A 72,089-nucleotide genomic window follows, 5' to 3' on the forward strand; every position below is an offset into this window, starting at 1 on the left:
TTCAGTATGTCAATTTCAAACATGCTATGACTGACGATGGGCATATAATCAGCGTACAATACTAAGATAATGAACTTCTCATCACTCAGTGTCTTATACTACTGGCTAAATGACTATTTCAGGCCGTAGAACGACCTCTTTAACCTGCAAACCTTGTTCTCTGCCCCTTATGTTTTGAAACCTTCTGTTACTTCATGTAAATATGCTCTTCTAATTCTCCATGCAGGAAGGGAGTCTTCACATCCATATGTTCAAGCTCAAGATTGTATTGGGCAACTAGCGCCAAAACGAATCTGATAGATACTTGCTTCACTACTAGTGTAAACATCTCAATGAAGTCCATGCCTTCTCTCTGAGTATATCCCTTCGCTACTAACCTTGCCTTGTACCTATCTTATTTCTTCTTGAAAATCCACTTGCACCTGATCGCTTTTAGGTTGACAGGAAGCTTCACCAGCTCCCACGTCTCGTTCTTGTATAAGGAGTTTATCTCATTATCCATCACCACTTTTCACTTTTCCGCATTTGACTCATCAAGAGCCTCCTAAAAAGTAGAGGGATCCACATCATCTGTAATGAGGACAAGTGCGACATTTGAGTCATCCATGTACTCGCTGGTAACCTATGATCCCTTGGCGGATTCCTCCTCACAGGTGATTACTTCACCTGCTCTTATACCTTTGTCTGATCTTTGTCTAACTGAACGTCCACAATCAAATTTTCTGCTTCCTTGTGCTCATCCTTATGAAACAAGGATCCCTCATTGAATTAAATCAACAAAGTTTCACTAAGGCAGATGAAAAATGATCTATCATGCTAACATCATCGATGTTTGTTGCTGGATAAAATGCCGGACCCATGTAGTAATAATCTCCAATAGGTGATTTGAAGATTGTTTTATTAATATATGTTTCAAAAAGGGCATCCATCACTATGACAAGATCATCTTGATGGAATGAGGAAGAGGAAGACAATGAGGCAGTCATTGATTGAAGATGAGATTGAAGTTCAGATTTGGATGTTCGGAAGGGAAAAGGAAAATATAAGGATGAAAGAATACTAAAACGACGCTTATATCGCCTGACACGATGGAGCATTTATTAGGGCATCATTATGATTTTATTAGAAATGATGTAAGAACACGTGCCGAAATGGGGTTTGACTCTCGTTTCGATAAAGGGCAGTTGCCGCTGACGTGTTGCGATGAGTCGACCAAAGACAATTTCGAGGTATCGCCACGTATAATTAATTAATATTGCATTAACAAGGGGTCACACGCTGCTTTCACCATTTTCCAAAGGCGAAGCAACGTAGGGGGCAATGTTCATCCTTATTGTCACCATTTCTCATGAGAACTAAATAGAGTAAGTTACGTGTGACCTGTATGGATCCACATGGTGTTTTTAAAGATTTGTAGAGATATACGAAGATGATTTCTTTATAATAGAGCTGGAGCGCATCAAACAATGTCATGTCATTGTTTAAGTGGTCGATGAAGGTGTAATCGTGAAGAAGCGGTTACAGGACAGATGGCAGAAGAAGAAACGTAGAAGGTCAAATAGTATCGAGTGGTTATAACAACCGTCAGAACGTGGGAATGATCTAGATGGCCTGATTAAGTTTATAAATATCAAAGGAGTTCAACAGAGCAAGTCTTCTCATACCAACCCAATCAAAACCAAACATTATCTTTCAATTATCTTTCAATTACCAATCATTACATTTCTTAGTATAATTATTCTACTTTTCTGCCAAGTAGATTAAATTCCTTATTGTAATCCTTTACTTTTTGCTTATTGTTTCCATACTATAATGTAATCCAAAGCACTAATCATGTAGTTGGCAATTTTAGCTGTAATTTGAGTGTACGCTTGCACGCTGGATTCAGTTCTGTATCAGGAGAGGTGTTTTGCAGCTATTCATCACGATCGACTGTAAGAATCCCTATCTCAATTCTCTTTATTTGTACTGAATAGTTCTTTCATACGGAAAGTAAAGGTGTAACCCGTCATCAAAGGACGAATACTACCCTCTGAATATCACATGATCTTATTTATACATTGAGTGAGTGACTGAATAGGAGACCAATCACATCATATCTCGGTCATACATTGTGTCTGCATATCTCGGCACTTAGGGTCATAGTTGTTCGGTTTGAATTGAGCTGCAAATTCAATTTTGGCAAGACCACGTTCCAAATACTGAAAACCAAGCAGCAACAGGTGGTCTGTGGAGAAAGGGGTGGACCTAATATATGGTCCAAGTCATTGTTAAACTACCCATTCCACCATAGACATTGCACCCATTGTGACAAGTATTTTCAAGATTTTGTAAATATTGTGATATTACTTTGATATTAAAAATCTCGCATGTTTTTACTTTTTGCAATTTTACCGTGATATTCTGTAAACTAGGTTTTTCCTAGGGTTTGGGTTTGAGACCAAGTTTAAGGTTCCGTCAGGTTACTGTGATTGGATTAACTAGGTTTTAGAGTTTCCAGAGTCCTAGGGTTTTGGTTGGGGTTTAGGGTTTTGATTGGGGTTTTGGATTTGGACAAGGGTTTGGATAGGATTAAGGGTATAGATCATAGATGAGGATTTTTGTTCAATTAAGCTTATGGCCTCAAGGTGCGGTGTTTACAGAAGTGGATTGGCTGGTCTACCACACATCATCAACCTGGCTAGTGTGTGTATGTGTCATGCAAAGACGAGCGCTAACACTCCTCAATCTCCCTGCTGTACAAATGGTTCTAAGGAGATCAAAGTTACATGGACCCCACGATGATGTATTTATTATATTCACCGGGTTAATCCATTTGGCAAGATAATTTTAGAGTGTGATCCAATAAATGAGTCGTATCCAAAGCTCAAGCGCATCACACCACAAATAGCAGTGAGGATAATGATTCTCACCATTAACGTGGCCCACAGTAACCTTTATTTCCCATCTGAACTGTTCATAAGTTCACTTGATGAAGAGGAAAAACAAATATCATATTGAAACTTCCGTGACCCCAAAAGGATTTCAATGGTAGACGTTCAATCCCCCACTGCTTTTTACACCATGGTCCACTTGATTTTTAGATCTGTCCTATCTTTCGGCTCAAGCCTTGCAATCAATTCATCGAATGGATGGAAGGTTCAAATATAACACATACCTCATACCTCATGATGGGACCCACAGAACTTGGTAACCTCATCACATTAGCCAGATCGGTGGTGGGTGGTACACATCCAATCCATACTTTTGTTGCCAGGCGTGCTCAAGTTGACAGGTGAACGTAGAAGCGGATTGGCTGGTGTACTACACACCACCGACTACCCTGTGTGTTGACATCATCAAGTTCCGTGAGTCCTATCACGAGGTATGTGTTATATCCAAACAGTCTATCCATTTGGAAATCTCATAGTAAGACTTGAGCCTAAAATTAAAACAGATCCAAAGATTAAGTGGGCCACAATGCAAAAATCTATAGGATTGAATATATATCATTGAAATCCTTTTAGGGGGTCATAAAAGTTTTGGATCAATATAATGTTTGTTTTTCCTCTTCATCCAGGTATGTGTGACCTTATGAACAGACTGGATGATGGAAAATAAACATTATAATGGACCTATGAATATTTTAATGGTAAGTATTATTTTCTCACTGCTATATGTTGTGTGGTCTGTTTAGCTCTAGATATGACTCATTTTTGGGCTCATGCATTAAAATGATCCTATAAAATGGATGAATAATGTGGACATAATAAATACATTATTGTGGGCCAAGTAACTTTGATCTTCTTTGAACTATTGGAATAGCGGACGTAAGCTTTAAGTGCACATGGTTCTTTTTTAGGAGAGCGGATTAAGTGAGACCCCGGCCTCATCTAAGACGGTGCAGTCCTTACCATGGGATTACCGTGGGGCCCACCTTAATATAAACATTATGCATCCATGTCGGTATATTTCTCCATATTATTTTAGGGAATCATCCCAAAATTGGAGTGGTGATTGACCACCCTACCATTAAAAACTTATTAGGGTGCACCTTAATATTTCCAATGTTTATTTACCATCCAATATGTTGATCAGGTCACATGAGCCTACACGAAGGGTGGTGAAAACAAATATCAACTTGATCCAAAACTTTTATGGTCCATTAACTTTCAACCACCACTGTTTTCTATGGTATGGTCCACCTAATAATTGGATCTACTTCATTTTTGATAATTCCCTAAAATGATATGGAAAAATGGATTGATGGTGTGGATACATAATACCTACAACGGGGTGGACCACACTATAACCCAATGGTAAGGGCGGCACCATATTGGGTGAGGCCAGGTCTCACCTAATCAGCTCTCTATTTTGGATGCTTAAGACAGTACAATCATCAATCTAGACTATTGAGAGGCCATCCATTTTGTGAGGCCATTTTAGAGAATGAGCCAAACAGATGAGGTAAATTCAACACTCAAGTTGACCATATTAAAGAGAGTAGTTGGTATTGAATGCCTACGGTTGAAAACATTTCAGGGCACGAAAGTTTTGAATCATGCTGATATTTGTCTTATCCCTTCCTCCATGCTTGTGTAACCTTCTGAACATGTCGATGGCAAATAAATGTTGTGGTCCACTTTGGCTTTAAATCTGCTTCTTCTTCTTCTTTTTTTTCTAATCTTATATCTTAAAATGATGCATTAAAATGAATGAACAACGTGGATATGACACATACATCATGATGTGGCCAACGGAACTTGGTGACATTATCACACCACTGTAGTGGTGGTGTGTTTTAATTTACACCACGCAATCCACTTCCCTTTTACTTTATGAACAAGTTTAAAAAAATAATAAATAATAAATAATAATAAAAATAATGCTCATCTTATTATCATTTTTCGTCTTATTAATTCCCTACTTGATCTTATTTCAACGATCAATTTCATCCGTCCATCACAAATTTTCATTATTTTGGATTGAAAAATTCACTGTTTTGTTACAGAAGGCCCACCGAGTTCAACTTTTTCATGGTGGTCTATGGAGAAAGGAGTGGACCTGATATATGGTCCAGATCAATGATAAACTACCCATTCCACCGTACACATTGCATCTGGTGTAACATGTATTGCCGATATTTTGTAAATCTCGCGATATTATTGTGATATTTTAAAAATCACGCGAGGTTTTACTTTTTGCAATTTTATTCTTGAAATTATCAGGATTTTGTCGCAGTATTTATTCCAAAGTAAAATAAATTATTTTATTCTTATATTTTCTAATTTTAAATTTATTTCTTTTATGATAAATATTTTTAAATCTTTCATTTTCAAGGTAATATAGCAAGAAAAAACATAAATTTGAAAATATCCCGAGAAATTGCGGATAACGTGTTTTGTCACTACAATTGCAGGCTCACAAGCCAACCCACTCTTCCAGATTTCCCCTTATTTGAGTTCAAAAAATCAGTTCGATCAGGCCATCTCAGTAGACAAAATCTAGGCCGTTAAATGGACATCTAAAAAGTTCCCACGGTTTAAACTCAATTTAAAAATAAACCAGTCCATGAATGTTCGATCAGGACGATTCTCGAGATATGCTCCATCCATTACGAGTCCCAATATCTGGACGGTCTAGATTGTTGTAGATGTAGGCCACTTGTACATAAACTCCTTTCGTAATTCTATCAAATTACAGGAGCATTTCGTACTCGGGCGGAACAAAATAGCGAAGCGGATTGCGTACTGAGTAACTCAGTACCCTTACGCGTACTGAGTAAACTCTGTGGAGTCCACCCTTATTTATTTATTTTATCCACTCCGTTAATTCATTTTAACAAATCATTTTAGTATTTGAGATAAAAATAAAGGTATTCCAAAACTCAATTGGACCACACCACACGAAACAGTGTGATTGAACCTCTGCCATTGAAAATTTCTTGAAGGCCATAAAAGATTTGGATCAAGCTGATGTTTGTATTTTCTCTTCATCCATGTCTTTCTGATCTTATGAACAAGCTGGATGACAAATAAAAATCACTGTGGACCCTGAGACGGTTTCAACGGTGGAAATCATTATTCCACACTGTTTCCTGTGTTATGGTCCACTTAAGCTTTGGATATACTTCCATTTTGGAATTAACCCCTAAAATTAGTGGGGGAAATGTATGGACGGTGCGGATAAACAACATACATTCACAGTGGGCACAACTGAGTTTACTCAATGCGATAAAAGGGTAACTGAGTAACTCAGTACGCAATCCGATTGCACAGAATAGCGTTCCTGTAACCGATCGAAACGGACGCGGGTTGGGTACAACCCCCACCTGTCCGGAGCTCGGCAGAGGCAGGGCTTCGAGAAGTTGACCACGGTAGATGCAACTTTTTACCCAGTTTCTTTTACGAAGAAATCAAAACTTACACGTTGATCGTACGGACGAACATTTGAGGACCCAAATACCCCTGCCTTCTTCTCGGAAGTGGATGGGCTGGTGTGCGAAGACAAGCGCTGACGGACGCGGATTGCGTCCTACCCCCGCCCGGACCGGGCAGGGCTCTGTGGGGCCCACCGTGATGTAAGTGATTTATCTACGCCGTTTACCATTTTTCTCAGATTATTTTAAAATATGATTCAAAAAGTGAGCAGGTATAGAACTTAAGTGGACCACAAAGTGGGGATTGAACGTCCACCATTAAAAACTTCTTGGGAGCTTAAGAAGCTTCAAATCAAGCCGATATTTGTGTTTTAACTTCATCCACGTCTACATGACCTTATGAATAGGTTGGATGGTAAAAAAGCATGACGGTGGCCTTTAGAAAGGTTTCAACGGTAGATGTCATTATCGTTGCAGCTTCCTTTGGTGTGGTCCACTAGAGCTGTGTATCTGCTTCATTTTTATAATCATAAATTAAAATTATCTGAGAAAATGGATCAACGGCGTGGATGAAATACTTACATTACGGTGGGCTCCACAGAGCCCTTCCCCTATAGATTACTGTGAGGGCGGGGTAGGACGCAATCCGCGTCCAGCGCTGACGCTCGGACGTGGATTAGATACGGATTAGATACTGGCACGTTGAGTAGCGAGTCGCTACCGAAGTGACGTCACTAAGTTCTGTGGGCCCCACTATGATGTATGTGTTATATCTACACTGTCCATCTATTTTTAGATATCATTTTAAGGTATACGTCAAAGAATGAGGCAAATAAAAATCTGTAATAGACCCCACAGAAAAAACCTACAGTGAGAGTGATTCTCACCGTTGAAACTATCCTAAGGCCCATCATAATGTTTATTTGATATCCAACTTGTTCAAAAGCTAAAAGAGACATGAAATAAGGAAAAATACAAATATCAGCTGGATCTAAAATTTTATGGCCTTAGAAGTTTTTAATGGTAAGTGTCACTGTCCCACTGTTTTTTGTGCTGGGGTCCACTGGAGATTTAGATTTAACTCATTCTTTGGATATTCTCTAAAATGATCTCTACAAATGGATGAAAGGTGTGGATACAAAATATACATCATGGTGGGGCCCACGAGCGTCAGCGCTCGTTTTCGCACACCAGCCAGGCCGCTTCCGAAAGGAAGGCAGGGGTATTTTGGTCCTTAAATGTTCGTCCGTACGTTCAACGTTAGGACGGTTAGTTTTAAACATCCCAGAAAAAGAAACTAGGTAAAAGGTCGCGTCTACAGTGGTCAATTTCTCTTTTTTTTTTTCCTCGAAAAGTTGTTAGGACGGAAGTCCTCTGCCTGTTTACGCGGGCCCACCATGTTGTACAGGTAAATCCACTCCGCTAATCAGATCAGAACCCTTATTTTAACTGTATATATGAAATATTAGTCTGATGAAAAATATTCAATGGCAACTGATAGAACAATGTAAAATTTCTATTAAAACCACTAATTTAACTAGCTGTGCCTGCCTGAGATTTAGAACAGGCTGATTTTTGTATATTCACTTTATCCTGGTTATTTACTCATGATTAACGGATTTGATGAAAGAAAAAAATAATGATGGCCACACAAACTAACCTATGGTTGGAAAACCATCCATATTTTTCCTTGTAGAATGACCCACTTTAGTTACCTATTTTTATTGTTTCTTTGCATCAGGGATTAAAATTGAGGAAAAAACATGATGGACAGAGTAGATTTGTCATATACAACATGGTGGGTCCCACAAGGCTTGGGTGTTTACGCCCTGCGTAAAACAGGAGTGATAGGGGATTCCGGTGGTCGGACGTGGACTGGGTACTACCCCTGCCTGTATCAAACTCGGCACAGGCAGGGGCTTTGAGGGGCCATCGTGATGTATGCATTTTATCCACACCGTCCATCAAAATTTCCAGATTATTTTAGGTCATTTTATAATAAAGGTGAGGAGCATTCAAATTTCAGGTGGTTCACAACACAAGAAAAAAAATAGTGACTTAACGTCTACCATTGAAAACTTTTTAAGCTCAATGAAATGTTTATTTTGCCATCCAAGCATTTGATAAAATCATAAAGACAGAACACACATATCAGCTTGAAACGAGACTTCACGGCAGAAATTCAATCCTTTTTGTGTGGCTCACTTGAGGGTTTTGTCTGCTTCATTTTTTGTTTTATATCCCAGCATGTTATGATATATAAAACCCATACGTTACAGTTGCCTCTCAGAAGGGCGCGGATTAGCTACTGAACAGTTCAGTAGCGATGTTGCTACTGTAGTGATGTGGTCGCGTTTCATTGGCACAAAACTTAGGCCTCGGTTGAAAGCATTTAATGTACCTCCGTCACAAAAAAGAAACGCCGTTACTGGTCACGTTTGTACTCGGCCATAGAAAACCAGTCCTGACTCTTCCTATCTCTCTGTTTATCTTGTGATGGACACATCTCGAGCTTCAGTATTTCTCCTAATAAAAGAATACAATAAAGTGCCTTCCACAAATTGTGGATAGATGCGGCGGATTAGCTATGACATTCCCAGTGGCCGTAGCTTCAAAATCATACATCGGCTTGAAATTCAAATATCAAAGCAAGCAAATTCGAAGTACTGGAAAATCATGAGCCTGATTATCAAAAGAAAATCCCAACTCTTGAAAGATTTGGGAAGAAAAGATAAATTAAAATTTACCATGGGTCATGCGCAGAAAAACAGAGAGAGGGAGAGAGGAGAGAGATGTTGCAGAGGGAAAAATGAAGAACTTCAGTTGGGTTGTACTGAGTCAACTTCGTTGGCCCCATCTTGAGTCTATGTGGTTTATCCACGCCGTCCATCCGTTTTTACAGTTGATTCGAGCGATTGAGCCCAAATTTAAAGTATATCCAGATTTCAGGTGGACCATACCACCGAAAACAGTGGGAATAATGATTTCCACCATTGAAACCTTTTTAAGGTCTACAGTGATGTTTATTTGTCATCCAACCTATTCAAAAGATCACACAGACATGGATTAAAAGAAATCATAAATATCAGCTTGATCTAAAACTTCCGTGGCCCCTGAAAAAAATTTCAATAGTAGACATTCAATTTACACTTTTTCTTATGATGTGGTCCATTTGAGATTTGTATATGATTCGTTTTTAGTCTAATTCTCTTAAAATGCTTGGTAATATGGATGGACGGAGGGGATAAAATATTATATGTTACCGTGGGGCCAAGGAGTTTACTGTGGCGTACGGAGTTACTCAGTACCTAATCTGCTTTCCGTGAACCAAAGTAAAATGAGGATGTTTCCGAGACCGAGTATAAACGTGGCCAGTGAATGGCGTATCGTTTTTTTTACGGAGGAGCATTAAATGCTTTCAACCGAGACCATCTTTTTTGCCAATGAAACGCGACCACATCACTTCAGTAGCAATATCTCTACTGAAGTGTTCAGTAGTGAATCCGCGCCCCTCTCAGAAGCCCTGGAGATATTGACCACTGGAGTCGCAACTTTTTACCCTGATTTTATTTTATTTTATTTTTATTTTTATTTTTATTATTTTTTTTTAACGGAGAGTTCAAAACTTATCTTCCCAACTTGGGCCTGTTTGTGAGCGTGGATTTAGAACCCCTGGATTCAGAGCCCCCTGGATTGGCAATCTTCTCAGTGTGTTTGGCACCTGGAGTGTGAATAACTTTAATTCAAAATACTTATGCATGGTATATTCACAGGAGTTTGAATTTAATTATTAAATCAACTTTAACATCCTTAGTCAATGAGATATATAATTTTTTATACTATAGTTGTGATAAGCCCGCTAAAATATATGCTTTGCCTGAAAATGATGAAATTCCAAGTCTCGGATAGACCGCAAGCACAAGATCATGTTTGAGTGACTAACCAATGATTTTTAATTGTTGATTAATATGGACAATGTTTGGACGGTATTGGACAATGTTTGGACGGTGCTAATCATCATTAGTGGGCCATGTGCCCGATAAAATGATAGTGTACAGTGACATACATGTTACACCTGCAACTATTGAAATAATTTTACGTGTAATCCAAGCTCTCACCGAGGATTACAAATGTCACGCCCCAAACTCGGAAACCGGACTCACAAAATTTTCGATCGCCGAATCCGGTGCCGACAAGCTCCATAGTACTCCATTCTCGGCTTCCAGCACTCATACGCCAGAATCCGATCATGCGATCCTATAAAGAGGATTTTCAACATGAATTTGTTTCATAAGAATCATAACCATAAGTATACCCAAAACCTAAGAACAAGATCATCACCACATATCCACTAATATAATCATTTGAGTACAATACTTAAAAGAAAATACATGCATATAATAAAATCTCCAGAAGCTCTGCCGCACGCTCCTGCCCCAGTTCGAGTGCGTCCTATCGTCACCTGCACGCATCTATCGTGCATAAGCTTATAGAAAACTTAAAAGGTAGTGTAAGTATGTGCACAAGATAAGTGTCAAGTATTCAATGCAATATCATAATTATACAATGTCAGAAATATTGGCAAGATCATGAATTATATGATAACAGAGTAAGCGGAAATACTGACAAGCTCATAATTCATACAATATTAGAGTAATGCGAAAACATATTGATAGGCCCATAAATACCATCAGCCTTATCCAGGCTATGCGATGCAGAAATATAATAAAAACAATATCATATATTGATGAAGCAATGTAGATTAGCTATGCAATGCAAAGACAGTAAGCTAAACATCAGATGCCGATGATGCAATGCAATATGCAAATCCTGATGAGTCCACGAATACTGTCAGTCGTATCTAGGCCGTATAAATGCAGAAACATAGTAACCCAAAATGTCATATGCTACAGATGTAATGCGATATGCGATGCAAATGAAATGACCATACTGGAGTGTGAAGTCGGGATGATGGTACATAGTATCGTGGGGCTCACCACAAGGGACTTCTATCCAAACCAGTCCCATACCTAAATTTAGATAGTCAGACTCAATGTGGTAAACTCCTGATGTCAAGTTAGTTACGCGCCCCAACCGAAATCTTGGCTATTGTGGAGGTACACGTAACAAATAGTTATGCACCACCAGCCCGAGTGGATAGTGAATAAATAAATGAATGACTATGCAACTCCTGCTCAATAAGTCCACATAACTATACTGTGCATCTCTAGGATCATCACCAGGGTCTAGTACACTCCAAATTGGCTGCCGCCCCTACAGGCTGCGCAGCCCAACAAGTGAAAAAGACTTCACTACTCGCCTTCTAGCGGTATACCAATGCCTACCCAACTCATCGATAGTGGACCCATTTAGAAGCTAGTCAGACTCAGCCTATCTATGCCCCCTATGCTCAGGCGGGTAAGGCCACACTCCCTCCCAACCGACCACGACACAGTGGGAGACGCGACCTACAGGTATACGGCCCTCATGCGCTTATATATATATATATATATATATCCACTCGGTCTCGATGTTGGGGTGTCCTCTGGTACCAAGAGGGTTTAAAGATTTTCACACAGGGCCATCTATGGAAGCCCGATGCTAGTAATAGATTTTCGGTATCTCATTTGGTCATCCATGATATGCCTGTGGAGGCTACGACCCTGATGTCGCTAGGGCGTATGGTAATTACAGCACACAATGCAAGATGCATGAGTCATACAATCCAGTTATGCATCAATCCTGCGCATACCGTGCGCTCATGTGAGACAATCTCCGCCTATCAGGAAGTCTTATACAACCGGCACTATAGCATATGCAATAGTCAATCATTTTCCATAACAAACATGCAGATGATACATATGGGCATGTATCATGATGCTATGCTATCACATACTCATAATCGGTATCAATAACCGACATCAACAATCGGCCTCGATAATGTGGACATTTAACCAACATTGCCCCCAAGGAATGGCCCACATAGAGCCTAACATATAATAGACCCATGGCCTCACACAAAGACTTAATATACAACACCATGGGCCTCACTCAAGAGCTTAATACACATCACGATGGGCCTCTCACATGGACCTAATATACATCACAATAGACTCCATCGCCTGACCCTCAAATGCATCACAATGGGCCTCATCACATAGACTTAATATACAACACCATGGGCCTCACTCAAGAGCTTAATACACATCACGATGGGCCTCTCACATGGACTTAATATACATCACAATAGACTCCATCGCCTGACCCTCAAATGCATCACAATGAGCCTCATCACATAGACCTCATATTCATCACATTAGCCCTTAAACACGGATTGAATACACATCACAATGGGCCTCAAATACGGGCCGCATATACATCACATTGGGCTGAATACACATCACAATGGGCCTCAACTACGAGTCGCATATACATCATATAGGTCTCGACGATTGGCCTCGGCAATCAAAATCGGCCTTGACAATTGAAATCGGCCTCGACAATTGGAATCGACACTCGGAATCGGTCTCGATACTCGGCCTCGACAATCAGAATCGGCCTATACAATTGACCTCGTCAAGTCGGAATCGGCTTCGATACTCGGTCTTGACAATCGAAATCGGCCTATACAATCGGCCTCGACAAATCGAAATTGGTCTCAATACTCAGCCTCGACAATTGGAACCAGCATATACAATGGGCCTCGACAAGTCGGAATCGGGCTCGATACTTGGTCTCGATAATCGGAATCAGCCTATACAATCGGCCTCAACAAATCGAAATCAGCCTCAATGCAAGGCGGGATCCATGGATGGACAGCCGATGATGGACCAAGCAATATCAATAGGGCCCAATCGTTTGGGGTAACCCACTAGAGAATGACAAGAATCAGGCAGAAGGGAAGGTCACAATGTAGATGTCTAACCATCATCGCTCATCAATGTGGCTATTTAACCAACATTGCTCCCAAGGAGTAGTCCACACAAACATCATTACATGCATTATAGTGAAATCACTTATTGCATTGGTCCGTACATTCATCGCATTGGGCCTCACTCAAGGGCTATAAATACACCACATCGGGCCTATCCACACGGGCCACAAATACATCACAATGGGCCTTATCAATTGGGCCACAAATACATCATAACGGGCCTTATCAACTAGGCCACAAATACAACATAATGGGCCTCTTGCATGGGCCAAAATACATCACAATAGGCCGCACCGATGGGCATTATATACATCAAGTGGGCCGCATCAATGGGCCGAGTCAAATGGGCCGAGCCAATGGGCTGAATCAAATGGGCCAAGTCAAATGGGCCAATCAAATGGGCCGATACAAATGGGTCGAGTCAATGGGCCGAATCAAATGGGCCGGATCAAATGGGCCGAACAAATGGACTAGATCAAATGGGCCGAGTCAATGGGCCGACTTAAATGGACCGATTCAAATGGGTCGATCATTCATTTTTAAAGATCAATATAGAGTATCATGTCAAAAGATCAACTGGCCCGTACCACATCTAATAGTGGTGATAATGATTTCCACAATTAAATTCCAATGGGCCCTACCATAGCATTTAATTTCCATCCAATATATTCATAAGTTCACAAAGACCAAGTATTAAGAGGATAAACAAGTATCATATTGGTCCAAAACTTTTGTACCCAAAGGGTTTCAATGGTAGACGTCTAAACCAACTGTTTTCTGTAGTATGGTCCACATGATATTAGATCTGTCTTATTTTCAGTTTCAAGCCTTGAGACGAGTCTGCCAAATGGATGGACGGTTTAGATATAACACATACACCAGCGGGCCCCACAAAATTACTGGTGTCATGGGGTCCATTGATAGATGGCATAGATGAAACACATGCATCAATCGGTTGGACTGTGTAGATACAGTACATACATCATGATGGGGCCACACCTGGTACCGTCCAAATGGACGGTGCAGATGAAACACATATATGCAGGTGGGGTCCACGAGCGTGGCCAGTGGCCAGCGTGACAAATGTACGGACGGTTGCATGTACCGCAACCATTACGGTGGGGAGTATGTGACACCGCCCACATGGATGGTGCAGATGAAACATAACTGTGGTGGGTTCCACCAGTGACGTTAACCTCACAGCAGCCATGGCTGCATGAGGTAGACACCCAATCAGTCCGTCAGGTGGGTCCCACGTACGTGGCCCACCTGCAATGTATACACCATCCAAATCGTTCGTCAGGTGGGTCCCACATACGTGGCCCACCTGCAATGTATTATATTATATAATATAATATCATATATTATATAGTTAAATATAATATAATACAATATTTTATATATATATATATATATTATATTATATATAAAATGAGGGAGTGACTGCCCACAGTCCAGATCTATCTGGACGGTGCAGATCACCAATGTTAAAGGTGGGTCTCACGACTGCCGATGTAGCAGGTGAAATACCTATATCACGGTGGGTCCCACGTAGGGCCCACCATATAATGTATTTAATATATATAATATTATATTATATTACATTATATTATATATCACATATATATTATACATAACATATAACACCCATATACAGCCAGCGTCCAGGCCCTGGACGGCCTAGATGCAAATGTTTGCAACCAAACAGGGTCTACGGGTGTGGGTCTACATGTGTGACCCACCAACTGCCTGAAATTAAGCTGATATTTGTGTTTTCCCTTCATCAAGGCCTATCCAAACGGATTGGCGACAGGGTAGGCCTCACAAGTTGACTGTGGTGTGGTCCACATGGATAAATATGTAAATCTCCGTGTGGGTTATCAACAATGAGAGAGATAGAGAGAGAGAGAAGGAGAGAGAGATCGTGATGGAGAGGAGGGAGCCCACCACTATGGGCCCTCCATTTCTTACATTGTATGCTTCAATGGGTCCCACCACATGTGATCCCCAAAAAAAGAAATTTAACGGTGGATCACCCACCCATCGGCCTTCTCCTTAGCTCCTTGAACTCCAATGCTCTTTGGCTTGCCTTTTAATGGAGGTTGATGGAGGATGAACAACTGAGATGAGAGATGAGTGAGTGGGAAAGTGGGCTACACATGTTGCTCTTGGAAATGCTTGGACGTTGGAATTTGCTCTTGGGTGTTTGGAGAATTGTTTAGAAAATGAGAGAGAGAGGGAGGTGATGGATTGATAAGGAATGGTGGGATGGGTGTTGTAAGGAATGGGGATGGGAAGGTGGGTTTAGTTGAAATTTGTGTAAAAGAGGGATGGGTAGGGAGAGAGAGAGAGTTGACTCGTGGAAAAGAGGGAATGGGCATTGTACTTATTGTAGGGTGAGGTGGCATTGAGGTATGGTGGTGTGCTTGACTTGATTTGATATGTTAGGTCGTAGAGATTCTCTCAGAATTCGCAATGCGTGGCATTTTCTTCGAGATGAACGCGGGCCCACATCTCCTGGCCTGGGTATCAGATCGATGCGCGAGTCAAAGCGTTGGAATCGCGGCGACGGTGCGGTCGCTAAGGTACAAGTTTCAGGTCGAGTCAACTTCGGTCTGTAGGACTCGGCTTAGGATCGCACGCAAAGGACGAATACAGGTCGAGGGTTGCCGAAATTGGACAGGAGGACCGCGAAAGCTTTCGGAATGGTACGGTTTAGGATACGGGTCTCATAACAAACCCCCTCAAAGAGGGGATTGGGATTCGCGATCCCCAGTTACTTTTCAGTTACTTTATACTGCTAAACAACCAAGGGGATTTGAAACCCCCCTCCAATCCCCTCCATTCCACGGTGCCAAACGAACCTGACATTAGACGTACAGATGAACATTTGAGGACCAAAATACCCTTACCTTTCTTTCGGAAGTGGATTGGCTGGTGTGCAAAGACAAGCGCTGACACTCGTGGGCCCCACCATGATGTATGTTTTGTATCCACACCTTTCATCCATTTGGAGAGATCATTTTAAGGCAATATCCAAAGAATGAGTTAAATCCAAATCTCCAATGGACCCTAGCACAAAAAGCAGTGGGACAGTGACGCCCACCATTAAAAACTTCTAAGGCCACAAAGTTTTAGATCAAGCTGATATTTATGGTTTCCCTTATTTCATGTCTTTTTTAACTTTTGAGCAAGTTGGATTTCAAATAAACATTATGATGGGCCTTAAGATAGTTTCAACAGTGGGAATCACTCTCCCCACTATTTTCTTTGGTGGGGTCCACTATAGATTTTTATTTGCCTCATTCCTTAGTGTATACCCTAAAATGATATCTAAAAATGGATGGACAGTGTGGATATAACACATACATCATAGTGAGTCCCACAAAACTTGGTGACATCACTTCGGTAGCCAACTCACTACTCAACCTGTAAGTATCTAATCATGTTGGATGCGGATTGCGTCATAACCCCGCCTTGACAGTAATCCGTCCAGGAAAGGCTCTATGGGGCCCACCATGATGTAAGTGTTTTATCCATGATGTTGATTGATTTTCTCATATCATTTTAAGGTACGATCCTAAAAATGAAGCGGGTCCACAGCTCTAGTGGACCACACTAAAGGAAGCTGCGGTGATAATGACACCTACTGTTGAAACCTTTCTAAGGGCCACCGTGATGCTTTTTTACCATCCAACCTATTTATAAGGTCATGTAGACGTGGATGAAGTGAAAACACAAATATCAGCTTGATCTGAAGCTTCTCAAGCTCTCAAGAAGTTTTTAATGGTGGACATTCAATCCCCACTTTGTGGTCCACTTAAGCCCTATACCTGCCTCAATTTTTGAATCATACCTTAAAATGATCTAAGAAAAATGATAAACAGCGTGGATAATTCACTTACATCAAGGTGGGCCCCATAGAGCCTTGCCCAATCCGAGCGGGGGTAGGACGCAATACGCATTCGTCAGCGCTCGTCTTCGCACACCAGCCCATCCGCTTCTGCGAAGAAGACGGGTATTTTGGTACTCAAATGCTCGTCCGTACATATATCGTATAAGTTGGGAAGGTAAGTTTTGAACTCTTCTGAAAAGAAACGGGATAAAAAGTTGCATTTACCGTGGTCAATTTCTCATGAAAAAAATTTGAGAAATTTCCTACTCAACGACCCATATATGGCCATGAACCTTTTTAAGCCCACTTACTTTTTGGCCCCATTTCTCAGGTCGAAAATGCCTCTGCTTTTTTAGATTTTTTATTCTTGAAAGCTGGGGTTCCCTGTGGCTACGAATTATAACCATAGCCTTAACTGTAGTGCCGAGGCACTCTATACACTTTTTTATTTTTATGGAGAGCTTTATTCTACCTACATTTTTCTCTAATATGTATAATACGTATTTATATAAATATGTATATATAAGCATATAAAAAAAATTCTCTCTTTTTTTTCATTTCTTTCTTTATTCAATTAACAAGAATATCTTCTAAACCAAAAATAGTTACTTGATGTACGATATATGGTTCTTTTCCAAGATTCCATCAGGTCGATGGCCGAAAATCCATTTCATTCACTTCGCGGTCAATTTCAATTAGTTCGCGGTCAAATTCATTCACTTCGTGGTCAATTTCAATCAGTTCACCAAAATTTCAATCAGTTCGTGGTGAATTTCATTAACTTTACGGTCAGTTTCATTCACTTTGGAGTCAATTTCAACCACTTCATGGTCAATTCCCTTCATTTCACGGTCAATTCCGGCAATTCCCCTTCACTTCACGGTTAATTCAATTCATTTCACGGTCAATTCCCTTCACTTCACGGTGAATTTCATGCATTTCACGGTTAATTCCCTTCACTTCACGATCAATTCCAAGCATTTCATAGTCAATTCCGGCAATTTCCCTTCACTTCTTGGTCAATTCCCTTCACTTCACGGTCAATTCAATTTATTTTATGGTTAACTCCCTTCATTTCACGGTCAATTCCATGCATTTCACGGTCAATTCCGACGATTCCCCTTCACTTCACGGTCAAATCAATTCATTTCACGATCAATTCCCTTCACTTCTCAGTCAATTCAATTCATTTCATGGTGAATTCCCTTCATTTCACGGTCAATTCCATGCATTTCACGGTCAATTTCGGCAATTCCCCTTCACTTCACGATCAATTCAATTCATTTCACAGTCAATTCCCTTCACTTCATGGTCAATTCCATGCATTTCACGGTCAATTCCGGCAATTCCCCTTCACTTCACGATCAATTCCATGCATTTCACGGTCAATTCCCCTTCACTTCACGATCAATTCAATTCATTTCACAGTCAATTCCCTTCACTTCGTGGTCAATTCCATGCATTTCACGGTCAATTTTGGCAATTTCCCTTCACTTCACGGTCAACTCAATTTATTTCACGGTCAATTCCCTTCACTTCACGGTCAATTCCATGCATTTCACGGTCAATTCCGGCAATTTCCCTTCACTTCACGATCAACTCAATTCATTTCACGGTCAATTCCCTTCACTTCACGGTGAATTCCATGCATTTTGCGATCAATTCCCTTCACTTCACGATCAATTCCATACATTTCACGGTTAATTCTGGTGATTTCCCTTCACTTAACAGTCAATTCAATTCATTTCATAGTCAATTCCCTTCACTTCACGGTCATTTTCGTGCATTTCATGCTCAATTCGCTTCACTTCACGGTCAATTCCATGCATTTCATGGTCAATTCCGGTGATTCCCCTTCACTTCACGGTCAATTCAATTCATTTCACGGTCAATTCCCTTCACTTCACGGTCATTTTCGTGCATTTCATGGTCAATTCGCTTCACTTCACGGTCAATTCTCTTCACTTCACAGTCATTTCCATTCATTTCACGGTCAATTCTGGCAATTCCCCTTCACTTCACGGTCAATTCCATGCATTTCACGGCTAATTCCGGCGATTCCCCTTCACTTCATGGTGAATTCGATTCATTTCACGGTCAATTCCCTTCACTTCACGCTAAATTTCATGCATTTCGTGATCAATTTCCTTTACTTCACGGTCAATTCCATGCATTTCACGGTCAATTCAGGCGATACCCCTTCACTTCACGGTCAATTCAATTCATTTCACGGTCAATTCCCTTCACTTCACGGTCATTTCCGTGCATTACATGGTCAATTTGCTTCACTTCATGGTCAATTCCATGCATTTCACAGTCAATTCTCTTCACTTTACGATTATTTCCATTCATTTCATGGTCAATTCTGGCGATTCCCCTTCACTTCACGGTCAATTCCATGCATTTCATGGCCAATTCCGACGATTCTCCTTCACTTCACGGTGAATTCGATTCATTTCACGGTCAATTCCCTTCATTTCATGCTGAATGCATTTCGCGGTTAATTTCCTTTACTTCATGGTCAATTCCATGCATTTCACGATCAATTCCGGTGATTCCCCTTCACTTCATGGTCAATTCAATTCTTTTCACGGTTAATTCCCTTCACTACACGGTTAATTCAATTCATTTCACGGTTAAATCCCTTCATTTCACAGTCAATTCCATGCATTTCACGGCCAATTTCGGCGATTCCCCTTCACTTCACGGTCAATTCTCTTCACTTCACGGTCAATTCAATTCATTTCACGGTTAATTCCCCTCATGTCATGGTCAATTGCATGCATTTCACGGTCAATTCCAGCAATTCCCCTTCACTTCAGGGTCAATTCAATTCATTTCACGACCAATTCCCTTCACTTCACGGTCAATTCCATACATTTCACGGTAAATTCTGGCAATTTCCCTTCATTACACAGTCAATTCCCTTTACTTCACAGTGAATTCCATGCATGTTGCGGTCAATTCCCTTCTCTTCACGGTCAATTCAGTGCATTTCACACTTAATTCCTGTGATTCCCCTTCACTTCATGGTCAATTCAATTCACACGATCAATTCCCTTCACTTCACGGTCAATTCCCTTTACTTCACAGTGAATTCCATGCATGTTGCAGTCAATTCCCTTCTCTTCACGGTCAATTCCATGCATTTAACGGTCAATTCCGGTGATTCCCCTTCACTTCATGGTCAATTCAATTCATTACAAGGTCAATTTCCTTCACTTCACGGTCATTTCCGTGCATTTCACGGTCAATTCGCTTCACTTCACGGTCAATTCCATGCATTTCACTGTCAATTCTGGTGATTCACCTTCACTTCACGGTCAATTCAATTCATTTCACGGTCAATTCCCTTCACTTCACGGTCATTTACGTGCATTTCATGGTCAATTCACTTCACTTCATGGTCAATTTCATGCATTTCACGGTCAATTCCCTTCACTTCACGATCATTTCCATTCATTTCACGGTCAATTCTTGTGATTCCCCTTTACTTCATGGTCAATTTCATGCATTTCATGGTCAATTCCAGCGATTCCCCTTCACTTCACGGTCAATTCAATTCATTTCACGGTCAATTCCCTTCACTTCACGGTGAATTCCATGCATTTCGCGGTCAATTCCCTTCACTTCATAGTCAATTCAATGCATTTCACGGTCAATTCCAGCGATTCCCCTTCACTTCACGGTCAATTCACTTCATTTCAAAGCCAATTCCCTTCACTTCACGGTCATTTCCGTGCATTTCATGGTCAATTCACTTCACTTCACGGTCAGTTTTGGCAATTACCCTTCACTTCACAGTCAATTCAACTCATTTCATAGTCAATTCCTTCACTTCACGGTCAATTTAATTCATTTCACGGTTAATTCCCTTCATTTCACGGTCAATTCCATGCATATCACGGTCAATTCCGGCAATTCCCCTTCACTTCAGGGTCAATTCAATTCACTTCACGGTCAATTCCCTTCACTTCACGGTCAATTCTTTGCATTTCACGGTCAATTCCAGCAATTTTTCTTCACTTCATGGTCAACTCAACTCATTTCACGATCATTTCTCTTCACTTCACGATGAATTCCATGCATTTTGTGGTCAATTCCCTTTACTTCACGGTCAATTCCATGCATTTCACAGTTAATTCTGGTGATTCCCCTTCACTTCACGGTCAATTCAATTCATTTCACGATCAATTACCTTCACTTCATGGTCATTTCCGTGCATTTCACGGTCAATACGCTTCACTTCATGGTCAATTTCATGCATTTCCCAGGCAATTCTGGTGATTCCCTTTCACTTCACGGTCAATTCAATTCATTTCACGGTTAATTCCCTTCACTTCATGGTCATTTTCATGCATTTCATGGTCAATTCGCTTCACTTCACGGTCAATTTCATGCATTTCATGGTCAATTCCCTTCATTTCACAGTCATTTCGATTCATTTCACGGTCAATTCCGGTGATTCCCCTTCACTTCACGGTCAATGCCCTGCATTTCACAGTTAATTTGCCTCACTTCACGGTCATTTCCATTCATTTCATGGTCAATTCCAGTGATTTCCATTCACTTCACGATTGATTCCATGCATTTCACGGTCAATTCCCTTCACTTCATGGTCATTTCCATTCATTTCATGGGCAATTCCCTTCACTTCACGGTCAATTCCATGCATTTCACGGTCAATTCCCTTCACTTCATGGTCATTTCCATTCATTTCATGGGCAATTCCCTTCACTTCACGGTCAATTCCATGCATTTCACGGTCAATCCCGGTGATTCCCCTTCATTTCACGGCCATTTCCATGCATTTTATGGTCAATCCCCTTCATTTCATGGTCACCATAACATTTATTTTCCATCCAATCTATTCATAAGGTCACAAAGTCTTGGATGAAGAGGAAAAACAAATTTTATAATGATCTAAAACTTCTGTGACCCCTAAAAGGGTTTCAATGGTAGACGTTCAATTCTCCACTGCCTTTTACAATGTGGTCCACTTGATAGCTAGATCTATCTTATTTTTCGTCTCAAGCCTTAATACGAGTTCGCCAAATAGATGGACGATTTAGATTTAACACATACCTCATAATGAGACCTACAAAAAGCGGTGGGAATTACAATAGGGAAAAAAACAGCTAGCGAGTCGGGGTCGACCAGGTCAGTGGCTACAGATTATAATCGTAGCCATAATCTGTAGCCACTGACCCAGTCGACCGGGTCCCAACCTGGTCGACCCCGACTCCCTAGCTGTTTTTTTTTTCCTTGTTGTAATCCCCACCGCTTTTTGTGGGTCCCATTATGAGGTATGTGTTAAATCTAAACCGGCCATCTATTTGGCGAACTCGTATTAAGGCTTGAGACGAAAAATAAGATAGATCTAGTTATCAAGTGAATCACACGGTAAAATGTAGTGGAGGATTGAACGTTTACCATTGAAACCCTTTTATGGGTCACAGAAGTTTTGGATCATTATGAAATTTGTTTTTCCTCTTCATCCAAGTCTTTGTGACCTTATAAATAGATTGGATGTAAAATAAATGTTATGGTGACCGTGAAATGCATGGAAATGACCGTGAAGTGAAGGGAAATCGTCGAGATTGACCATGAAATGCATGAAATTGACCGTTAAATGAATGGAAATGACCGTGAAGTGAAGGGAATTGACTGTGAAATGCATGGAATTGACCGTGAAGTGAAGGGGAATCGCCGGAATTGACCGTGAAATGAATGAAAATGACCGTGAAGTGAAGGGAATTGACCGTAAAATGCATGGAATTGACCGTGAAGTGAAGGGAATTGTCAGTGAAATGCATTGAATTGACCGTGAAGTAAAGGAAATTGATCGTGAAGTGAAGGGGAATCGCCAGAGTTGACTGTGAAATGCATGGAATTGACCGTGAAGTGAAGCAAATTGACCGTGAAATGCACGAAAATGACCGTGAAGTGAAGGGAATTGACTGTGAAATGAATTGAATTGACCGTGAAGTGAAGGGGAAGCACTGGAATTGACTATGAAATGCATGGAATTGACTGTGAAGTGAGGGGAACTGATCATGAAATGAATGGAAATGACCATGAAGTGAAGGGAATTGACCGTGACGTGAAGTGCATTGAATTGACTATGAAGTAAAGGAAATTGACCATGAAATGCATGGAATTGATGGTGAAGTTAAGGGGAATCGCCGGAATTGACTGTGAAATGCATGGAATTGACCATTAAATGCACAGAAATGACCATGAAATGAATTGAATTGATCGTGAAGTGAAGGGGAATCATAGGCGACTACTTCCACTTGCCCCTTGGCATTTTATTACGTACACCACTGATTGAGTGAGTTCGGGAGCTACCTTTTATGTATACCAGACCATATAATCGAGAGGGGGTAGGTAAACGCATGAAATGGGAGGAATTGACCATGAAATGCATGAAATTGACTGTGAAGTGAAGGGAATTGACCTTGAAATGAATGGAAATGACTGTGAAGTGAAGGGAGTTGACCGTGAAATGCATGAAATTGACCGTGAAGGGGAATCGCCGGAATTGACCATGCAATGATTGGAAATGACCATGTAGTGAAGGGAATTGACCGTGAAATGCATGGAATTGACCGTGAAGTGAAGGGGAATCACTGGAATTGACCGTGAAATGAATGGAAATGACCGTGAAGTGAAGGGCATGGACCATGAAATGCACGGAATTGACCATGAAGTGAAGCGAATTGACCATGAAATGCACGAAAATGACCTTGAAGTGAAGGGAATTGACCGTGAAATGAATTGAATTGAACGTGAAGTGAAAGTGAATCGCCGGAATTGATCGTGAAGTGAAGCGAATTGATTGTGAAAAGCACAGAAATGACCGTGAAGTGAAGGGAATTGACTGTGAAATGAATTGAATTGACCGCGAAGGGAAGGGGAATCACCGGAATTGACCATGAAATGCATGGAATTGACCACAAAATGCATGTAATTCATCGTGAAGTGAAGGGAATTGATCGTGAAATGAATTGAGTTGACCGTGAAGTGAAGGGAAATTGCCAGAATTGACTGTGAAGTGAAGGAAATTAACTGTGAAACGAATTGAATTGACCATGAAGTGAAGGGGAATTGCTGGAATTGACTGTGAAATGCATGGAATTGACCATGAAATGAAGGAAATTAACAGTGAACTGAATTGAATTGACCATGAAGTGAAGGGAAATGACCATGAAATGAATTGAATTGATCGTGATGTGAAGGGGAATCGCCGGAATTGATCGTGAAATGCATGGAATTGACTTTGAAATGAAGGGAATTGATCGTGAAGTGATTGAAATTGACTGCGAAGTGAATGAAATTAACCACGAAGTTAATGAAATTCACCGTGAACTGATTGAAATTGAACGCAAAGTGAATGAAATGGATTTTTGACCAACGACCTGATGGAATCTTGGAAAATAACCAGGTTGGTTGGGTAAAGTAGCTTCTCCTACCCCAAAATCATATATGGTACGTTAAGCAACTAGTTTTGGTTTTGAAGATATTCTTGCTAAATGAATAAAGAAAAAAATGAAAAAAAAAAGAGAGACTTTTTTTTTTTTTATAATATATATGCTTATATATACATATTTATATAAATATGTATTAGAGAAAAATGTAAGTATAATAAGGTTCTCTATGTTCAACAAAAAAAAAAAAAGTTTACAGTGTGTTAGAGCACCACGCTTATGGCTACGGTTACTATCCGTAGCCATTGACACAATCGACCGGATACCATCCCAGCCGGGCCCTTTTTTTTTTTCATCCTAATCCCCACAGCTTTTTGCGGGTCCCATCCCATTATAAGGTATCTGTTATATACAAAGTGTCCATCTATTTGGCTAACTCATATTAAGGCTTGAGATGCAAAACAAGATAGATTTAGCTATCAAGTGGACCACGCTGTAAAAGGCAAGGGATGATTGAACGTCTACCATTGAAACCCTTTCAGGGGTTTCAAAAGTTTTAGATCATTATGAAATTTATTTTTCCTCTTCGTCCAGGTATCTGTGACCAGATTGGATAGAAAATAAATATTACGGTGGGCCCGTGGAAATCAATTTTCTCCGTGGCTCTTTGTGATGTGGTACATTGATCTTTGGATATGATTTTTTTTTTGATAATGCTCCCAAATGATCTCAATATTAATGAGAGTTGCGGATATAATAAATATATAACCGTGGGGCCACTTACCACTTAACTTTGATATCTTTTGAACCGTTCGTACAACTCAGTTCGAGGAGCGTCAGCGCTCGTCTTAGAACACCAAGCGATCCGCTTGCGGAAGGAAACGAAGGGGCATTTTCGACCTGAGAAATGAGGCCGTACAACTTGGGTTTATTCTTGAGAGGTAAAAGAAAGTGTTCTTAAAAAGGTTGATGGGCATGTATGGGTCGTACAGCAGGAAATTTCTCAAAAAATTAGGGATGAAAATGTAAGTCGCTATCTACGCCCACAGCAACTATTTTCATTTGAGAATCAATATGGTACACAACCGTACTACTTTCTATCCCTTAATGGAAAATGTGTACTGTAAAATAACCAAGGTAGGTGTATGTATCAATTTCCAAGATTTTAATAAAACCCCGCCTTTTATATCGAGGAGTTCTTCAATACTCAGGCAATCGTGATAGTTGATACGCAGGCACCAAGAATTTATACAGGGGTTATATAATAAGTAAATAAATAAAAATCGTCCAAATCGTAGGGCCCACTTTAGATAGATTGTTGCACAAAACGAAAATGATCATACTAACCATTTCTACGATTGATGGGCATTTTTAAAATTTAATCCGTTGAATATTTTCAATTTGACTGTTAATTAAAACTCCACCAATGAGCCATTTAGAAAATCAAATCAGTATTATTTTCATTTTAATATCCATTTAAACTATTTTAAACTGTTTGAACGGTTTGATTTAAGTTAATCTTATGACGTGTATGGTTTTTTAGTACCTGCGTATCAAGTATCGTACCCTTCCAGAGTATCAAACGTTTTCTCTTTTTAATTCTTTTTCTTCTGGCCCTCATAAGCGCGAGAAAGGAAGCCAGTCCGCTCCCCGCTATAAAATCCCTCTTTCCCTTTTTACCCGTCGATTTCCTTTCAATTCCCCAAAAAATCCCTCGAAGCCCGCAAACCATCCGTTTCACTGGGCCTCGTTTCTGTTACCCGTTTCTCCGACACGCTCTCGAGTTTCGGAAATCCCTCCCTTCCCTTCCATGCCCTTTAAAAAACCCAGACCTCGTTCTCCTTCGAAGACTCTTCGAAGACTAGTCAGAAAACCGCTCCCGTGATCTCTCCGACACGTTCCCGGCATGGCGAACCCGCCGGATGGCTTGCCTGACGACTTCCTCGAGCAGATCCTCGCCATGCCCTCCTACCACGGGAATGACGGGGGAAATCTCTCTGGAACGGCGATGAGCTTGCAGCTGAACTCCGGGGACGGGTCAGGCCAGGTCACCGGGGGCGGTTTTCAGCCAGCGGTTTTCCCGCTGGGGCTGAGCTTGGAGCAGGGAAAAGGCGGTTTTCTGAAACCGGAGGAGGAGTCTGGGAGTGGTAAGCGGTTTCGGGAAGATGGCGCGGAGGCCGCGAAGGCGTCTGGGAAGATGGTGAGTGGAGGATTCTTTAATGACGGTTATGCCCCTGCGCTTTGCGTGAAAGTCGTGCATGTCCCGTTTCTTTACGTGCTAGTTTCATGGGCAAAATCGTCCTTTTGACATATGAAACACAACTCCGTACATCTTTAAATGACTTATTTGTCCCTGGACTTTTCTGAATGGGCATGCGTGTCCTCTCTGCTCTTCCCGTGTTCCCTTCAGTGGCAAAAGGGTCTTTTTCAAAACAACAACGAACGAAAACATGCCGGATTCAAAATTTCTTTCCGGTGAAATGACACGTATGCCCTGGATTTTCTGGAAAAGCACGCGTGCCACCGTACTTTTCAGCAGCCGCTCTCGGGGGCAAAATCGTCACTGAAAATATATGAAGAGAAAGAAAATTACATGGTTGGGATTTTTAAAGGAGGCTGGAGTTATTTCAGTCTATTCAATTTTTTTCATTTGGTTCTGAGCAGGAAAGAGATTCCGGGCATCTGGCGAGTCTCTTCCCGTCGTTCGGACACGTGCAGCCTCATTTAATCCGACCTAATCATGCCCAGGTTCGTATATAGATGAAAAAACATCGCCGGTCGGAATTTGATTTTTAGACCCAGTTTTCCATTTTTGGAATTGAAAAGTACAAAAGTATAGTATTTCGAATCCAAATATGGTAATGAGTGTATGGAAAAAGCCAAAAGAGTGGGTGTAAATAGTGGTAGCGTACTCTCCTTTTGTTATTCACTGTTGCTTACTTTTTTAATATGATCGGCGATTTAGTAGTCTGGTTCACACGAGCAAGCGCACATGCTACTTGCTCGGCACACGTGCCTTTGCGAGATCCAAGCCGATTATCAGGTGGGCCGGTTCGTAATAATGAGCGGTTTAAAAACTTGATAGACGTCCACATTCAAATTCCTGCGCAGTGGGCCCGTTGATGTTCGGCTGCGTTCTCGCGTGGCTTCGATCGCATTTTTTTCTAGCGACGAAGATGCCCTCCGTTTCTTCGAAAGCGGAGCGGAATGATTTTGAGGCGAGAGGGGCATTTCGGGCAGAAGGGCGCCTGTTCGTAATGCACTTCCGTGGTTGGAAACCGTGAAAAGTAACATCAGTGTCAGCACTCAGCAAGGTGCAGGGGTCCACGTGCTGGATGAAGTCAGCATGCCGTACACATGCTGTGCTCGCACGTGTGGTTGTTGAACTCATTATTACGCATTTTGTCCTGCCCTCGCCCGTCTGCAGTTCTGTGGGTGGGCCCACCGTGATGTATCTGTTTATCGAGGCCGTCCATTCATTTTCTCTGATCTTTCGAGCCATAAATACGAAAATGAGCCAGATACAACGCTCAAATGGGAAACGGATTTGCTACTCCCCCTGCCACCATCCCCGTGGCTGGTGGTCGGTGCTTCGTGAGCCCTACCATGATGTATGTGTTTCATCCAATCCGTTCATCTATTTTTAAAGATCATTTTAGGTCTTGATCCCGTAAAATTAGAGGTATATAAATCTCAGGTAGTCCACACCACATGAAAACAATAGTGATTGGATATCCACCATTAAAATTCTCCTGAGCCCCACCGTACTGTTTATTTGATATACACTCTGTTGATTAGGTTATACAGGCACAGATGAAGGGAAAAAATAAAAATAAGCTTGATCCAAAGCTTTTATGGTTCCCTAAATGTTTTTAACAGACTATGCTCATTCAACACTCTTTCCAGTAATGTGGTCCACTTGAGACTGAGATATACCTCTTTTTTTGTCTCATACTGTAAAATGATCCGTAAAATTAGAATTAGTTGGACAGCGGGAATGAAACACATACATCATGGTTGGGCCCACGGAGCACCAACTCCCAGCCATCGGCTGGTATAGGGAGAGTAACCAATCCGTTCCCGCTCAAATGTACCTGGCTCTTGCATTTAATGTAACTGGTACAATTATTGCAACCAAGCTTTTAAGGGACGCGGATTGCGTACTACCTCCGCCCGTCCCTAGCTCCGAACGGGCAGTTCCGTGGGCGGGCCCACCGTGATGTATCTGTACATCTAAGCCGTCAAATCTTTTTCTCAGATTATTTAAGGCATAAGCACATATGAGGCAGATCCAACGCTCAAGTAGGCCACACCAAATAATAAGCTTGGTTGCATTAAAATGCATAATCCATTAAATGCAAGAGTCATCTTTGGTGTGGTCCAATTGGCTGTTGGATCCGCTTCATTTTTGTTTTGATGTCTTAAAATAATCTGAAAAAAGATAGACGGCTTGGATGTACAGCTACGTCACAGTGGGCCCTCCAACGGAACTGCCCGTTCGGAGCTAAGGACAGGCGAGGGTAGTACGCAATCCGCGTTCCTTTTTATTTGGTGTGGTCCACTTGAGCGTCCGATTTGTCCTTTTTTTTTTCTCCTTTAAATGGGAAGCGGATTGGCTGTATCTCACATAGCTGATGTGGGTACGTTTCGTACGAAGACGGGCGCTGACGCTTCTCGACGGTGATGTATTTATTATATCCACACCGTTTCTCCATTTCGAGAGATGGATTTAGAGCGAGAACTAAAAAATAAATTATATCCGTAACTCAAATGGACCACACAACATATAGCAGCCAAGTTAATAATTTTTTATTTATATTCCATCTAATCTCTTTATAAGATCACAAGGATACGGATGAAGAGGAAAAACAAATATAAGTCACGTAGACATGGACGTAGAGAAAAAACAAATATAATATTGATCCAAAACTCCTGTAACCACCAAAAGGGTTTTAATGGTAGACGTTCATTCCCCGCCTTTTTTTGTTTTTTTTTTTTTTCAGTGTGGCTCACTTGATCTTTAGATCTGTCCTACCCTTACGATGCGCTCGCTGAATGGATGGACGGCTTGGATATAACACATACCTCATGTTGGAACCACAAAACTTGCTGACGTCGGTACATGCTATAGGCGTGTTTGGGCGGTGGAATTAGAAGGGAGTAGGTGGGATGGGATTCATCTGGTCCTGTGCCAATTCCACTCCATATTTGGGAAGAATGGAAAAGCTTGGGGCAATTTCACTCAATGTTAACAAGTTGTGTAGGTCCCACCGTGATGTGTGGGCTATATCCACACCGTCCACCCATTTTTCGAGATTATTTTAGAGCATGGACCAAAAAATAGGTAAATCTAAAGCTCAAGTAGACCCCACCATAGAAAGCAACGGGGATTGAATACTTACCGTTGAAAACTTCTTTGGGGCCACATAAGTTTTGGATCTACCTCATTTTTAGTTCCATGCCATAAAATGAGGTTACAAAACAAATAAACGGTTTAGATATAACACATGTGTGTTGTTCTAAGTAATTTCAAATGATAGTGGGTATATCTATTCAATGTACTATTACCAACAAGCATGACATTAATCTTATCACATGGCAACATGGACAATCCCTTCACTGGTAATAATTATGTTTTTTGAATCCCATCCCACCTTATCCCTTCTAATCCCACCGCCCAAACAGGCCTTAAAATGATACGAGAAAAGGGATGGAGGGCAACAAATACATCACGGTGGGCCCGCCCACTCACAGAAGGCCTGGAGACCGGCGGGGCAGGACGCAATCCGCGTCCCATTATCACTGCAGCCGAGGACCGATTAGCGGTCGTTGGGCCACTCAAATTTGTAGTCCTCCATCAGTTGGACACGTCACCGGCAAGATCGGACCCGTTCATCAGGTGGGCCTGGCGTGGATGGCCCATGCAATAATTTATATTGAACGGACCATTTTCCCCATCAAATGAGGAGTTTGGCATGACCAGTGGCTGTTGTTGTATCTGATGACAAATGAATTCTTTTCAAGACCACGGTGGGGCCATCAGATCATCCAAGACTATCAACGTCATCTGGAATTCTTTGTTTGGTCACCCTTAATCCTGGCCATGTGGTAGGCCATGTCTGTTAGAGATAACTTTCAAACATGCTTTAGTTGGGGCACCAGATCAATGTACTCGTCAGTGTTATTGGCTCCACCATGACGTATGTATTTAATCCACGCTGTCCATTCATTTTTTCAGCTCATTTTAGCACATGAGCCCAAAAAAATGAGGCAGAACCAAATATTAGGTGTACCAAACCACGTGTTATAGTGGTGATTGGATGCCAACCATTAAAAAGTTCCCATGGCCCATTGTAATGTTCATTTGCCATCTAACCTGTTGATAAGGTCACACAGACCTGGATCTAGGGAAGACAAAAATATCAACTTGAACCAAAACTTTTGTAGCCCCTAAGAAGTTGTTAGTGGTGAGCATTCAATCATCGTTGTTTCCTATGGTGTGGTCCACCTGAGATTCCTCATTTTTTGGAGCAATGCCCTAAAATGAGGGGGCATGTATAAAACACATATATCATAGTGGGGCTACATAACCGAATATGAGGGATCGCTACCTAATCTGTGTCCTTTGCATGGGGCCATCTCTAACAGGAAACACATAGCCCAATCAGGCAATCCGTACAATTCTTACTAAGAGGTGGATTGGGTACTGCCCCTGCCAGCACATTCCTCCTTGCCGACACGACTTGGCAAGGCTTGCCGCCCAATTAAATCTCATCGAGGCATGTCCGGATGGGGGCCAGTACTCATAATTTAGATATTTTAATTTCAATTATTTGTATGTCACATTTGCAATTCCTAAGACAAATAGTGCTGAGATTATGAAAATATCCCGAATGGAAATTGAATGTATGATACTGTTGAGATGATATCTCAAGATTTTCAAGATCCCAGCACTTTTTAATTTTCACGAAATTATTAAAATTATGGCGACTTTAATGAAAAAAATTGTTTAGAGGTTTAAAATAATTTATACCTACGTATTTAAATATTTAAATTTATTTATTATTTTATAAATAAAATATTTTAATATTCTTATTTTCAGCGAGATTTTTCCAATAATATCTTGATAAAAATGTCAAACTCTAAAAATCCCCCAAGAAATTCCCCAGGCCGGAAATTGCCAAGAACGAGATTTGTCACAGTGTTTCTTTTAGTGCCTGTGTATCATCCAATACACCCTGCCAGAGTACCAAAGCTCTCTCTCTGTCTCTCTCAGTTTTTTTTTTTTCCTTGGGTGATTCTTGAGCTGTGGGAACCATGGGAACACATTATTCAGATGATCTCAACCATCCAATTGGTGGCCAAAATGGTTTGAAAATATTTCCAGTTTATTGGGTGAAATCAGATGGTTGATGTAATCAATGAATTCTGTATGTGCAATTTCCCACCTTCACGTCATGTGATTAGTGACTTTACTGGACTTCATGTACTGTCTGATATTCGACATTTTGAATTTACATTTGATTTATGCATCTTGTCTTTAATTATTAATGCTGAGTGGATGAAACTGTGGTATTTCCAGACTTTCCATGGCCAAGCGACGATTGGTGTGGTTGCAGTTGCGCCGCACCCACCTCCCATCCGTCCGAGAGTTCGGGCAAGACGGGGGCAAGCCACTGATCCCCATAGCATTGCCGAGCGGGTATGCTGATTTTATACAAGAATGCATATTCTGATTCTTAGTTGTAGAATTCATGGAATATCCAGGATAATTTTTTTCCCTCTAATTTCATTAACTTATCAAGAAGAGGAACATACAAATATCGTATGTGGACAGGTAAATATGGAATATAAGAAAATATAGAAGGAATCATATGGTGATCCACAGGACCGCATATGTGCCACATATGATTATGCTAACACTCTCCCTCAAGTTGGAGCATGGACATCGTACATGTCCAGCCTAAAAATACAATGTCATTCAAGCCTGACCTAGTTACACCTTTTGTGAAAATATCTGCTAGTTGATCCTTAGACGTAACATGAGGTGTATTAATAAAGCCACCTGTTGATTTTTCATGAACAAAATTACAGTCTACCTTTATAATTTTGCTCCCCCCTGATTTCATTAATTTATACAGAAGATATGTGAGGACTCGTATGGTGATCCGCAGGACCACACATGCCTACACTAATAGTAGTTTTTGGATAATTGCTGAAATAATAATATCCTTCTCGTTGAAGATATGAACAATGGTCTCCCATGTTGATTATGTAAACATTTCAAGGTATCATCCAGGAATTTTAAATAAAATTATGGGTCGGGATTCGGTTCTTTTTAGAAGATTTGCCGAGTTAAAATATTATTGAACTGCCACCTTATTTGGAAGAACTGCTGAGTTGTTGCTTTCTAGTTTGCTTTACCTTATTCTTTGTAAGGAACTATACAAAACGTGACCTGCATATTCGGAGAAGTGGGGCCCACTGGATTGAGCATGAGACAAAATCCCCCGATTGAAAGATCCCTGCCACTGATATTAAGACTTCTTTTAGTGGGTTGTGGACCATTGTTGTATTTCTCATCATAAATGTCTTCTTTAGGCCACAAGCTACAATTAAAAGGGTAAGATTGTCCCATCTAGGAGATATTTTAGGCATAGTGATTTGGATTATTGAACCATGGGCATCATTATTAGAACTGAAAACTTGTGTATGCTGTGCAAAGATGTGGATTACATATCATATACTTCCTCCTTCATTGGATTGATGAGATAAAAGAATGGCTTTTGGGCAAGCCAGGAAGGATCGAGAGATGATGACCTGGATCCAGAACGGGGCATTTTTTACCATACATGAGATGAAGGCTTCTCACTTTTCATTAGAATGGAATGGTGGAATGAATCTTTTGGCACACATGGCTATTACCTCTCAAACTTAGAATTGATGGTTTTCTAGCTTTCCTTCTGAGGCTTTGAGATTATAATTTGTAATATAACCAGGACCTAAAGGTTAGCAGTTTCGCAAATGTGGTTTCTTTGGTGGGAGGGTCGTACTTGGTTAGTTCTGCTGATGAGCATATGTGCACTTTTTTTCTTTTCATTCCTCTGTTTCCTGTCTTTTTGTTATTCTTATTTTTTCTTTCAGGTCTATTTACTCGGGCATTTGGCACAGGGTATTAGATGGGATTAAGTGAGATGGAATTGCCTTTGGTCCCGTGCAAATTCCATCCAACGTTTGGGGATGACGGGATGAGTTAGGATTAGGTGGGATGGAATTGCATTTGGTCCCATGCTGGATTTCTGCAGATTTTGAAATCCACTACACATGTGGGCCCCCCATTGATGCACATGTTTTATCCATGCCATTCATCCATATATGCCCTTTACATGTGGCATTCTAGTTATATACATGTACAAGTGGCCGATATCCATTGTGCATTTGGTCCATCATCCACCAAACAGGATTTTGCTTAATCCAGTGTTTTTCCCATGACAAAAATTTTATCCCAAACATGGGGATTGGATGGTCCAAATACGATGGTATTTCCAGACATGTAATCATTGTGCAATAATAGTGTTAATCCCATCTAATACAATTCCATACCATTTAATCCCGCGGACCAAACAAGCCCAAATGGGAGTTGGGGATGTTCTACTTTGAGATTAATGCATTGTAACCTTATCTAGCAAAAAGGAAAAACTTGGACTTGATGAGATCATGCATCCAGGTGGACCAGTAACCTGGTGTGAATATTCAATCTAGTATTTTGAACGTAAGAAATATCTGCATACTGTTGGATTTTTATTTTTATTTTTTTGGTTGGGAGTTGAGGAAAGAGGGATGAAAATGACAATAATAAAGAATAATTATAATAATAACTGCTTTGACTCAAGCAGTCAAGCTGCCTTTGTTTGTGTTGTGGTGTACTTGATTGGGTCTTTAAAAAAAATTCTACGAGCCTTCCCAAATGCCACTCCTGCTTCAGATCAAAACACATGCATGTTCCATGGCTCCTGCATCATAGCTGTTTGTACTCGCTAACATTTTGAAACAGAAGTTCAGTGCTTCCATAACTGAATCTGTTGCCACTTCCCTTTGTATTTGATGCAATTATACTCCAAATGCTGGGAGCCTTTAACTATCTAGATAAAGGACCATTCTGTTACAATACGAAAATCAACTTTAGTTGCCACAAGTAGATAATTGAATAAAGGAACATCTCATATTTAAGGAGTTTTAACTTCAAATTGACATCTTATTCAGCTTGATATGACTAGAAGCTAATGCTTCAATAATCTCAAAGGCTAGGCACATTTGTCGTTACACGGGCAACCAGGGTCACATTTTGCTACAGCTCGTTCTGTTCCATCTTATGTTCCAACTATTCACTGCATTTTGTTCTGTGATTGTAGCTGCGTCGGGAAAGAATAGCAGAAAGGATGAAGGCTTTGCAGGAACTGGTTCCCAGTTCCAACAAGGTGATTGTTCTAACACTGCGCACATTTATTCTTTTTATGCAATGTTTTTTACTCTCTCTCTCTCTCTCTCTCTCTCTCTCTCTCTCTCTCACACACACACACACACACAGGGAAATTGGTACTATGAGGTCAACGTCATGAGCGCTTCCCATGAGGTTGAACTTTATGGGCCCCACCTTGATCTATTTCAGGCATCCACACCGTGCATTTGGTGGGTCCCTTTTAGGTCATGGGATATAAAAATAAAAATTAAAAAAAATAAAAAATCAGCTGTATCTGAAGCTCAAGTGGGTCGCACCATCTGAAACCATGCGAAATCATGCCTAAAACATCTAAAAGCACTTGGTGGGGCCCACCTGACTTTGGGATATGGCTGAAACTTAGTGTGATCCCTCATCCAGGTGGGAAACACACAATGCAGAGGCTGGATGTCTGTACCACATCTCAGTGGGCCCTATAGACGACCATGAAGGTTTCAATGGGTGGGTATCCACTTTCAACTGCTACCCGTGGTGTGTGTGGTCCACCTAAGTCATAGATTAGGCTGATTTTTAGGCCCATGGATATTTTAGGTCACTTCTGTCTTACAGGGCCTTTTTTTATAAGCAGGAATTCATGGGAAAAGAAAGGAATTCATAATCATTATTTAGTGATTATTTCCCAACATATTATTGAGAAATGAATTCCAATGGATTCCATTTTTCGTGGTATGTTTGATTTGCAAGCGGACATCTCTAATTCATCTCAAATGTAACTTTGAATTTTCTGAGAATTATAGAAATGAAAAAGTGTAATAATGATTATTCCATGGAATCCATGGCTTTCTTTCCAAATCAAACATGGAAAAACATCTTGTCAAAGGAAAGCTTTTTCTTTTCCTTTCTTCTCCCATGGATTCCCACTTATTAAAGAAGTCCTGCTTGGCCCACAACATAGGAACATATTTGCTTTCACAAATTCTAGGCTAGATCGCTTTCCCTTATTGACATAGGTAGTTACTTTTTTGTGAAATAAAATAGTATTTCATCAATGAATGAAGATAACATTTCACCATTTTTCATGGAGCCCACGAGAAAAACCAAGGCTTCCAGCTTTTCATAAAACGAAACTTAGCTTTCCAAAATTAATGAAGTAATAAAAGACGAGCAATGGATGGGAAGCATTGGACATGCCAAAAACATCATAGTAAAGCCTGCTTGGCCAGTCCATGTGTTGAGTCTCACTTCCAATCATATGACAGCCACAGTGCTGGCAGCTGTGTAGAATGTGGACCTGCCTTTCATAACTACTCTAGGTTTAGTTTAAAATTTTATCCAAATGCTGGCTAATCTTTGGGTACTCTTGCATGAATCTAACCCAACCACAGCCAGTTGTGTTGGTATAATCTCCCCCTACCACAATAGGTAGGTGCATAAAAAGCATCTAAGAGAAGCTCCTAAACATCTGCCTTGATGTTTCAATCTCTACAGTCACTGTATGTGCCTTGCTCTAAGGGCCCACCTGATAGAGGGAATTCCCAAGTCAATTATTGTTGACTTCATGGAGTTTGTTGGGCGCCAGTTATGCTTATGCCCCCTATATTAAAATACATCCAGATTCCGAAAGAAGGTACCTCACATATGAAGGAAATTCGGTGGCTATTAATTTCTATTTCCTCCAAACCATCCACCAAATCCTGACAAAGTACCCATGCAAGGTAAGAGGGCCCCACTTAACATTTTCATCCCCCTCATTCATTTAGCTCTTGACCCAAAAGATGTGGTTATTTATCTTCCCAAATCTTTCATTTGATGGAATTCAGTCAGCAAACCTGGTTACTTTCTGGAAGATGTGATTTTATCTGATACTGAAATTTCGAATGGTAGCTGAAACATAGCATACTGGTCCCCATCACCTTTTTAAGTGGGGCCATGCATGGCGCCAGCTGTAAGAGGATTATAGTCCTCCCTTTCTGTGTATTTTCCGTTTTTTTAAAAATTATCTATGGCCATTTTTGTATGCTTCCAGGCTTTTGTCCATCCACTAATTGCCTAGTTTGACTAAACTTTGAGAGAGTATTTTGCTAATTTCCCAGGACCACATAGTTATCCTTGTGTGTATGCATGGAGCTTTTACAGATGCAAATTTTTATGTAGAATTCCTCTTTGAGCTGTATTGGTGCATCCATTAATTAAAAAATCAACAAAGTGAGAGGAGATGTTTTCATAGGTGCAGATGTAGAGGATAGGGCCAGTTTGAAAAATGCTCCAGTTGACTCTCCTGAGCTAATAATTCAATACTGGCGGTCAGAAGGAGAGATTAAACAGAAAAACTTGGCCTACAAACTTGGTTCATTATAAATTTTAAAAAAAAAAAAAAAAAAAAAAATCAAGCAGGGAAGGGTTCACTTTTCTTGGGAACATGTGACGACTCCTAAGAAGAATAGTTGAAGGCACAAAGGGCTTACTATATTCCATCACTAAGCTGCATGGTTCTAAGTTGGTGTATTGAGCATCGTCCAATTCACCGCTGATATGGCCTCCATCACCCCTATATTGGTCTGTTTAGGCCGATACAGCCGTATTGTTCATGTGTGATACTGATGGGTATCGGGTGATACGTCTGGTATCAGATGATACTTTAAACCTTGCTAAGCTAAGTATACATGACCTTTGCTTCTGGTAGCCTGCACAGGCAAGTAGTTCACTCTTTCGAGGAAGTTAAATAATGTCCTTGTCAGATCAGGTTGCTGAGTAATCCTGCCAATATTAAGGCTATTGAATTTGAACCTGTGGTTGGTGACCATGATCATTAGCTAGGTAGAACCCAAGTGATACTAATTTCATGGAAACATTTCGAAGTCAACCGTCAATTGTGCTAGTTGGCTTGAACATGGATATTTGTGCCTTGGTAGGTTAAATAATTTATTTTATTTTATTTTATTATTATTATTATTTTTAAAAAAAAAAAAAAAGGAAGAAGAGAGAGATGAGTCATTCTTCCACAAATCTCTTCTGCTGAATTCATAAGACTAGGATGTTTCCTTTTTCAGAGTTTGAAAAGGTTCTCAGTTTGGAAATGCAATTGATTTGCTTTGAAATATAGGGGTTGTCTCAGAGCATGGGCAACCTATTTCCTAAAAGAAATGAGGGAGGATATTGACTCATTCAAGGTTGTGGGTACCCTCATCTAAATTGCATATGCTTTTTGCTGCAATTCAGAAGTCACAGCCAGACATGGCCCCCAAGCTTTTCTGAAAAATGTTTTACTTTCTCTGCCCAGACCTTGTGATTCATCCAGCAGACAGGCAGCTATACATTTTTTCTGTGCTCTGTATATATACTTCATGCTAACAGAGTAAAGAGCAGACAGTAGGGCAGTCTCTGCTATGCTGTGTAGTACAGGAGCTGGTCCTTCCCCTTCCATTCCAATAAAATCTCTTTGGGAAGTTCCCCTTCCATCCTTCAAAGACCAACTCTCTTTTCTCTCGCCAATCCATTTCCTTCTTCCTCTAGGATGAACCCAGATTGTTACAAGAAGCAAGGTTCAGCCCGTTTTACACTTTAAACTGAGAGAGACTTTATTCACTGTAGCAATTCTGAAGGTCTTTCCATTTTTGTTAGAAAAAAAGCACTTAATAACCTTTACTAATCCATGCGTAATAAGGGCTTTACTCTGGTGGACATCATGTGCACCAGCAGTCAGTGCATTCATATCTCTGACTGTCCAGGGATGGTGAGGTAAACCAAACACCATCTCAAAAAGGGAGTTTGAAACTTTCATTTTGAAATATATGTCGGGATTCCTGCACACCATCTGTAGGTGGTGGGAGATGGATGTGCCCACAATCTTTCACCGTGTAGTATGTAAAAGTGATTTTGTTGATTTGTTCCTAAAGTTTCTGTAGTTGATAGCATTTGAGATTTTGAGAAATTTATCTGTGTTATGCCAACCTTGTTTCTGTGATCTCCTGATCATGGGCCACTTTGATGTTGTCGGAAAAAACACGTTTTCTTTCCCCATTTCAGATCCTATTATTTTGCATTTATTTTTGCAGACAGATAGAGCAGCCATGCTTGATGAAATTGTGGATTATGTGAAGTTCTTAAGGCTCCAGGTCAAGGTAAATGAATTATTTAATTGTTTACTGAATTTCAAGTAATAGGCCAGATCCACCACAAAGCTTTGTAGGTTAAGCTTTCTATTACAATACGCATGTGGAGCCCACCATGATGTGTACTGACATCCAATCCATCCATCATGTGAGCCCCCTCATGTTCTCCTTGGGTCCCAAACTTTTTCCCCATCCAAAACTAATGCATTATAAAATGATGCCTAAATCCTCTAGTGGCCTGATTTTAGGGGTGTCCATTCATCCTGGTGGGATGCATCTTCTAAATGGATTTGATGGCATTCACAGAACATGGTGGGCCCACACACAATCCATGAGTTGCCCTGATTTTTGGGGTGTCCATTCATCTTTGTAAGGCACATCGTCTAAATGGATTTGATGGCATTCACAGAACACGGTGGGCCCTACAAGCAATCTAGAAGGTTTTATGGTGGGTGTCCCCATCAAACTGTTCCCTGTGGTGTGGCCCATCTGAGTTTTAGATTGGCCTGACTTTGGGTGCCAAGAAGAGCATGAGGGGGTGTACATGATAGACCGATTTGATGCCATGCAAACATCACAGTATGCCCAACATATCATGATTGTCGGTTAACCAACTAAGCTTTGTAGTTGATATGGCCTGAACATGCCATGTTTCATGAGGGTAATTCAAACTCAAAGTTTAATGGTGATTTTAAGGTGTATCAATTCCTGGAATACCTATGGGTTTCCAACATGGAATTATCTTTTTTTTTTTTTTTTTCCTTTTTTTATCTATACCATCCTAATCTAAATTGTAGCCTTATTTAAAGCAGCCTCCAATTTCAATACTTTGCATCGAAATGAATAGCAACTTACAAAGGAAGACTGTTTGGACCTAAAATTCGTGCAATCATTGCAATTGGTGCTGTAATTAATGCAGCACAGACACGATGTGGACATGAATTTTTTATGTTGAAATTGGATTATTGGATAAAATACGATCTGGATAATTACCTTTTTACGGCATTATGAATTTACGCATCAGCATGAACGGTTCACGTATGTGTCAAAAAACAGGGGCTTTAATTATCATTTTCCTCAAACAAATGTTCATATTTCATCAGAAATGGCTGTGCGGTTACTCTTAAAAGCATGATCTATGAAATCCACTCTCAATAATAGTTAAAAGCATCTCTGATGAAAGAACCACCATAAACAACCCTTACCAATCCATATCAACTTATTACCAACTTTCATACCAAACCTCTACCAAACTTGTACCTACTGGCATATTAAACACCCTTTGAACATGTCGTACATGGTCCTCGTTTCCCATGCAACCTTGTATGTACTCTATTGTTGAATTCATATTCTAATGCCCCATCAACACCAATCCCCAGCCCAAGTCATATCTTGACTCATGTTTTTTTCTAAGACTGACATGCCGATTTTTTTGCTGCTTCTATCTCCCCAAGTAGCAGTCATCCTCATCAACAATGCATTCATGGTAAGTCATTGTAGGGAAGTTTGTAGAAAGAAAGAGTTGTAAGGTTAAGCACTTTATCCCAGCAGTATAGGGAGCCCTACATCTCCTCGGCCACTGCTATTTTTAGTATTTTGAGTTTCGTACCTGCTATATGTAAAAACGGGTTCTGGATTTAGGAAGTGCAGATTATCTCTATGTATTTTCTAATTTTAAGTGACTGTTTTTATTTCATTTTTGTCGGAAAAATTAACAGGTTCTGAGCATGAGCAGACTGGGTGGAGCTGGTGCAGTGGCGCAGCTTGTAGCTGACATGCCATTGCCTTCCATTGAGGTAATTATTTATGTATACTTTTTATTTTTATTTTTTTGCATTCACCCATTTTCGAAAAAGGGGTGTGTGCGATTTTATTTTATTTTATTTTATTTTTAAGTGTGGATGCATAATTTCTGCATGTACTCCTGTGAAATTAGCTACAAATGCATGCATGTGAGCATAGGATATATTTTGAGGCTGGTGTTTGTCATCTAATTCATTATCTTTCGTTCTGTGTTGGTGCTTGCAATGGTATGTGCTTGCGCATGCATGATGATATATGTGTAATTTTTGTATTTGTTCTTTATATTTTTTGTAACCAAGGGGGACGTGAGCGAAGATGGGAGCAACCAACAAGAGTGGGAGAAGTGGTCGAGTGATGGAACGGAGCAGGAAGTAGCGAAGCTCATGGACGAGGACGTCGGGGCAGCCATGCAGTTCCTGCAGTCGAAGGCACTGTGTATCATGCCCATCTCACTCGCTGCAGCCATCTACCACACACATCAACCGGATGTTCCCACGATCATCAAGCCCGAGCCGAACGCCCCGTCATAGGCCGGGAAAATACGACGGAAAAGACGACGTGACTCTGCACGTGCCCATCGACAACTCCTGCAAAGCGGTCGGGCCCCACATTCCGATCCCGCCCTGCCCCAGTGGTTCCACTGGGTGGCTGGGTTTTTAGGATTTCTTCTCCTTCCCACTTTTCCCTTCAGTTGCAATCAAAGTCAGATGCCATATTTCCTCTCGCCCTTTTCTTTTTATTTCCTTTTGTTTTATCTTTTGTCAAACATGCTTTAATGTCATGCCTAGGTAAAAAAAGTTAAAGAGATATTCCTCATAATTTTGAGTAGAGGTGTGGTCTCTCTCTCTCTCTCTCTCTCTCTCTCTCTCTGTTTGGGAGGTAGTGGTGGATTACCAAGAAAGGGTTTGTTTGGTGGGTGGGGACAGTGGGGGTGTATTTTTTAAATGGTGGTGGAAGGATGGTGGGGTCTACTAAGGGGGATGGATTGGAATGGACAGAGACATTTATAATAGAAAAAGGAGGGAGAAGGGAGAGGAAAGTGAATAAATGGTTGGTGAGATGGATGTTTATAGAAAGTGAAGGAGTCAAAGAGGAGGGATTGCTTGTGCAGTGGTTTGGTGCGGGTGGGAGGCTTTCTCACATGTTGTTTTGAGTTTCTTTATGGAATCCTTCTGAATCATTAAATATTCCGACACCGATTTCCTGTTAAATCCTTTGGCATGAAGTTTCTGAGCAGGGATGCTAGGTGGGCCCACGTGATGTTTGTTATAAATCCACTCCGTCTATTCGTTTTAAGAACTTATTTTAGGACAAGAGACTAAAAATTATTCGGATCCTAAACTCAAGTGGGCCACACGAGAGGGAAGAGTGGGTATTCAGTGACCACTATTGAAACATTTGTTAGGACACAAAAGTTTTGTATCAGGCTTCGTTTTTCGTGTTTTCACTTCATTCCAGTGGGAATTTCCTTATAAACGGTTTGGATGGCGTATAAACATCAAGGTGGAGCCTAGGGAGATTTCAATGATATGCATTTCTTTTCTACTGTTCCATCTAGTGTGGCCCACTTGAGTTTTGGTCCTGCCTTATTTTTCGCCTGATGTCTAAAATGAGCTCCCAAAACGGATGGACGGAGTGGATTTCTCACAAACATCACGGTGCACCCCACCTAGCATCCCTGCGCAGAACTTCCTGCGAAACGGAAATCAGCGTCCGAAGTATCCCAAAGTGGTTCGTTTCTAGGTAAGGCAATGCAGGGTTCTGTGGACGCGGTTTGGCGACCCAACACCAGCCAGCCAGCTGGTGTCAAAGCCGTGTGGGCCCACCATGTGTTTTATCCAAGCTGTCCATCCATTTCGCCATCTTATTTTTGGGTTCATACCCAAAAATGAGGCAGATCCAAATCACCGGTGGTCCACGCCACAGGAAATCAGCGATGATTGAATGTCCACCGTTAAAAATTTCCTAAGGCCCACTGTAATGTTTATTTGCCATCCAACCTGTTGATAGGGTCACACAGACCTGGATGAAGGGAAAACACAAATATCGGCTTGATCCAAAACCTGTGGCCCCCAAAAAAATTTCAACGGTGAGCGTACAATCCCCACAATTTCCTATGGTGTGGTCCACTTGAGATTTGGGTCTCTTAAAAAAATGAATGTACGGCATGGATAAAACACATACATCATGGTGCAGCGCATGGAGCTTTGATGGCTGCTGTTTGGGTCACTAGCCAAATGGTATCCGGGTTCTCTCTTGTATTGTAAGTATGATGGAAGGGGATTGGTTGGTGTACCACACTATAGACACCCAACTCAGGCTAGCATCTTGAGAAAGCTAACACAATCCGGGAACCATGATCATATCTTAAACCAAGCCCAATCTCAGCTTAAACCCTAATTTGAACTGTAAACCAAAAAACCAATCCAACCCTAACCCAAACCTCAGCCTAAACTCTAAACCCAGCCTAACTCTAGCTTAAACCCTAGTCCTAACCTGACTCATCACGAGCCATCATTCAAACCAAAGCATACCCAAACTTTCACCCACAATCAATCCATTTTTTGAGCCACTTCAGGTTATAATCAAGCCAATTTTGAGTAATTTTCAAGCCAAATATTGAAAACTGACTTTGTTCCGTTCTTAGGACCTAAAAAAGGGCCCACCGACCAAAATTCGGGAGAAACTGTACCCAAGCGGTAGTCGAACTACCGCGGGCGGTAATCCGACTGCCACTCCAAAAATGGACAGCTGTCTCCTTCAAGTAACAGTTGTCCCTCGTCCCAAAGTCAACTTTCATATGGATTTACCCCCCCAGTCCACCTTATTTACCATTTTACCAACCTCTAAGAGCCAATGAGAGCATGTCACGTGACATTCCTCTCTCCTCAACCAATCTCAAGCTGTCATGTCAGCTTTTACCCCTCTCAAACTCAGCAATTACAGCAATGCCATCAGAAAAGGCTATAAATAGTCATCTCCACTTCACATTTCACTCAACAACTTCTCATTTTCAAAATCCAAGTGAGAGGGAGAGAGAGAGAGAGAGAGAGAGGGGGGGGGGGGGGGGGTCAGAAGGAGCTCACAAGCTTCTAAGATCAGATTTTTCAGCTACCCCCTTAGTCTCCTTCCAACCATCTCAACCCCCCAAGTCTAACCCGAGTTGATCATGACACAATCCATCTCTTAGCCTACTCAAGATCAAGCCAAAGATCTTTTCATTTTACATACAAGCATTCATCATCATTACATTTATTCCATTCTCAAACCCCTTGTTTCTCTAGATCTCTAGTGAACATATGCTCTGTGACTTATTGTACCTCGGATCCTGTCGCATCAGAAATTCTTAGTGATCTAGTCTACTTTTTTTTTAAACCTTTTTGCATAAGCATCATCATATCTGCCTTCTAAACACATCGTTGGATGTATGCTCTGTGGCTTGACGAAATCTTGAATCTTGTAGCATCAGAAATCCACGTGTGCCTAGTGCTACTTCGACCACATCATTCATCACTTGAGATTTTCTTACCACACCAAGTAGAGATCGTACTTTCATACAGGCAGAGAGGGTGCCTAACACCTTCCTCCTTTGTAATCGAGGTCCCTTACTCGGAATCCCAGATCGCAGATCAGGAGTCAATCTAAAGTAGGAGGTTCTTTGGATTTCTCCAACCTTACATATTCCGTTGGTTCTAGCTGTCTGCGGGATTTTGAGGTTAAGCGGCTAGTGGCGACTCCAAACCGACAATCAAGGTTACATACCCCACAACATACAATACACAAAAAAAAAAGACCAAAAGCCAATATCGCCTACAGAGCGTGGGCGCCGATTTCTAGTATTCACAAAATGACGACTTCGTTAGGGACATGCTAGAGCTCACTGGCTGAGACCCGACTTGAAAGTGTGTGGTATTCCAATCTCAAAGGACATTCATCATTGCATTCATAAAAAAAAAACATAATAGTCGTAAGACAAACAAACAAACAAATTAAAAACATCAATCTTTGGCTTACACTTGTTTGGGCATCAATCCGAGCTATGACTACTCGATCCCGTGTAGCTATGGCTACCCATGAAGAAGAGCCGCCAGCTCAGCCAACTCCCAAAACATCAGCATCGGCACTAGCACCTGTACCGGTACCATCAGCTCCAATAGATTTGCCAGTTACTGTAGCCTTGAGTGAGATGTCTCAAAACTTCAAGGCATTGTAGGAGCCATTACTTCGCCTGGTGCCAGGTGTCATACCGAGCATGTAGGCAACGCAGCCTAGTTTGCAAAATAACTCAATCTCGTAGACTCCTTTTGCCTTCTCCCTCATTCCTCCAGTGAATCTTGTTCTCCCTCTTTTAGAGGAATCAGCACATGATCAACAACAACCGACAAATAGGAGCAACCCTCCCACACATCATTACCCAGTACATCTCCCTGTAAACGGGAATAACAATCAACTTATAACACAAATTCCCCCTAACGGGAATCACCGACAAGAACTGTCGGATGCCCACGAATCGTGCTAGTTTCGAGTCCAACTCATTCCCCCTAATGGGAGTAATATTCCGGATTTAGTAGATACCCCAAGTGAGAGCCATTTCCGTACATCACACCCTTCCCTGAAAGGGAGTGGAGTTCAATTCCAATTACCTCCCACCACTGGGAGTCCATCTTCTTTCCAACAACTCCCAATTCTTAGAAATCAAAGGGTCGAGGAAATCGACCCTTATGAGGAGGAAGCAGCCCAAGCCTTGCATCAAAGGGCAAGATACCCGCAGCATAACAAATTAGAAATCAAAGAGTTGTGGGAACAATTGCAAATGGTACAAAAGCAGCTGCAGAGACAACAAGGAGTGGATCATTTATCCACTAAATTCAGGGATTTATGTCCCTTTCCAGATGCTCGGGTGCCTTCAAATTTTGAGGTGCCAAAATTCAAAAGATATGACGGTAGTGGGTGCCCCACAGCACATCTAAAAGCCTTTTATAGGGAACTCAATGCGATAGCAAGGAATGATGGGGCCTTGATACCACTTTTTCAGAAATTCCTTAAAGGCGATGCTTTGGATGGGTACACATCGCTAGATAGCAATCAGATCAAGACCTGGGAAAGACTCTCCCAGGCATTCATTGACAAATTTTCCTATAATCTGAACATGGCTCCGAGAAGAGCCGATCTGGTTGCCTTGAGGCAAAAAAGCGATGAATCATTATCAGCATACGTGGGACGATGGTGGGCCATGGCATCCCGAATGAGAAACCTCATTGATGATGAGGAACAAATATCCATGATTGTCCATTCGGCAAAACCAAACATCTCTGGATATCTAATCTTGTACCCATATGTGAACTTCTCCCAACTCATTCGAGCTGGAGAACAACTAGAAGCCGGGATAAGAGCCAGAACCTTTTTCCCATGACCACATAAGGCCCCCTCAGTCAAAAGAAACAAAGTCGAGGGGAAGCCCATCGGATATGGGAATGGAAATGACACTGTTCCGGCGCAACGTACTACAGAAGTTAATAACATTGTCGCCAACACTCAAGGTAACTAGTACACCCCACAACTGGAGCCACAATAAAACAGGAAGTACTAACCACAGCAAGCCCAATAGGAATATCAAGCACAACCGCCTCAACAACAACAATAACAGCCTAGGGAAAATGCGCAAAACCCGTACAAATAGGCAATGCTAGGTAGGAAGTTCACTCTTTTGGCACAAACATACAGTCAAGTCATGACAATGTTGGTGCAAAAGTAATTTTCGACACCACTCCAACCTCGACTTCCTCCAAATCCCCTGCCCGCAAGCTACAATAAGAACGAGTATTGCACATATCTTTAATCTCCTTGCCATCTAATTGACCGTTGTTTCGCCTTAAAACAAGCGGTCTAGGATTTGATCAAAAGCCAGAAGATTGCGATCACCCCGTAGGCTAACACTATGGCCCAGGCCAACATCCTCCATAATTCCCTGCCATTGTACCAAGCAGGGCCCAGTACATCTAGCACCTCTACTGTCAACAACATCGAGGAAGAGCATCATACATACTCCTTCCCACATCATTCCATATAAGCAATCATGCTTGATACGGCAAATCGGATATGGGGATACCGATAGGCACCTCCGCCTGGGTCATAGGTATTCCTCGAAGTAGCACCGACAACACAACCTCTCATCCTCCAAGGGACACCACCAACATCCAACACACCAAATTCTCAACCTCTCATTCTCCAAAGAGCACCGACAACATCCAGTAGGTCAAACTCTCAGCCTCTCATTCTCCAAGGGCCACATCAGCATCATCTCCCGCATATCCAAACAGGTCAAACTCTGAACCTCTTATTCTACCGGTAGGCCTCCCTGATCTAGCCCCGCTAACCTTGTAAGTGGCACCCTCGGTCCAATCTCCAAGCTTCCTCTTACCTCACCAAATGGCACACGCCCAAAGGATCTCTCTTTCACAAAATGTACACCAAAAGGAGGAGGAGAGTCACATCATAAAAACCCGTGAGGATTCAATCACACTTCAGGAAAAATCCTTGAGTCTACCACAAATAGTACCGATAACAACTCTATAGTCTCAAGAAACGGTGATATACCTGGAGGGGAAGATGATTCCCTCCTACAACACAAAGGCAGTCTCATGGCACTACCCAGAGTGCGCCGAAGTGGGCAAAAATGGTAGGTATTTCAGGAGAGACAATCAGAATCCAAAAGAAATCCGGGGAACTTTGTCAAGAACAACTCACAAAGTTGACATTGCCTATGACATAACAACTCAACTCAAAAACATTCCTGCACAAATTTCCATCTGGGAACTCTTGTGCACATCAAGATCACATCGAGAAATCTTTGCCAAACCTCTGAATGATGCACACATCTCCCCTGAGGTACCACAAGCCATCACATTCTCCAATGATGAGTTGCTACCTGAGGGCCACAAACATGGGCTCTCACTCAACATAGTTGTCCGTTATAAGGACCTTAAGGTCCCACTTGTACTCATTGACAATAGATCAAGCTTAAAGGTTTGCCCTTTAAGGACTGCTGAACGTTTGGGGATCGAACCATCTTCTTTCAGGCACAGTACCATGAGTGTTAGAGCCTTCAATAACTCCCAAAGGCAAGTAGAGGCAGAGGTAGGCATCGAGTTCCAAATCGAACCAGATGTGACTCTTGTCACATTTCAGATCATTGACATCCCTGCCTCGTTTAACCTTCTGTTGGGGCGACCATGGCTCCATGCTGTTGAAGCCATCCCATCCATCCTCCATCAAAGGATTAAATTCCCTTCAGGAAATCGAATCATTTTGGTACTGGCCGAACCGGAAATAATTCTACCAGTAGCAGTCAACGTCCCAGTAATAGACGTCTAGCACATGGAGGGTGACATACCATATCATATTTTTGAGTTCGAAATTGTGAATTTCATTGCCAACCCACACCCACTTGCAGCCGAATATGTCATCCCCCGGCTGAATCGCTAATTCTGAACTACCGTACCGAGTTCCATGAGAGAGGTATGGTAGTAAAGTAAACTCGTGCCAACGAGCGAAGACAAGGATTGGGATATCAACCGATGCCGGAGGATCAGGCCGCAAGGCCTAAAAAGAGGCAACCGTTCAAATGTACACCCATCAAATTTGTAAAATCCGGGACAATTTGTGGTGACATGGTGACCTCTCTCGAGGACTACCTCCAAAGGCTCAAATTAACAAAACACTCTAGCCAAGAGTCCACTTGGCCACCAATACATTGGGATAAGATCCTTAGAACTTCAAAAGCACACCTAATGCCAGGGGCAAAATCTCCAGACCCATCATGAAGCTAGGGGCACGGAAATAGGGCCACCCACGAAGGACCCAGGACCAGAGGTGCCCATTACAAGGCACACAGATAAGAGAGGGGAGGCACCCATCCCCACCAATAGCCAAGGGGAGACACTTCCACCATTATCCCAACAGTGCAAGAGGCAAAAGCATCCCCTCCATTGGATCGAAAAAGGGAAGTTGCCTTCCCTTGACTGGACGGACATCAGGATCCCACCACAGTGTGGACCTGAGGAGCTTGAAGAGCTCTAACTTCTGAGAGAAGAGATCAGGTCAGACACAGACTCTAAACCCGGTCCAGTAGACATCATGGTTATCGAGACGGATGACCCACAGGTACAAACAGAGCAAAGCAATAGGATCAAAAGGGGGAAAGAACCGAGCTAAACAGCCATCTCCCTAACGGTCGACTTATAAGTCATCGATGGATACCAGTCTTTAAAAAAATGCCAATGTAAATAGCAATTGGTATCCCGAATCAGGATAGGATCAATCATGGTTTGTAACATCGTCCTGTTCGGGATCCCTTGGCGAAACAAAAAAATAAAATAAAAAAACTCTCAAAACACAAAAACAACAGATATTCCAAAAATCACAAAAACATCAAATATTTCTCAAAATCACAAAAAAAAATAATAGAAAACTTCAATGTGCCAAACATACCACACATAGCACCAGAGTTCGAGGTCGACTCGTACGATTTCGATCTAGAGTTAAATTTTGAACTCATGGGTTTGGATGAAGCCCAAGATGAGGGAAATGATGATACAACTCTCGAACTTGAGGATTCCCTCAAAAGGTTCAAAACAAAGGCCAACGTTGTGACAGACGATTTCGAAGTTGTAAACTTAGGATCGCCGAAACTCCCTAAAGAAGTGCACATCGGTAGATCACTGCCTCCGGAATATAAGTAGAGGATGATGGAATTCTTGAAGCCAAGGTTATCTAACTTTGCTTTGTCTTATGAAGACATGCTAGGGCTCGATGAAGAATTAATGGTACACCACTTGCCAACAAAACTGGAAATGAAGCCTGTTAAACAGAAGCTCCGAAGAATGAAGCCAGAATGGGCCCTAAAAGCCCGTGATGAAGTCATCAAGCAATACAATGGGGGTTCCTGGTAGTCTCCAACTATTTGGAATGGCTTTCAAATATTGTACCAGTTCCAAAGAAGGATAGCAAAGTCAGGATGTGCATTGACTTTAGGGACCTCAACAAAGCAAGTCCTAAAGATAATTTTCCTCTGCCTTATATCGATACACTGGTAGATAATACTGCGGGACACAAGATCTTCTCATTCATGGATGGCTTCTCTAGCTATAATCAGATCAAGATGGTCATCAAAGATCATGAGAAAACTTCTTTCATCATGTTCACACCCCAAGTGCAGGGTTGTGATGTAGTAATAAACCCGGTAAGACCGAGGTCGAATCCACAGGGACTGATACCTGTACGTTATCTGAAACCAAGTAGAACTAGAACTAGACTAAGATGTGATCTAAACCAAATAGAATTTAGGGAATAATTGTGGAATAATTATCTAAAACTTAAGTAATTTAGAGGAAGGAAACTAGGGATTCAGAGGATCCACTTGTAGGGATCAGGGAGAAATTATGCCTGCTTCAGAAATCATGGAAATTAAATTGAATTTTCTCTGATATAACTTTAAAGGGATGAAAGGTATTTGAATCAGAATGGATTCCATCATCAAACCATGCCCAGGAGACAGAGCAAATAACAGAATTAAACTAATTACCAACCAATCAGATGATTATGAAGGTTAGGAAGGGTACCGACATCCAACCATGCCCAGGAGACGATGGCGAACATCAGGGCTTCCTGACATTATAATCAAAATAAGAGAAGAGGAATACTCAAAGCTATTGCAAGCCCATTGTAATTTCAGTCACAACATGCCATTTAAAAACTAAAAATATTCCTATAAAATTAAATCAAAAATCTCTTCAATCTAATCAAAAGGCACAAGCAACATCTCTCCCATCAGGCTACACGCTTCACCTCTTAGCCCCAGCTAAGAGGTTTAGCCCAACATTATTGGCCTAAACTCAAAGCAAATACCAAGGAAAAGAAAACGAAAAAGAAAAGAAAAGAAAAGAACTTAGTCTTTCCCTCTCTCTCACGTTCCCAGCAACCGGTCGGCTTCCTCCCGTCCTTCTTTTTCTCCTACAGCTCCCTGACGTGGGTTCCCTCCGAAAGAAGCTCCGTTACAGCAGAAAGCCCAGCTCACTTGCCAGCCGGCAGCCAAGTCTCTGCTACCTCCCTTGTCTTCCCGTTTTTCTCCTAAAACTTCACGTCTCGGCCCAAAAAAACCCCCTATCCATGCTTTCTCTTCTCTGTTTTATAGAAGACCCTCCTGAAAACTTCAGTCGAAGTTTCCCTTCCGCACCAGGAGAGCTTTCGCACTTTTTTTTCCGCAACTGAGTTCGTCTGCGCAGTAAAAATGTAAAACGACTTGCGTTTGGAGTGTCTTTGCGGCGTGATATCGACCTACCTGACAATTCTGAAATCTTGGCTAGGGTATTGGACTCCCTGTGGACACATTGGACGGTCTGGATCACTCAAAGTATTGATGACCGTGGCCCACTATCTCCCGCAAATTTCGATTTTCCCGACCGCGCGTAAGGCGTACGAAGAGGCGCTGACGTGTTCGATGGGCCCCACAGGGGTATTTTCGAAGAAATCCACCCCATCCATTAGATTCAAGACGAAATTTCAGTCAAGAATGGGTGGTTTTGAACGTCCATTGACGCGGCCCAGAGAAGAAATCACCTCAAAAATTGTTTTGAACGTCGCAGGACCGCCTGTTTGTGGCCTCTGTATCGTGCACGTGTGCTTGCATGGGTCCAAAAGTTCAGCAAGGTTTTATAGTAGTTGAGACCCTCTTCACGATGGACGGATTGGATCATCCGTACAGGCCATGGGTGGGGCCCACTAGCGTCCGTCCGTGTTGCCGCGTGAAATAGCAGTTGCCGTGCTTGGGAAGGAGACGCGGGTCAGCGCTGCTGACCCGCGTTTGTTAGCTCGGTGCGGCTCGGGTCTACGTGTGCTGTGCACACACACATCACATACGGGCCCCACTGTGATGTGTTTCAACAATCTGATCCATCCATTCATTTTTCCATCTTATTTAAACCGTCGAGACCAAAGTTGGATAGTTCCAGATATCAGGTGGGCCCAGAATCAATGGTTTATGGGCTGATCTGTCAGCTGGGGCACTTCCATAGTGATCCGAGGGCTGAAATTTGATATGTACGGTTAATTTATGGCCCTCAGGCCATGTATGAAGTTTTGAGCCAATCAGATGGCGGGAACTATGTGATCTTGTATTCTTCACCAATTTCGGGCCTCTTTAACGTGAATGGCCTGATTTTCTCGGATCCCTGGTGTGTAATTCCATCGATCTTGGTCCCCTGGAGTCCGTCCCTTGCCTTGGGTGGCATCAGAGCGTTAAATCCATGGTTTAAGGACCCTTTTTCAGTTCATGCTTGTAAATACACTCTGCATCACAAATATAATTAAATCAGGCCATTAAACGGTATCATGCTTGTAAATTCATGCAATAAATGGGTCTTATATGCAATATTTGACCCTCAACACATCACACCATGAGGAACTTTCTGCTATCGGGTTATGCCCTTCAGGTTGAAGAATGCAGGAGTTACATATCAACAAGTCATGACTGCCTTGTTCCATGACATGATAGACAAGGAAATGGAAGTCTATGTGGATGACATGATCGTCAAATCTCACATGATTGAAGGACATTTTGAAGACCTCAAGAAGCTCTTCGACAGGCTAGAAAAGTTCAAGCTCTGCCTCAACCCGCAAAAATGTATCTTCGGCGCAACCAGAGGCAAACTGCTAGGCTTCATTGTCAGCGAAGATAGCATCTGGGTGGATGAGACCAAGACCAAAGCAATCATCGAGATGCCACCACCCAGCACTGAAAAAGAGATTCATCGCACAACTCTCTCCTATTTGCGAGCCCATATTCAAGCTTTTAAGGAAGAACTCGCCAAAGGAATGGAACGACGACTATGAAGCGGCTTTTGATAAGATCCAGAAGTGCCCGCTAAACCCTCCAGTGCTCATGCCACCTAAACTAGGTAAGACATTACTGTTGTACATTTTCGTTGCAGCAGAAGCAATCGGATGCGTCTTAGGCCAACATGACAATATAGGAAGAAAGGAGCAAGTGATCTACTATCTAAGCCGACGGTTTACAATTTATGAGGCCAAATACTCTAGCTTAGAGAAAACGTGTCTCACCCTGGTTTGGACGACACAACAGCTACGACAATACATGATTGCCTACCCAATCCTTCTGCTCGCTCGCATGGACCCGTTAAAGTACTTGTTGCAAAAACTAGCACTAACGGGGAGGATCGCAAAGTGGCACCTACCGCTTTCCAAATTCGACATCACCTATGTCACTCAGAAAGCGATCAAGGGGCAAGCACTGGCTGACCATTTAGCAGCACACTCTCTGCCTAATTACCAACCACTGAAGACCTTCTTCCTTAACAAGGACATCCTCCTGATCGAGGAAAAAGAAGAAAGAAAAGCAGAGGAGTGGACACTCTTCTTCGACGGTGCCACGAACTCAAAGGGGAGGGGTAGGAGCAATACTCTACTCTCCTGACGATGTCCCAATCCCCATCTCCAGGTGGTTGGCATTCTACTGCACCAACAACGTGGCTGAATATGAAGCATGTATTGTCAGTCTAAGAGAAGTCATCATCCTCAACGTGAAGAGGTTGCGAGTTTTCAAAGACTCACAGCTCATCATCAATTAGATGAATGGCAACTGGAAGACCAAGGAAGAAAAGTTGATCCCGGATCACATCTATCTGAAGAATCTGACCAAGGAATTTGAAGAGATCACATTCTCTTACATGCCCCGAGCCAAGAACTAATTTGCGGATGATTTGGCTACCTTCGCCTCATTGATGGAGATCTCAAGGGAAATTGCTGAATGGGAACTCACCATCGAACTCCGGGAGGAACCCGCGTTCTACCTGTAGATTGACAAAGCCGAAACCTCTTCAAATGATTAGCCGTGGTACATAGACATCAAGGAATATCTCGAACATCAAAAACATCTGGAAGGAGCGGCATCAACCGATCGTCGCACTATCCAACGACTAGCGGCCCAGTTCATAATCACCGGGGGCATCCTCTACAAGCGATCCTTTAATCAAGTCCTTCTCCACCGCGTGGATGAAACGGAAGCTACTCAAATCATCTCAGAAATTTATGAAGGACTATGCGGCCCACACATGAATGGACATATGATGGCAAAGAATATCCTATGGCTCGGCTATTATTGGCTAACGATGGAGATGGATTGTTGCAAGCATGTCAGGAAGTGCTTCAAGTGCCAGGAGCCTGGGAACCAGATTCATGCACCTGCTTCTGAGCTGTATAATCTGACGACGCCATGGCCCTTCTCTATATGGGGACTTGACATTATCGACAAAGTCAACCCCAAAGCTTCAAACGAGCATGAATATATCATTGTGGTAGTAAATTACTTCACCAAGTGGATAGAGGCAGCATCCTATACCACCATCGTAGCATCCCACGTGATAAAGTTCATGAAGAACAATATCATCAGCCGGTACGGGATTCCTCAGGTTATCATTACAGACAATGGAACCTCATTCATCAATAAAAGGATGAGCGATTGCCTCGAAAAATTCAAGATTAAGCGTCATCGGTCAAGCCCCTACCGTCCTCAAATGAATGGTTGGGTCGAAGCTGCAAATAAGATTATCATCCACATACTGGAGAAAATGGTCAAAACGTATCAAGATTGCTCAAAAATGCTCCCATATGCTCTCTGGGCTTATTGGACGTCTGTACGGTCTGCTACAGGTGCAACTCCATACGAACTTGCATACAGAATGAAAGTAGTATTGCCAATCGAAATAGAAATCCCATCACTTCGAGTATTGCTGGAAAGTAAGTGGTAACAAGTAAGATACGATCAACTACATCTGGCAGACGAAAAGCACATGCATGCGCTAAACCACTCGCAATGCTACCAAAGAAGGATCGCACAGGCCTATAACAAGAGGGTCCTAAAGAGGAGCTTCAAAGTCGATGACATGGTCATGAAACATATCCTACCGCCGCATCTGTTAGATCCCAGAGGAAAGTTCAAACCCTCATGGGATGGACCGCTGATCATTTGAGAGGTAATCCCAGGAGGTGCCCTCTAGCTCACCAGTTTGAGAGGAGAAGATCTTTCCGAGCCCATCAACGCCGACAAAGTGAAAATATATCACGGTTAACCACACCTAACTTTGTCAATGGTTACAATTGTTAAGCTGAGATTAACGAAAACAAAAAAGAAGAAAATTAGTTCCCCTACAAAAAAATCCCACAAAAAGAATGCAAAAAAAGGGAGAGAAAAACTCCCACACACAAAAAAAAAAAAAGAAGAAAAAGAAAAGGACAAAAAACTCAAAAAGAATTCAAAAGGAGAGAAGAAAATAAGGTCATCATATATCCCCCAAAATAATTCGACTAACATAGAACAGGTTGCGATTGAAATCAAAGACAAAGACATGAAGGTAACCAGTTGGCCGGCTATAAAGGAAGTCTCTCCGTCTCTCCCAACACTACAAAAACAAAACAAAAAATGAAAAAAGCATGCCTAAGCAAAAAGGGCGACTTGAAAACCCGAAAGGGCGGCTTGAGTAAAAACAACGGGCATGTGGTAGACTTGGTGAAAACCTGAAAAGGCACTAAAGGTTTTTTTTTTTTTTTTTTAAAAGCACAACTACCAAGGGGCAAGCAAGAATAAAAATTCGGGATGTAGTAAAAATCTGAAAGGACACTACGTGCAAAAATGACAGCAAAGCCAATCATAGTAAAAACCTGAAAGGGCGCTATGGGTAAAAATGATAAGAAATTTTTTTAAAAAAAGTGTAGGTACAGAAGAAGCCAAGGCAACGAGCAAAATGAAGAAATGCAAGGAAAGGACCAATCCTATATCAGAATTCTGTCAGACTCTACCCAAATCCAAAGGGCACGGTCTCGAATGCGCACTCTCATGGAACCAAGATCTCTAGAACATAACCTAGACCACTGAACACAACGTGGGCTGAGCCTAATATTCTGATCCCAATCATCCAAAGCACAAATCCAAACACAAGCAAACACTGACAAATTTGGCACAAACGAAAATGTTCATTCCTTTAAAATATCTTTTTAACAAGTACATTACATTATTTTCCTTCCTTTATAAGAACAAAAATAAAAACATACATGCATGTACAAGACGAGCAACCAACGAAGTCAGGGATCACAAGGTAAGCCTCTATCCTATCCCTCATATATCGTCAGCCTTTGCCCAAGTCTCTCTACCTCTATGCGCAGGTAAAAGACCCCATCTCTCTCCAAGCGGCAGGATGTGATCATGCTCTCACCATATCGTCGCCCCACCGCTAGACGATGGGCCGTATCCTTGCAGGCAGGGCGAAACATCGAAAGCTCAGATATGAGATGGCCATGTGGGGTTAACATGAACGACAGATCAACAAAAAGGCTTAAAAGGCAAACAGAAAGGCAAAATTGGGCAACTAAAGTTCCATATATACGAAAGATTTGTACAACTGATGATACATGATCATATAATATAACTAAACTAATTATTGCTAGGTACGTAATCATCTGTATCCTTTCGACGAAGCTGAAGCCCCAAAGGCCCACAATCCAAAGCCCCAGAGGCGCACAAATTCAAAGCCCACAAGTCCCACAGTCCAAAGCGCCAGAGGCCCACAAATTCAAAGCTCCAGAGGCCCATAAATCAAAAGCCCATAAGGCCCACAGGTATAAAAGCCCATTTCAAAGCCCACAAGGCCCATTGTCCAAAAGCCCACAAGGCCCACAGGTCCAAAAGCTCATTTTAAAGCCCATAAGGCCCATTGTCCAAAAGCCCAAAAGGCCCATTGTTTAAAAGACCATTCAAAGGCCCATCTCAAGAAGCCCTGTCACACCCCAAACTCAGAAACTGGACTTACAAAATTCCCGATCGCCGAATCTGGCTCCGACAGCCTCCGTAGTACCCCATTCTCGGTTCTCGGCACCCATACACCAGGTTCCGATCCTGGGATGCTACAAGGAGGATTTTAAATCATCAGTTCAATTGTAATGAGCATAATAAAAGCATAACCCACGAACAATAACCACAAGAACAGCATCACAAAATCCACTATGATCAAAAAATTTAAGTACAATGCGTCTGAAAGGAAATACAAGATAATGCGAATAGCAAAAACTCCAAAGGCTCGATTGCACACTCCTGCTACTGCTATGCTATGGCTGCGACCTAGCGTCACCTACACGCATCAATCGTGCATAAGCTTATAGAAAGCTTAGAGGGTGGTGTAAGTGTGTGCGCAATATGAGCGTGCTCAGGATGCAAGGTCAGAAAAATGCGGGATCATGCTGATGAACGCATGTATGCAATCAGCTATACCAAGGCCATGCGATGCAGAATATGAATGTTATCGGCCATATCAAGACCATGCGATGCGAACTAGAGCATCAAATTAGTGCGGTTCTCAGTATTAATAATCACCAAGGTCAAGTACACTCTACGCCAGCTTGCCGCCCCTATCCGGACGCACAACTGGGAGGGTGGAAGAGACTTCACTATCCGCCTGCCAATATCGGGCCCGGCTCGTCGATAGCGGACCGATTCCTCAAGCTAGTCAAACTCAAGCCTAGAAATTGCCCCCTCACTCAGGCGGGTAAGGTCGCACCCCTTTCCAACCGACCAAGACACAGTGGGAGACGCGGCCTACTGGTATATGGCCCTCGCGCGCTCATGTATCTACTCGGTCTCGACGTTGGAGTCATCCTCTGGTACCATCGGGTTTAGGAATTTTCACCCAAGGACATCTATGGCGGCCGTATGCTAGAACCAAATATTTTCGATATCCAATCCTGCCATCCACGATGTGTCTGTGGAGGCTATGGCCCTGATGTCGCTAGGGCATATAATAACTACAATCACACAAATGCAAGTGCATGAGTCACACTATTAGTCATGCAACAGTCCTGCGTGTACCATGCACTTATATGGGGCAACTCCGCCTATCAGGGAGCCCATAAACAGTCTGCCCGAAGGCATATGCTATGATCGGTCACTCCTCACATCAGGCATACATATGATGCGAATGATCATGAATCATGGATCTATACTAAACATGTATAAAGAGATGGGTTCTGTGTATAACGGAGATGGGCCTAGACGGCCAACTTACTACAAGTATGGGCCTATCAGTGGGCCTTAGGGAGAGTTATAATGCGGACATTTAACCAACATTATCCATTCAATGTGGATGTCAAACCATCATTACTCCCAAGGTATAGCCCACTATCAACACATATACCGTGGTGGAATTACAATACGATGGGCCTTATGTACATCCTATTGGGTTTTGACCCATGGACCTCCAGTACATCAAATGGGCCTCATACATGGGTCTCGCATATACATATCAAGGTGGGCCTCATCAAGGACCACTAATACATCAAGATGGGCCTCAACAATGAGCCTTATACAATTCAAAGTGGGCCTTAATGAACGACCCACAAATATGTCAAGATGGGCCTCATCACATGGCCTTAAAAATAATTCCCCAAATGATTGGACGGCTTGGATGAAACACATGCATCATGGCGGGTCCTATGTGGGATGGAAAGGATGGTTAGCATAGATGAAATACACACCTTATGGTGGGGCCCACACTAAAGGAAAGTGTAGATTACGATTCATGCCTTAGTGGGTCTCATATGGGGCCCACCATAATGTTTATATTCCATCCAGCCCATTAATAAGGTCACTCAGACCTGGGGGCCACAGTGATGTTTATTTCTCACCCAACCTATTGATAAGGTCACGTGGACTAGGGTCCACTGTACTATTTATTTGCCATCAAACTGTTCATAAGGTCACGTGGACCGGGAGGTAGGGCCCACAGTGATATTTGTTTACCATACAACCTGTTCATAAGGTCACGTGGACCTTGGGCCCACCGTGATATTTATCTATCATCTAATTTGTTTATAAGGTCACGTGGACCAGGGCCCACAGTTGGTAATATTCATTTGCCATTCAAACTGTTGATGAGGCCACCCAAACCTAGGGCCCACCATGATATTCATCTACCATTTAAACCGTTCATGAGGTCACTGGGACCCAGGTGAAGTGGAAAAACAAATTTCATTTTGATCCAGAATTTCTGTAGCCCAAAAAGGTTTCAATGGCAAATGTTTAATCCCAATGTTTCCTCTGTAGTGAGCCACCTGAGCTTTGGATGTGGCTGATTTTTGGATGGCCCACCGCCAGGGAGGGGGGCCAATGAATGGACGGTGTGGATGTACAAAACACACATCATGGTGGGGCCCATGGCTGGATGTGGATCCAGCCCGTCCGCCCGCCCGCTGGTGTCTCTGATAGTGGCAGCAGCGCCTGCTGCTGCCTAAACTTTGTTTTTTTTAAAAAAAACCATTAATTCGATTGTTTTTAATAGGTGGGGCCCACCTCAGATGGATCCATCCCAGCCATTGGTCCCTGTAGCTCGATACAATCCCATAGAGTCCAATATTGGGCTATTTTTAATATACAGGAGCATCAGGGAGTAAATCAAAGGTAGGAACACTATTTCCTATACCATGGCCCGCCAGGAAACCAGATCAACCTCATTTTTCGATTCAACGCCTGAAATGATCTGAGGAAGAGGATGGATGGCTTGGATTGTATACATACATCAAGGTGGGACCTGCGTGGACAGCCCACTCCAAAAAGGCCCCCTTTTTTTTGTACACGGCCCTGTCAGTATACACACTTCATGCAGGCCACGCCCATCCAGCGTCCCTGGACGCTGGACGGCATGGATAAAAACATGCATTGTGGTGGGTCCCACGTGGATGTGGCCCACCAACTATATGTATATATATATGTATATTTTTATATATAAGCATAATATAATATATTGTAGATATATATATATATATATATATATATATATATATCTACATGTAGGACTTCCCACCGGATGGTGGATTTTGCCTAAAATGTGGTGGGCCTCACCGTTGATGAATAGAGTGGATTTAACATGATTTGGTGGGGCCCACTACATTTTAAGGAGAGGAAAGAGAGAGAGAGAGAGAGAGAGATACGGTAATAGAGAGGATGGACCCCGCCACTATGGGCCCTCCATTGATACAACACATACATCAAGTGGGTCCCACAACAAGTGGCCCTTAAAATTAAAAACAACAGTAGATCACCCACCTTATCTTCCTTCTTCTTGGTCCCTTAGACTCCAATGCTCCTTAGCTTGCCTTTTGATGGAGGTTGATGGAAGATTGATGGTGTGGATGAGAGATGAGAGGGTAGGCCACACTTGGCTTTTGGGAAGAGTTGGAGAGGCTTGGATGTGTGAGGCTTGAGTTGCTTGGGAGATTTGAGAAATGAGAGAGAGAGAGAGAGATAATGAGAGTGATATGGATGGGTGAGGTGTGATGGGTGTAATTAATGAAGTATGGGTTGGTTTGAAAAATGGGTAAAAGAGGGATGGTGAGGGAGAGAGAGGTTTGACTTATGGGAAAAGGAGGAGTGGGGTGGTTGTACTTGGATAAGGGATGCATTTATGGTTGATTGATGGGACTTATTGTAGAGATTCCCTCGAGATTCGCAATGCACGGCGTTTCTTTGGAATGAACGCAGGTCGACATCTTCTAGCCTGGGTATCGGGTCGGTGTGCGAGTCGCGGCGTTGGAACGGTGGCGATGGCGCTGTCGCTATGATACAAGTTTCAGTTTGAACCGACTTCGGTATGCTGGACCTGGTTTAGGATCGCACGCAATCGTCGGATACGGTGCGTAGGTTGCCAGAATTCAACCGAAACGATCACGGAAGCTAATGGAATGGTACGGACTAGGACACGAGTCTTACAAGCCCAAAGTCTAAGCCCATTATCCAGAAATCATGAATAATGCCTCATTAATTCATTAATGGAGGCCATCTGGCTATTCGATCCAGACTGTGTAATAAAAATCGAACGACGACGCCCACCAGTGAGATCGAATAGATATTTTCTAAAAAATTCAAAAATATTTTAAAATAAAATCCCAAGGGGTTTAGTTCCAAAGAGGATAACTTTCAGAATAAAAATTTTCTAAAAAAAAGCACGCGCCGCGCAGTACACTAAGGAATCTTCCATATTCTCTAGTTGCGATCAGTGCAAACTGCAAAATAAGATTCGATCCCTTCTGGTTTCCCCGAGGGACAGTCGAATCCATATATGATACAAGTATGGTTGGCCCGATCTCCATATTCGGACAGTCATACGAGACGAATGCGAGAAAATGATTTGATGAAAGAATAATCAAACTCAAAGTGATGATAATCCATTATAACCAAAGTATCAGAATCAGCAGACTACATGGCAAACGACTACCTGCACATACCTAGTCCGGGATGTTCGAAAAGTTTGATCAAGTCTAAGTCGGTGTAGGGAGTTAACTATAAGGCCGCATCCATGCGCAGGGCACCTAACCACTTTGATGATCAAATGGAATGAATACTCATATGATGATTACATAGCAAAGGAAACGACAAATCCAAACAGTACAGGAATCCTCGTAAATTCGCATCGACGCACAAAGGCCCTACTTTTTAGACTTACCCTCCAATGCTATTAAACAATTTGATGTGAAATGGTTGTAGTTGGTGACCTGTAATGCCACATCAACGTGCAGGGACAATCACAACATTTTCCTCAAACTCTCATGATATGTGCGGGTCATCTCTTTTCCAAACAGTCAACTGACAATGATATAATGACAGACAACAGATTCGAACCACTACCTTTTCTGACTAGAAGGGTGGGGTGTCCACTCACTTTGGCGCTCGGATGCTCGTAACCTCAGCCAAAGAGGGGCATTTGTAGACACCCCACCTAGGCTAGCATCTTGAGAAAGCTAAGACAATCTAGAAACCATGATCATATTCTAAACCAAACCCTAATCCCATCTTAAAACCTAATCCGAACCATAAACCAAAAAACCAGCCTAACCCTAACCCGACCTAACCCTAACCTAAACCTTAGCCTAAACCCTAATTCTAACCTGAGCCATCACGAGCCATCATTCAAGCCAAAGCATACCCAAACCTTCACCCACAATCAATCTATTTTTTGAGCCACTTTAGGTCATGATCGAGCCAATTTTGAGCCATTTTCAAGCCAAATATTCAAAACAGACTTTGTTATGCTCTTAAGACCCAAAAAAGGGCCCATCGGCAAAAATTTGGGAGAAACTGTACTCAAGCGGTAGTTGGACTACCGCGGGTGGTAATCCGACTGCCGCTCCAGAAATGGACAGTTGTCTCCTCCAAGCAACAGTTGTCCCTCATCCCAAAGTCAACTTTCATATAGATTTACCCCCCATCCCACCTTATTTACCATTTTACTAACCTCCAAGAGCTAATGAGAGCATGCTAAGTGGCATTCCTCTCTCCTCAACCAATCCCAAGCTGTCATGTTAGCTTTTACCCCTCTCAAACTCAGCAATTACAACAATGCTATCAAAAAAGGCTATAAATAGCCCTCTCCTCTTCACATTTCTCACAACTTCTCATTTTCAAAATCTAAGTGAGAGAGAGAGAGAGAAAGGAAGAGAGTGAGGGTGAGAAGTAGCTCACAAGCCTCCAGATCAGATTTTTCATCTACCCCCTTAGCCTCCTCTCAACCATCTCGACCCCCCAAGTTTAGCCCGAATTGATCATGGTGCAATTTATGTCTTAGCCTACTCAAGATTAAGCCAAAGATCTTTTCATTTTACATACAAGCATTCATCATCATGACATCTATTCCCTTCTCAACCCTCTACTTCTTTAGATCTCTAGTGAATGTATACTCTATGACTCGCCGTACCTCAGATCCTGTCACATCAGAAATTCTTAGTGATCTAGGCCACTTTTCTTTACCTTTTTGCATAAGCATCATCACGTTCACCTTCTAGACACATCGTTGGACGTATTGTAATGCCCCAAAATTCAAGGGTCGAGTAGGAACTCAGCTCTCAAGTTCCCGGGTGCCACGTGTGCCCCAATGGGCTCCAAGTTCTAATACATTTAGGTTTATTCATAAGCAATGAGGAGTTAAGCAAACCATAAGTATGAGAATATCATAAAATGTAAATACGAGCCGTTAAACATATAAGGTATCCAAAATATAGTGTCAAGAAAATACAAACTGGGAACTAGTCCTACTAAGATAAATATCCCCAAATAACTAGGGCCCTGGCCCATGTCCCGCGACCATCCAAACATAAACTAGAAGAAATCGCTGAAAGTCTAAAATATACTCGCTCCTCCTAATCATTCATGCCCACATCCTCCAGCGCATCCAACTATATCGACCCTGCATCTATGACATATTCTGGTTGGTGATTTAAAACACTGTCCCAAAGTGGGAGTAAGTAGCTAGCTCAGTGGTACCATTAGTAATAGGCCACACAAATTGTCATACATAAAATAAATTTAGTGAACAACATACATCATATAATCCTAAGTACTATTGATTAATGCAATGCATGATTTAATAATATGATGCATACCCCTCACCACCAATACTCCCTCAAGCGACGACATTTAACGATCGCAATGACCAACACTCCCTCAGTTGCGACCTCGACTGCCGAATCGCCACAATAGATAATGCAATGTCATGTAACATGTTAGCCCAGTTGATTTAATTACATTCATTCACTCACCAGATTGGGAAAACTAGAATACCCATAGCGAAAACATTGCACTAACCCGTTCGCACGACATAAAGGTCATGGTCATGTGACTCTCACAATCCTTATCCCTCGTGGGCTTGTTAATCCCATGATTCTTAAGCTTAGATGAAAAAAAGTTGGGACTTTAATGTCCTACTCGCGGTCTCTATGGGGAGGTTGTCACCCTAGCATAGGCCGACAGCACGGACATAATGTCCCATACCACCGTCCCTGGCTCATGAGTCTAAGTGCTCACTGGTCACTATGGGGAGGCTCGTCACCTCAGCATAGGCTGACAGTACGGGCATAGTGTTGAGGGTCAAATATTACATATTAGACCCCGATTATTGCCTGGATTTACGAACATAATACTGTTTAACGGCTCAATTTAATCGTGTTTGTGCTGCAAGGTATATTTACAAGCTTGGATTGAAATGTGGTACTAAAAGCATGAAAGTAATGCTCAGAATGCACCAAGGCAAGGGACGGACCCCAGGGGACTAAGATCGACGGATTTACATGCCAGAAATCTGAGAAAATCGAGAAACTGAAGCTCAAGTGGCCTGAAAGTCAATCGGAATGCAAGATCACAGGGTTTCCACCATTTATTCTGTTCGAAACTTCAGGCATGGCCGAAGGACATAAATTAACTGTACATGTCAAATTTCAGCACCCGAAGCTCAGTGGAAGTGTCCCAACGGACAATTCATCTCACAGATCCTTAATCTGGGGCCCACCTGATATCTGGATACACTTCAATTTTGGTCTTAACCTCTCAAATAGGGTGGTAAAACAGTTGGACGGAGCAGATTTCTCGAATACATCACAAAGTGACCCACTGAAGGGTGTACATGTGCATTGCATACGTGCACACGCCACACGCCACAAAATACAAGTCGGTCAGCGTTGCGCTGACCGACGATTTCTCTGAAAAAACCAAAGATGCAAAATCGTCTTCACTGCCAACGCCGGGTCTTGATTGTGGGCCCCAATCTTAAACTTTTTTCGAAGATCGGAGCCGTCCATTGCATCCAGAGTGGGGTGTAACTCACACCTAGATGTACTTTTGACATCATACAAGCGTCTGGACATTCCCAGTCGTTAAACGTAGGATGGAAGACCGAGTAGAAGATCTTGTGGGCCACACCGAATTCAATCCAAAAACCACTATACCCAAATCATTTTTCGATTAGATTCTAATGTACGGACTGGATTTCATTTCCTTTGTTGATCTTGGGCCTCACCATCTCACCAGCGCAAACAGAGCTGCGTAAGCTCTGTTATACGACTGGATCTGTCGATCTAGGTGGGCCACCATGGCTGGCCAATGGGAAGATCCGACCCATTCATATTGTAGAAAATACAAAACCAATTGAATTCAAGCTGATCTTTGGCGGCCATGTACATTCACATGATCGCTATAGTGATCGCAAGAAGACCGTTTAGCTGCCGTTGCAGCTTGATTATCTCAGTGAGCCGCATCAACGGACGACCAAAACCGATCATCTCCAGTCTAAATTTTGAGGAGAAGCTGGTGAACGGAGTGGATCTCCTGTCTGAACTCAAGAATGGGCCCCACCGAAAAATCAACGTAAGAAATCTATTCCTGCTGCGATTTGGACTACGAAGAAAAGACGGTTCATCCGACTCTAACCACACCGCCATTCCTTTTCTATAAAAGGAAGTAAGAGAGAGAGATCTGATGATCGGGGATCCATCAGTGGGCAGCTGTGGAGGCTAGAAGACAGGAACAGGGAGCAGAGAGAGAGAGCGGAGGCTGGCCGGTTCCATTCTTCCTTAATTTTCTTGGTTTTCTTTCTTTTTCTTTAAGATACTCAGCCTAATCATGTCTATGTTAGGCTAAGCCTCTTAGCTAGGGCTAAGAGGTGAAGCTTGTAGTGTGATAGGGAGACTTTTTGCTTGTGCTTTTTATTTACACTGAATTAAACTTGGTATTAGTTTGATTTTAGAGAAATTTAGGACTATGGACCCCACCTTTTATCCAGCTATTTTTATTAAAGAAGACAAACCTTGTTTTGCAACTTAAACCTCCACGTGCGTAGAGCGAATTTCAGGATGAAAATACCCCTCCTTTTTACATACTCCTTTCACTGCATTACTTTCAGTGTTGCTTTCACTCCCCTTGACAAAAAAACAGGTGCTTCCAACCCTACACTCTCTTGGAACTAAGAACTGAAGTAAGGAGGGTTTTCTTATCATTTTCCTGACTGAAATCTCTGTGAATCATCTAGATATCATCATTCTACATTTGCCATTTTTCATCTTGGCTAGGGTTACGTGAAATCCCACGAGCTGGTTGCATCTCCTTGAAAAGGTTCAAAATATTCTCTCACTTTAAAGCACCTCTCTTCAACCTGCATTGGACCGATACTGCGGCAGTCGGAGGTACAGATCTTGAAAAAAAATGCTACACTTGTACAATGACATTGCATGCGAAGTTCGGTCAATTCCATGCGTTAGGCTTAGTCAATTTCATGCGTTAGGCTTAGTCAATTTTATGCATTAATGGATCAAATCCATGTCAAACTCGCTCAATTCAATTTGAAGCTCACTCAATTCCATGCTAGGGTTCACTTGATCTCATGCTAGGCTCACTAAATTCCATGTTTCCCTACTCAATTTCATGCTAGGATCGCTTAATTTAATGCTTGCCCAGCTTAATTTCATGGTAGATAAGGTCAATTTAATGTTTGTCCTGATAAATATCATGCTACGATTGCTCAATTTAATGTTTGCCCAGCTTAATTTCATGGTAGATAAGGTCAATTTAATGTTTGGCTCGATAAATTTCATGGTAGGATCGCTCAATTTAATGTTTGCCGAGCTTAATTTCATGGTAGATAAGGTCAATTTAATGTTTGTCTCGATAAATTTTATACAAGGATCGCTCAATTTAATGTTTGCCTAGCTTAATATTATCTTATGCTCACTCAATTTACAGTTTGCCCATTCAATATCCATGCAATGCTCGCTCAATTTAATGTTTGCCCTGCTCAATATCATGCTATGCTTGCTTGATTTATCATTTGCCTAGCTCAATATCATGCTATGTTCTCTTAATTTAATGTTTGCTTGCATAGTTGAATTTATAGTTTGTCCTGCTCAATTTTTAGTTTGCACCATTCAATTTCATGCTTGCCACGGTAATGTTTCAGATTTTCTTGCTGAATTTTTTAGTTTACCCCGCTCAATTTTCATGTTAGCCCCGTTAAATTTCATGTTTGCCCCGCTGAATTTCATGTTTCCCTGCTCAATTTCAGGTTTCCCTTGCTCAATTTGTAGTTTACCCCGCTGAATATCATTTTTTTCCCGCTTAATTTCATGTTTGCCCTACTGAATTTCTAATTTGCCTCGTCGAATTTCATGTTTGCCCCAGTCATTTTCATGTTTGCCCCGCTTAATTTCATGCTAGCTTCGCTGAATTTCATGTTTGCCCCGCTCAATTTCCAGTTTGCCTTGCTCAATTTCATGCTTACCCCGCTGAATGTCATGTTTGCCCCGCTCAATTTTCAGTTTGTCCTGCTCAATTTCATGCTTGCCCCGCTCATTTTCATGTTTGCCCCGCTCAATTTCCAGTTTGCCCCGCTCAATTTCATGCTTGCCTCGCTGAATTTCATGTTTGCCCCGATAGGGGAAGTCTGTTCCTCTGCTCGTTCCGATTTATGTCTTGATCGGAGTTTCGTACAATCCCCCCTGGATAACTCTCCAACCATAGCCTTTTTTTCCTTTATCCTTAGGCATTATGACTGTTGCGATGATAGTGCCTGTTTCAAATAAAGGAAATGATAAACTAAACTCGAAAAATCCATATATATCTTGCCAATTCATGATTTATCATTGAACAGTGAATTGATGTATCTATATAAATCATCTAACGATTGAGTGAAGAACTTTACATGGGCAATTGTAGCACAACTTGTGGTATCATACCATACTTCATACGAACATGCCACTTCTATATGAAATCAGCTCCATTCACATCTATTCACATAAGCATAAAATGAATCTAGCAGTCTCATTGAAAATTATTAATAGTCATGCTTGATGCATGTCCCCTTTTTGTAATCTCAGTAGCTTAGTTTCTTCTGTCCATGCACATTATAATGTAAAGGACATCTTTCAGTCAGAAACAGTAAAGGACATCTTAGTTAAGCCTCATTAATAAAAACCTCAAGTCCAAACAGCTCTCATCATGCAAATCATTTTAATGTTTGTCCCAACTCCCGACATTAATCGACAAACTCAAAACACTCAATAAAAGAAAGAAATAACAGAAGAACTAATCATCTTGGAACCCCAACAAGAAACCTTGCCATAGTCAACTAACATATTCCAGACATACTAATTGAGCTGAGGCTTCATTTAGATGCATAATAGAATTGAATTGCGAGCCTTCAATTTAATCAAGATGAATGGGAAAGTTAATTGTTGCTCATGGTATTCATATAGGGAAATGACCCTCAAATTGTAGTTGTCCCTATCATGTCTAACTTGAAAGTAATATAAGGATTTAAAAACCCATCCTAAATAAGAATGCCAAGGAAGGAAACTACAATCTGGTTATTTCCACTTTATTTGACAGATGGTTGCAATCCAATTTGATAATGCAACCAAAGACAACCCAAAAAAAGAGAGATTAGAAAGATAGAAGACCTTAAATTTAGAATGTAGAAATGGAAAACATGACTCAATTTGCTTGTCCCTAGCAACCAAAAGAATTATCCCATATCAAAAACCAAACAAACCCAATATGAAACAATATTTCTAAAACACGCCCACCGAAGAAATCAGATTCAGAATCAACAACCAAAACAGATGGCTCTTGACATTGACCTTCACTCAAACTGTCCCATCCTCGCAAACCCAGCATAAAAACACCAAGCACAAACCAAACAGCATTATACCAATTCCAAAAAAGACTCACAAAACAAAATCAGATTGCAAACAACTAAATGATTTTAGCTATCTAAACAACAAAAAGAGTTATATAAATAAGTTCAATTGGAAGATAAAATTCTGTTGATAAATGATTTCCAATTTGTTGAAAGTAACTTGTTAGATTAATATAACAATAGAATAGTCCTATTAGTCATAGATTAATATAACAATTTGGAGAAGAGTCCAGCTTTTGGGGTGTCTCCTGTGAAACTAAAACCATTTGGAGCTTTTCTTCTTGGGTTGAGACTAGCTCTCCCTCTTTTCTCTACTTAGGCCTCGTTGAGATCAATGCTTCAAAATTTGTTTAACATTTCTTATTATGCTTTTCACATAATGTAAGGTACTTAGTTATCAGGACTTCTTTTCCAATGTTTGTTTGTTATCAAACCTATTCATAAGATCATATAGACATGGATTAATAGAAAACACAATTAAAAGTTTGATCCAAAACTTCTGTGGCCCTTAAGAAATGATTAGCATGAGAAGTTTAATTCAAAATTTTCATGTGGTGTGGTCCATTTGAACATTGGATATGTTTAGTTTTTTAGGCTCAATCCATGAAATTATCTGTTAAGTTTGCACCACTGATTTTCTAGTTTGCTCCGTTGAATTTCATGTTTCCTCCACTCAATTTCATGTTTGCCCCGCTGATTTTGTAGTTTGTCCTACTCAAATGTAAGTTCCCCCCGCTAAATTTCTTGTTTGCCTCACTGAATTTCTATTTTGCCCGTTCAAATTCAAGTTTGCCCCACTGAATTTCAAGTTTTTCCCGCTCAAATTCAAGTTTCCCTCGCTGAAATTCAAGTTTGCCCCGCTGAATTTCTATTTTGCCCTGCTGAATTTCTAATTTGCCCCGCTCAATTTAATGTTTCCCCCGTAGAATTTTTAGTTTGCCCTGCTAAATTTCATGTTTCCCCCGCTTAATTTCATATTTGCCTCGCTGATTTCCTAGTTTGCCTCGCTGATTTTGTAGTTTGCCCTGCTCAAATGCAACTTTCCCCCGCTGAATTTCTTGTTTGCTCCGCTGAATTTCTATTTTGCTCACTCAAATTCAAGTTTGCCCCGCTGAATTTCTATTTTGCTCACTCAAATTCAAGTTTGCCCCGCTAAATTTCAAGTTTGCCCCCCTCAAATTCAAGTTTCCCTTGCTGAAATTCAAGTTTGTCCCGTTGAATTTTTAGTTTGCCCCGCTCAATTTAATGTTTCCCTCAAAGAATTTCTAGTTTGCCCTGCTCAATTTCATGTTTCCCCCACTGATTTTCTAGGTTGCCCCGCTGATTTTTTAGTTTGCACATTTTTTATCTAAGACATACGAGGAAACTTAATATTTTACTAATATAGTGAGGAACTTATGTACTTGTTAATGAAATAACATGTTCATGTCCACCAATTAATTGACATGAAAAAATCTAGTGCTAAAATGAATGATATTGAGAAAGACTTGTGCTAACATATGTTACTTAATAAACTAATACGGAATGGTTACGAACCTCTGGATTTCTTGACACCCAGTACATGTCCCCATCAGAATCACTATTTGCCATCTCATTTGCCAATGATCGCGGCCCTTTGGTTGGAAAGAAAATAGCATATTTAGAATTTTCAGCAATATTTATCAAATCCCCGATGTAAGTCGCAGTGACAACATGGATATCTCCAAAGTGGAGTCCAAGAGCCTTATATATTAATATATTTCACGAGATTTGCCCATTCTCTCGGTATTTTAGTGAGAAATAAAGCATGGAAATGTTAATTAGGTAACAAATGCAAACATATCACATTAGTCTAAAACAATCAGAGGAATCACATAAACAGAGTAATATAGCAACAAAATTACAAACAGATTAACACAAACTTCAATAGCTTTTAACATTCCAGTTGGATCTGCAGTTTCCATAAAATAGTAACACTCACTGGCAAGAAGCCTTCCTCCCTTGAGACTTTTCAATTCTTCTCTCATTAGCACTGACAAGTGAGCTTTCAAATATGGTTCATCAAGAGGAATTCCACAGAGAATCATTCTCAAAGCAAGAAAATCATCCATGTCTCCGTGATTCAATGCAGCTGCAATTGTAAGGACTAGTAATTAGTGAAATTTATCATAGAGGGTGTCAAAAATATTTTCTTAAAGAACAAATTGCCTGTAAGTGCTATAGTTTATATCCCTGTTTGTTATCAAATTTGTGGTGCCAAAATCACTATTATACTCTGTTATATATAACTTGCATAAGTGGAGCTCTGTCAAGGATCAACATTCATAATCAGCTAAAGCTCACAACAAGTAAAGCTCACAAGTACAAGGATCAATCTTGAATGCAAGAACTGCTCACAAGACCAGACTCAAGCTGCAAGACTTCAAGAAGAGTACAAGGTAGTTTGTAAAGAACTCAAGACTCTTTCAAGATTGAGTTACATCAAGATTTCAACTACATCAAGACTTCAAGGCTCATACTTCAAGGTCACTTGTTCCTAATGTTTCAATGTCCATACTTCATGATTGAGGTTTGACTGACCATAGGTTGACCTTAGAAGTAGGTCATTTTGGATACATAAGTCGAATGTTTATTTTACATGAGTTTGGTCTGTTCTTCGACTAGTCCTAGGCCTTCTTCGATTAGTCCTAGAGTTGCTTCGACCAGTCTAAGAAATTCCTCGATCAGTCGTGAGTTTGTTACAAATTTCGGATGAAATCTGTTAGGCTTCGACTAGTCCAGGAATCTGTTCGACCAATCGTAGGAATAGTGTCGACTGCATCTACGACCAGTCGAAAATCTTCGACTCGAAATCCAGCGATGTGTTATAGGTTCTTCGACCAGTCGAAGGAAACCTACGACCAGTCGTAGGTGACCTACGACCAGTCGAAGGTGACGTTCGACTAGTCGTAGAACGGTCAGAGCTTATCCCGCCGGATCTTTCAAATATCTGTTATTGCTTCGACTAGTCGAAGAGCTCCCTAGACCAGTAGAAGACACGATCTGCTCACCTATAAATAGTGCACGAATCTCAGAAGAAATCATTGAATTAATTAGTCCATTCAAGCCAATCTTCGTCGAACTTCTGAGAGATAATTCTGTGCTCCATCTAAGCTAAGTGTGCTTATTTAATATTCTCTTTCCTTAGCTTTATTTAATTGATTTTGTTTCTTCTATTCCAATCTAATTTGATAAGAGGAATTGATATTCCCTTTCTTTGGAATCAAAATCAATTAAGGCAAGCCCTATTCGGTTTAATTTAAAATCTATTAGAATTAGAACCATTGTAATTGAGTACTGGACATTGAACTTGGACATTCAATCATCTACTCTGATTTGGTTCTACTGGGCTGCTACAACGAAGGAGATAATTAGGTATTTTATATTTAATTGTAAATTCCCTTTTGTTTTGGTTTCTTTCAAGATTTGCCAGAAAAATCTTATTGTATTGGTTATCTGAGGAGAGCCAGGAAAACTCAGAAGAGGGGTTTTTTTAATTGTGCAAGCCCAC

At 41.6% G+C, this 72,089-nt stretch overlaps 1 protein-coding gene across 2 annotated transcripts; it reads left to right on the forward strand.

Annotated features, from left to right (window-relative positions):
* The first annotated feature begins 26,244 nt into the window (after positions 1 to 26,244).
* LOC131248945 (transcription factor UNE12) lies at positions 26,245 to 41,821 on the forward strand. Of its 2 annotated transcripts, XM_058249474.1 has the most exons (7): positions 26,245 to 26,817; positions 27,282 to 27,365; positions 32,200 to 32,319; positions 35,030 to 35,095; positions 39,132 to 39,197; positions 40,907 to 40,984; positions 41,291 to 41,821. In XM_058249474.1, the coding sequence occupies exons 1-7, from the start codon at positions 26,524 to 26,526 to the stop codon at positions 41,519 to 41,521; spliced, it is 939 nt and encodes a 312-aa protein (XP_058105457.1). In that variant the 5' UTR covers positions 26,245 to 26,523; the 3' UTR covers positions 41,522 to 41,821. The 2 variants fall into 2 exon arrangements, with proteins under 2 accessions (XP_058105457.1, XP_058105458.1); XM_058249475.1 differs by lacking the exon at positions 27,282 to 27,365.
* The last annotated feature ends 30,268 nt before the right edge of the window (positions 41,822 to 72,089 follow it).

Source organism: Magnolia sinica, chromosome 6, assembly GCF_029962835.1.
Source record: "Magnolia sinica isolate HGM2019 chromosome 6, MsV1, whole genome shotgun sequence".
In the NCBI taxonomy this organism is placed as follows: domain Eukaryota; kingdom Viridiplantae; phylum Streptophyta; class Magnoliopsida; order Magnoliales; family Magnoliaceae; genus Magnolia; species Magnolia sinica.

Bases quoted from the DNA above. Each gene is read 5' to 3' on its own strand.
- LOC131248945 (XM_058249474.1), top strand. From the start codon at position 26,524: ATGGCGAACCCGCCGGATGGCTTGCCTGACGACTTCCTCGAGCAGATC. The intron at 35,096-39,131 runs GTGATTGTTCTA...TTATTTTTGCAG, and splicing joins TGGTTCCCAGTTCCAACAAG to ACAGATAGAGCAGCCATGCT. The intron at 40,985-41,290 runs GTAATTATTTAT...TTTGTAACCAAG, and splicing joins TGCCATTGCCTTCCATTGAG to GGGGACGTGAGCGAAGATGG.